A 65,438-nucleotide genomic window follows, 5' to 3' on the forward strand; every position below is an offset into this window, starting at 1 on the left:
AGATTCCAAGCCCTTTATTACTCACACAATAGCCGATCTGTCAGGGACAGAACAGTAACACCCCTTGAAGTGCAGGTGACACCTGCTTCCTGCTGGTTCTCGGCTGCTCAGTGTCTCCAAGTCCTAGGAGAGTAAAGGGCTTCATGGGTCTCCAAGGCCAGCTTGTGTCTGTATAGGTTGAGTGTCAGAACAGACAAGAGACTGGGGAGGGCTGGGCTGGTTGCCTTGGCCCAAAGAAGAGGGCATGATGGGCCAGGCTACAAACTCAGGGGTTGCGTACTGTGCCCTTTGTGTAGGCCATAGGAGCGTAGCCTTCCTAGGGGCAGGCAAACAAGACCCACACCTGAAGTGGTGCAGGCACATAAGGAGGGAGGAGGAGCAATCTCAGGGGGTGGGAATAACAGAAGACATAGGAAGTAAAGGTGAGGAAGACCAGGGCAGCCGGTCAACAAGACTTAGCTCTATCCAGCCACAAGGGAAGGAATCAGAGCCACGTGCTGCCATCCAGAGCGGAAGTGCTCATATTGCAAGGCAGGCAGAGGTGCGAGAAAGCGGCTGGGCGTAGCAACAGGTGGAAAAACAACATTGGAAACAGCCTGGCCACTGATCCAGATGGAGACATGCAACTGCCTAGCCCAGTCTCTGATGCTTTCTTTAGACGGTCAATAGTGATCCAAGCCCTTTCCTTTCAGCACTATTCCAGAGACGGCACCGTCTCTCCCAGCTTCCTACTGAGGATGGACTGATTTTGTCAGTTTGCACAGTGAGCAAGCCTTGTCTCCTAGGGGAAATTCTAATTGCCGAGTACAGCTACACACTTGCGTGGTCAACTCATTATATCATTTTCCTATTCGCGGTCTCTGTGGTTTCCCCGGGAAGAGCTTTACCTGGATGTGTTGTGCAACTCCCAGCTACTTAGCTAGCCCGTGTCCAGACCAGACAAAAGCATTCAGGCCCTGAAGGAGGCTTTGGCCCAAACAGCATCCTATGCGCTTTCAAGAAAGGGCAGTGACAGTGACCGACCACGGCCACATCTAGTGAAGTGAGTGGTGCGTGACTCCCTGACTTCCCACAGCTCCCTGGGAGAACTGGCTCCTCAGGTAACCCGTGGCACAGAGGAACGCGGCAAACCAGAACCACGGAGGGCCACTTAAGTCGGGACTGCGACTCACCTCCGACCCGGGGCTCCTGTCCTCGGGTAGGCTGGGCGTTCTGCCCCCGCCCTCCTGAATGACGACATCATGTTTAGGGTTGAGTTGCTGCATAAAAAGCAGCCTAGGGGCAGCCAGGAGCCCTCACAGCCTACGTGCACGCCTTGGTCCCAGGCTACATGCACGCTGTGCCGGTGTGCCCCTGCCGCCAGCTTTGAGCACCTACCTCACAGCTCCAGAGCGTGTGGCAGCTTCAGGTCGCTGCCGCCGGGACAAAGATGTCCCATCGCAGCCTGTGCGCGACTGCTGTCCTCCTGCTGGTGGTCCTAAAGGAGCAGCCTTCCAACTCAGCCCCACTGAACGGTAAAGTTTCTGCTTGCTTTTTAAAAGAAGAGTCCTGTGCACTCAGCCACGCCTGGGCAGAAGGATTTCCTGACAGGCTCTGGCAAGATAAAAGAAAATAAAATCACTACTGAGGGAGCAAGGGAGGAGCTGTGTGCCTAGCACATTTTTCAAGAAAGGATGCTCACTCTTCGTTTGGGATGCACGGTTTGCCGAGGTTGCTTGGTTGCCTTCTTAATGGAGCTTGGTGTGCAGTTAGCGTTACTCGTTTGCCTCTTCTCTGAGCACCAGTAGCTCTGGAGACGGGGCTTGGAAACTTGCGAGCTACGATCCCGGAACCACGTGCAGAGCACTGAGAAGTGACTGTCTTCCTGAGTGCTGCAATCCGAACGGATCCGCAAGCTGGGGAGTCAGGGATCGTCAGAGCTCTCAGAGGCAGTTAACCAGTAGCTTCATCCCCTTGTCAGAGGGATAACTTAGCCTATCCTTCATCACTGTCGTTTCCCTAGAGGACTCCACTACCCTGAGCCTCCATGTGTGCGCACGTGCACCCCTATTTCTAATTGGAATAAGGGGCTGAAACTCAAAGGGCAAGGGTGCTGAGGGTGGGTGCTGCGTAGGGAGGGTGCCAGGTTGAGCTGGGAAGAGCAACCTGAATTGTGGCTCCCGTCCAAAGCCTGGATAATTAACTCCTTTGGAACAAGAAAAAGGAAAGCAAGCTTTAGCTTGCCTCTCCCCGCAGCTACTTTTCTTGAGGAGAACGTGGTGACCAGGTCCTGCTTGTGTCAGTGAGCCATACATTGTGTTGATGCTTGTGGGTGTACGGTTTATGGATTGGAACATTTATAGAAGGAAGCAAGAGTGACCATAATGGCTGAAAAAAAACAAAACAAGCAAGCAAGCAAGCAAGCAAACAAACAAACGACTCCCCCTGGCTAGGCAGCCCGGAGGGAGCACTGGTCCTGCTCAGCGGTATCAGAGCTCTGCACTCCTTCCCCTTGGAGTTCACTGTGCCTGTGGGCAACAGCTTATACCTTTCACTCAATCTTCATTGACTGACCAGCTGGCAGGGTCTTTCTATTGTCACCTTCTCCATGCAGTCAGGAAGAAGCAGAATGTGGGGGGAAGTCCCACAAAAGTGGGGATCAATTTTGAAAACTGCTACCTTTGGCCAACTGCTAACTCTCAAGAAGTCTCTGGAGACTGGAGTTCCCCAGAGTCCTTTTAGTGCCCAGCACCTGACATAAAGGAGAGGACTCTCTATGGATCTTTTCTTGCAAGTTTGGGGCTCCCCCTGGCAGCTGCTCCCCGTTCTCTTATTTGTTGCGCCCCCTCCTGTCCTCCTCATTCTCCAAACTGGGTTAGGGGGAGCTTGCAGGAAAGCCCCACTTTCACCTCACACTGAGCAGTTTTAGCTACCTCTGGGTTTTAAGCTTTTCTGCTGATATTTACTGGGCCGCTTACTTGACTGCCTCAGGGGATAAAGTCAAACAAAACCCGCTGAGATGGACAAAAGGCCACCTAATCCAAGGCTCAGGCTGGAGGGTTAGCTGAGTAAGGGGGTCAAAGTGTGCTCTGCCTGATACTGGGGGGTGGTGGTGCTGAAATTTGTCGTAGTTGGCATTAATACATGCCCAAGAAAAGCCCTTGGTCCAGGGGCAAGAGGATCACTAGGTGAAGTTGAAGGCTGTCTGGAGATAGTGGAGCTCTTTGTTGCTATGGTTGAGGGATGTTTCAGTGAGCCTGCTCTGCCCAAACTCACAGTGCAGAGCCCGACAAGCTCATGCTGCCTGGATGTAATAGCATCATCAGCTCCTGGAAGCTGCTAACACCCAAGGCAGGAAGCCGCCAGGGCAGGACCCTGAACCCCTGCCCTGACTTTGCTAAATACCCTTTCCTCAGGGCATCTCCCTGCCCAGTGCCAGCCAGGTTTGCAGGTTCCAACAGGCACTGCTGAGCTGCCCAAATCCAGCCTTTTTTGGAAAGTCAGTGGGTTCGGTTCTAGGAAGAACTTGACCCTCCCTATGCCCACCCTGATCCCACGCCTGCATTGGGAAGCTCTTGAAACTTGCTGGGACATGGTACAGAAGTGACGAATATGCTGAGACTCTTAGTAGGCACATGGTCTGTGACAGACCACTTTACATCACCTGTGAAGACTCAATTCTTCTCTTCCAAGATAGGATGTCAATAAATAGCGCTTAAATCTACAAAATGCAAATGAGGACAATACAAACATGTTTTCTAAAGGTATGGAGGAAATACTCAGAGAATTATTCAAAAGAATCCAAAATGGTTGTCCTAGGAAGCAAGAAAAAGGCCAGAGACTTCCAGAGGGTTAATGTTTGTTAAAAAGCCTCGAAGAGCCATCTGACTCTAAACTGTGTGCAGATGTCTCATTTGATCAAAATTACCAATTAACTTTGAAAATTAAAAACAGAATTAACACACAGAGAAAGCCTGTGTTGGAAAAAAACAAAATAAGTGAATAAGTAAAATAAAATTAACACAGAGGCAAAGAAATGAAGCAAGGAAGTAATAGCAACAAGGGGGCGGGGGAAAGAGATGAAATCAACATTAAAAAGAAAGAAAGAAAAAGGCGAGGTGCTCTTTCAGCTTTCAGAAACCACCATGGGCTTGAGGAGGAAATTCCTGCCCATGGTGAGCAGCCAGATCCCCGACACGACATTTTACTGAGAAGAGGATCCAGGTTCTCAGTCTATTCCTCCAGCCACAGAGACACCCTGAGATGCCAGGAGAGAGGCGCTCGGGAGTTAGACTGCCCCCTACTTGCACGTGTCCCCCAGTGTTCAGGGAGACACAGGCATCCCAGCTTGGGGGAGGGTGGGCAGTCTGGGTGACAGGAGCAGAGTCCTGCAGCAGCTGTTTAAAAGCGTCATTTGCTGTAGGAACGGAGAAGGGCCTGTGTGGTGTGAGCCGTGTGGAGTGGGAGGCGGTGGCGGTTTGGCTTATATTCCTGGCCGAATCCTCCTCCACATTCCTGCCACTGCTGGCACTGTAACTCCGATGAGGATGCAGCTCCCTTGGGGGAAACATCTTCCATTTGTAGGTCGTTTTCCGCTCTCTGGGTAAGGCTGTGAAGAGGCCTCCAGGACATGGTTGTGGAGTGGAGAAAAGCAAGAGGCTGAATGGTGTTCCCAGCAGGGGAGGGGGTAGAATGCCTGGGTGTCTGCCTGTCTCACTGTGAAGAGCCCACCGTCGCCCGGTCCACAAGGTGTCCCTGGGAAGAGAGAAGAGAGGGTGGGAGAGAGCTTCCACTGGGCCAACACTTTGATTGCCTTGGGGTTTCAAGCCACTAGGAATTCCCTGTCCAGTTAGTAATGTTTGGCCTTTCTAAGATGTCTGGGGGAGGGTCACATCCATTCCAGAAATCCTGAGTCCACCTGTTCCCACCCCCCCCCAAACTCTCCATCCTGAGCTCTGTGTGAAGCACAGCTCCAAGGAGTCACGGTTCTGGCTCCAAGCTACAAGTTCTTTTTCTTTTTTTTTTTTAGTTTGTCCAAACCAGGGTTTCGCTGTGTTAGCATTGGCTGTCCTGGACTCACTCTGTAGACCAGGCTGGCCTTGAACTCACAGCAATCTGCCTGCCTCTGCCTCCCGAGTGCTGGGATTAAAGGCGTGCACCACCACACCCGGCGCTACAAGTTCTTATTTGGGGTCATCAACTTCCTTTTCCATCTCAACCATTTGAAAACTAAATGTGGGGTGTCTTCCTCACCTCCTTCAGTTCCGTTGTATTGTACTAATTTCTTTCCTCTGTTCTTTACAGGATCCAAGTGGACCTATGTTGGTAAGTAGCGATTTTAAATATTTATATATATTAGGAGATGAATGTATTTAATAAGAAACCTAGAAACTTGGTGGAGGTTATTTGGGACACGGGAGTAGTTGGGGAAAGGCGGGCTGGTGTTGGTGGAAGAAAAGAGGCATATCCTGAGAGAAGGTCCCTTCGTGAGAGCTACGGTCTGCATTTTCCCAAGGCAGAAAGCCTGCAGTAGGTACTTGGACTGTGAAACTCGGGATTAAGACTCCCAAATGCCGGGAAGGATTTCTCCCAGACCTCCAGCCGCAGGGTCCCTGGCAGGAGAGAACGCTTCCTCCTCACAGGACTTGTACCTTAACAACAAAGAAGAAAGGACTCCTTTCTGGAAGGTTGGCTCAGGCCCTAGAACTTACGCTGTCAGTGTAGCTGAAATTAACTTCTTGTGGCCATGCTGTTAGCAAGCTGTGGAGGTAGGGATGGTGGGGAGTCCTCGAGTAAAGAGGGGGGTTTGTCTTATGTGAAATACAGTCCAGGGCGCCTTGTGGGACTGAGCCTAAGAGCATATTAGCCAGCCTGACCAGCCTGCAAGACAGTTGGCAGGGCTATGTTGTTGCAGTGAGCTGGCAATGTCACCACTGGCTGCAGTAGGACCAGGAAGGCAGACACCTGGCCCTCTGGCCAGTGCAAAGAAGTTAGTGATATTTTTGATATGGACAGAGTCATGGAGGCTGCACAAGATGCGGCCCAGAAGTGACCTCGCTGGCTCTGGTGCGTGAAGAAAGCAGAGATGTTCTGCTAGCGCAAAAGCTAGGAGGTGCAGTGGCTCTGGGTGGTGGCAGTCAAGGGAGTTGATTCTGAGAGCCGGAGCACACCGTAGGGAAGTCTGACCTTGGCGCGCAGAGATTGGGTCTGGAATGTTTGGGCAGCCCTGGGAGCATAGGAAAGTCACACTCTCCCAGGCCAAGCCTCCGGGCACTCTGCACCCCGCCCCTCAGCACTGCATAGCTCCACTGTTACTAACGTCCTTTATGTACTTATTATGTGCGAGGAACGTTACCAGGTGGGTGGGTAATTAGAAGAGTGTGCTGAGCTCTGGAGCTGGGAGTTACTAACGTTCACAATTCAAAGCGGGACATAGCAGGCAGCAACAGCAGATGGCAAGTGAACAGGCCAGTGCTCTGATGGTCAGAGGGCAGTCCCAGGCCGGAAAGGTTGAGAGGCCTCCTGAAGGAACCAGGTTTCCACCTAGGCCTTGGGTGGGATGCGAGGATTGGGCAAGGCAGGAGAAGCAGTGCTGGTGCAGCTGCCAAGGGCATCACGTGGGCAGAGAGGGGAGGCCGAACAAGCCGGAATCTGAGGGAAGTGCACGGAGAAGGGTTTATAGAAGAGCCATGGGCTTGGAGGTCGGAGGGAGCAGGCTAGCAGAGGAGGCCCGGAAGTTCCTCCTTGCCCCACATGTAGTGGGCAGGGCAGGGCGCACATCTGGGTTTTAGGAAGAGTCTCAAGTGGATAGAGGGGAAACAGGAAAGTTCTGGACCTTTGTGAGAATGGTTCTGTTCCCTGTCTAGCACCTAGCTTACAAAAACGCACGGCGAGAGTCCACCAGAGGAAGAATGGACAGAGGAGCTGCGGGGCCCCTCAGACAGGCTCCCTGTCTCTGTCTCTGTCTCTGTCTCTGTCTCTGTCTCTGTCTCTGTCTCTGTCTCTGTCTCTGTCTCTGTCTCTGTCTCTATCTGGGCCCTCTAGCCTTCACTTTCCCCATCTGCAACCCTGGGTGTGGAGTTGTTTAGATCAGTGTTGCCCAGACTACATCTAGGTGTCAACTACATTAGAGTCTTCTGGAATGCTTCCTGAAAATTCAGGCTTCTGGGTCTCAGCCTGGATGTAAGGAGGAACCTGAGAAGCCTGTATTTTTAAAAGCATCCCTCAAGATACGGTATCATTTATTTACTTACCTCTGCTGTGCTCTAGAACAGTGCTTCTAACCTGTAGGTCACGACTCCTTTGAAGAGGTCAAATGACCCTTTCACAGGGGTTGCCTATCAGGTGACCCCGCACACCTTTAAAGGACCATGTGCAGACCCTTCCCAAGATCCTTCTAGACAGAGAGTTAGCGCTAACTTGCCCCACAGCTTCTGAGGGCATCTCACACACAGTGGAAACACAAGTCAGGCCCCTCCCAGGCTCCTTGCATCCCTGCCTCAGCCCCCCTCCCCTCCCCTCCCCTCCCCTCCCCTCCTCTCCCCTCCCCTCCCCTCCCCTCCCTTCCCCTCCCCACCTCTCAGCCCCTACCCCCACCGCAGCCTTTGAGCAGAATGAGGTGGGAACACAGAACAGTCACAACAGTTTGCAGCTGCAGACAGCGTTGCTCTAGGAAGGGCTTCCTTGTGTAGCCATGCGGCCTGGCCCAGGACTGCTCTTCCTGACCGCTAGCCCTGGACAGACTCTGCCATCTGCATTGTGCAGTTAGAATGGCTCCGTGATCAGGACAGAGGGGGAGATCTGCTGATACGTGTCAAGAGCATTGGCCAAGCTAGCCTTTGCTTTCCGTGTTTTGAGACAGGGTCTCTTCTTAGCCCCCGGCTGGCCTGGGAAACTCAGTCTGCAGCTGAGGATGACACTGAATCCCTGTTCTCCTGCCTCTGCTCCTGGAGAGGTGGGATGGCAGGCGTGTGCTACCATGTCCAATTTATGTGTCACCGGGATTAAACTTGGGGCTTTGTGCTTGCTTGTGCGCTGCCAACTAGGCTACAAACCCAGCCCAGAAGCTGGTTTCCATCACTGGTGCATAGTCATCCCTCAGTGGGGATGTGTGTGCGCGGGAGGACAGAAAGAGGACAGCTCAGGAGGCAACAGGTTCGGGCCGGCAGCTGGCAGCTGGCACCTCTGCCCAGAATGACCCAGGCAGACAGCAGGCCCCGTCGGTGCTGGAAGGAAGCGGTTCTCAGCAGTAAGGGCTGAGCAGACCAGTGCTGTGTGCTGGTTCCCCCAGGGTCCAGGACCCAGCACACAGCTACACCGACCCACCTTGCCCCAGGGTTCCCGTCACGTGATGCACAAAGTAGAACTTCTAGAAGTATACGGAGGACTAATTCTACTGCTGTCCCTGGCACTGAGCCACCATATTAACTTCCTGGTGGATCTCCAGATACAAGACTATCTTCCTGCCAAGGCAGGCCACGCCCTGGCCCTTCTCTGTTCCTGGCTGGCTTTAGAATTTTCAAGGACTCGGTTACGAGAAAGGAAAGACGAGCATCCCCATTTTAAGCCAGTGCCGCCCAGTCAGCCCTGCAGAGCTGGACACTTCGCCTGCTCAGCTGCAAGTCAGCCTGTCATGTGAGCGGAGGACAAACTGCAGCCGGCTAAGGCAGATCTAGGGCTGAAAGTCAGAAGACTGGGGGTCCTGGGGGTGGTGAGGAGGAAGCGACTGGAAAGTGGCAGCACAGGTATCTGGGTATATTCAGTTCCTTGACATGGGTGCTGCAGTCAGTTTATGAAAATTCACCAAGCTGTTGGCTTATGATACATATGCTTACTTGCATATACATTAGATTCAATGCAAAAAGTGGAAGTTTCCAGCTAGCTAGCAGAGTCATTTTCCCCTGATAGTCAGGGCCTGCTAGTCTCTCTCTCTCTCCCTCTCTCTCTCTCTCTCTCTCTCTCTCTCTCCCCCTCTCTCTCTCTTAAGATTTATTTTTTTATTATTATGTATACAGTGTTGTTGGCTTGTTTACCTGCAGGCCAGAAGAGGGCACCAGGTTACATTATAGATGGTTGTGAGCCACCATGTGGTTGCTGGGAATTGAACTCAGGACCTTTGGAAGAGCAGGCAGTGCTCTTAACCACTGAGCCATCTCTCCAGCCCCACTGCTTGTCTTATGTCAAGGAAATAACAACAAAAGCTCCGCTGTGGGCCAGAGAGATGGCTTTGGTGGGCAAAGGCGCCTACGGCCAAACCTGACAACCTGAGTTTGCTCAGGTGGAGCCCACATGGCGCAATGAGAGAGGAACGTCTGCAAGTTGTTTTCTAACCTCTACAGGTGCACTATGGCACACGTATGAGCATGCTCATGCACGCCTGCACACGCACATGTGCGTGCACACACACACACACACACACACACACACACACACACACACACACACACACACACACACAATCCAGTGTGTGTAACCAAAAATTAGAGTAACCAAAAAGGAGTGTCAGTGTTGGAAATAATGACCCAGAGCCGAGAATGGCCGGGGTACAAGGGACATTGGTTTAATTCTCTGCAGATCTGAGCTAGCTTAGAAGGAGAGTCAGGCAATTAAGATGAACCTTAAAGACACCATGATGTTGGGAAGCATGGACACCAAGGCCTGCTCTGCAGAGTCCCACTTCTCTGCAAGTCCTCACCCCACAGAGCGTCTGTAAGGCTAGCCTCTCCATCTTGACATGTGGGATGTGGGATCAATGGGGGCTTGACTTTGTTGGGGGGGGGTCGATGGTCCAGCTCAGGATAGCTTGGGCAGCTTTGGCTTGGGGAAGATTTGTGTACCCCAGGCACTGCTCTGCCTTCCTAACACCGCTGTCCTTTCCCTAAGGCTCCATTCCTCCCATGCACAGTGGATTCTCCAGCCTTTGTAGGGCTGGGGGGATGGCCCACTCAGTAAAGTGAGCACCACACAAGCATGAAGACCTGAGTTCTATTCCCAGCAGCCACAGAAGAGCTGAGGGTGGTGACACATTTGTAATCCAAGTCCCAAGGAGATAGAGACAGGCAGATTTCTGGCCAGCTGGCCTAGACTAACTGGTTAACCCCAGGTTCCAGTGAGAGACCTTGTCTCAAAAAACTAAGCTTAACAGAGTCTAAGGAAGGACTGTCAAGACTGACCCTGGCTTCTACATCCATGTGCACACACTTGTGCATGCTTATCTCACACACACACACACTCACTCACACACACACACACACACACACACACACACACACACACACACACGAGGAAATCAGGCTGGGATCCTCCATAGCTGCAGACGTCATGGTCACATCCTTCACGTCCTCCAGGCCCTGCCTCCACCTGCCCTCTGCCTGCCTCCGCTGGAATACAAAGCTGCTGCCAACACATGTGCCCCAGGGCCCTGCACGCTCTCTTTAGGCCCTTCTCAGACTTTAAAACCCAGAAATGGAATGCAGGAAGGGAGGCCGGGAAGCAAACTTTACTTTCTACCCTAAAGCTGAGATGGAGACCCATGGGGCCGCACCCCCAAACTACAGTAATAAGAGCAAGGGCCGGAAATGGCAGCTGGGGGCACACACAATTACAAGGAAGATTTAATTAAGGTGGTACATGTCTTTCACCAGTGTCCCACAGCTGCCATCCTGAGCATGAATAAGAAGCCCAGAGTACTCTTCGGAGACCTGGAAAAAGCCAGACATGTTTTTCCTATTAGAGAACAGAACCTTGTCCCTGTGTCGGGGGATTTCCCTGAGGCTAGCAATCTGACCCACTCTCGTTTATTAAATCTGGGCTCCAGTCCCAGTTACTGCTAATTAAAGCCGTGACACGCAGGGTCTGTTGGGATGTGGTGTGGTCTGCCCGCTTGCGACGGTCCTCGTCTTTCCTGGCTGGCAGAGTTGGGGTTTGAGGGTTCTCCTGGACGCCCTTGGTCTGCAGCTTCCCAGATTCCTGCGTCACAGGGACTGCAGCTGGCCTTACCAGCCAAGTGGGAGGACAGAGGCCGCAGCGTTCCTACAGTTGGGTATAATGATGGTGGGCGGGCAGATTTGCAGACCCGGGAAGCAGGCAGGCCTCGGGCGCATCCACTTAGGCTACTTTCTGGCTGCTGTTAGGAAAGTAGCTTCACTGCTCTGTGCCCAGCTCCTTAGCTATAAAACTAGGAGTGATAGCAGCAAGCTCAGTGTGTCTCAAAGCACGGTCCTCGGAGAACACCATCAGCGTCCGTGACTGTTACATAGGCAGTACCTTGCCCCTGCCCCCGGGCCTACCCACTAAGTAGGAACTATTTGGGTAGGTCTAGCTGTGATTTTAGCAAGCTCTTTGTATACGTCTAGTGTCTACTCAGATTTGAGAGCCACCCTGGGCTTCCTAGGGCTGTGGTGAGGATCCAAGAAGATAATCCATGGAAAGAAAGCCATGTCCTTGCACCCAATGCACCCACGTGGTATCTCTCTCTGAACTAGGGTTTGTATAGCCAGTGGATATCCTTTTATATCTATATTATATCTGATTAAACAGAGGACATTTGAGAATTAGACAAAACTCACAGGACCCTCCCAGCCCAGAGTGCTCTTTCTGGCTCTGTCCTTCAGACCAGGGTGAAGGACAACCAGACACCATGCATCAGCCCGCACATCCAAGGTCACTTCAGCCACGTACCAGTTTCCCAGGAAGCCGACCCCATGCTGGGTGTCTGAGCCTAAGAGTGAAAACGAACTTGGCATAGGGACTGCTGAGGCTCCGAGCTGCACATGCCTAGATCTGTGCAGGATCTTCATGGCTAGAGAAGAGGCCACGCATGGTTCCCTAGGCCACTGACAAAACTTAGCTTTAAACTGGCAGAAGCACAGCTGGTGTGTGTGTGTGTGTGTGTGTGTGTGTGTGTGTGTGTGTGCGCGCGCGCTCGCGTGCTTGTGTGTGTGTGTGAGCTCCAGGCAGGCACTACTAGGTCTGTTTTCTATGAACATGCCATTGTGACAAAAGGTCTAAGAAAAGCACTTTAAAAAAAAAAAAAGAAAGAAAGAAAAGACAGACAGACAGACAGACAGGCAGACAGGGTCTCAGTGTGTAGCTCTGGTTGGTATTGAACTTGCTATGTAGACCAGGCTGGCTTTGGATTCACAGGGACCTCCCCCACCTTGCCTCTACCTCTCAAGCACTGGGATTAAGGGTGTGTATTAGCACACCTGGCAAGTAAAACAACAGAGGCAAGTTTTTATTTGTTTGTTTATGTATTTGTTTTCGTTTCGCGGCTCTCACCAGCTGTCTTCCTTGCTCTGGGCCTGAGTGAGACAGGACAGCACATGGTATCATGAGCAAGAGGGTATGCTGGGGAGCAGGGCTCCTCACCTCATTGCAGCCAGGCAGCGGAGAGGCAGGGACACCCACATGTCTCCTTCACAGACCCTCCCCTTCTTCCACCAGTCACTCCCACCCCCTGATGGCCCATTGACCTATGAACACCCTGACAGCTTACTCTACTGAAATGATTGTCCCGATGAGCCAGTCACCTATCTGTAGCAACACATAGCAATTGGGGGCCAGACCTTCAATACATGAGCCTGTGGGGGACATGCCAAATCCAAACCACAACAGCAGAGAAGGGAATGGCTCACAGAGCGCTGTAGAGAAACCCACAGCCTCTGAGGAGGACAGACCCTCTTTCCTGATCACTTACTGGCTTCCTCTGCCAGGCTGCCCTGCAGTGAAGGAGCCAGGGAGCCCCAGGCAGACTTTTCCAGAACAGCATCTTGGGATGTAGACAGAGTAAATAAATGCACCTGCCACGGACAAAGACCCAGTGTTATTGGTTCCTGAGTCTCTCCACCTTCCCCACATTTTAGCATTTCTGAAACCAAGACAGATCTTTCTGAGACAAGAGTCTCACTACGTATCCCAGGTTGCCTGGAAGAGTGTGATTTTTCTGCCTCAGCCTGCGGAGTGCTGGGGTTAGAGGTATGAACCACCCACTGAGCCTAAACCATGAACAAACCGTGGCTATTTCTCAAATCTTCACTAAGAGGCAAGTGGATCACTGTGAGTTCGAGGCCAGCCTGGTCTACGAAGTGAGTCCAGGACAGCCGAGGCTACACAGAGAAACCCTGTCTCAAAACAACAACAACAACAACAACAAGAAACAGTGCCCTGCGTACTAGGAATATGCAGAAAGATGCAGAAAGGATTAAATTCAATAAATGGTGAAAAAAGAAGGTCAAAGGATGAGAAAGGTAACGGCTGTCCACACTGCTCGCAGCATCTAGGAAGGACAAGGACTCCTTCGATTTTGAATATAGCTCTACCCAGCTTTTCCATCAGTTCACACTCAGGGAGGGCTGCGTAAGTAAAGAAAGTACTTTCAGCAATATGATTTATGTGCCCTTTCAGTTTACAGAGGTAACCCTTTACAGAGCAAGCTTTCCGGGTCCCTGCCCGTCATCTGATTTATGCCAACCAGGAAGGAACAAATCTTGGCTGCCACCTCCTTGTGTCTATAAAGTTTTGACTCAGGATTGGGATAACTCCAAGTCAGATGGCTGTTTAGACCATCCTTACCTTTTACAGTGCTTTTTGCAATCCTTAGCATGTGACTCAGTCAGCTGCGGGACCTCTGGGCGGGACGGGGTAGGCCCGTGCAGTTCTCACAGGGACACGTGCAGATTCCATACCACACAGGCCTGCTGTTCCTCACTCCATGACTCACGGCCAAGTAACAGTGCCTCCGGCTTGGCTCATTGTACGCAAGCTTGACATTAGCCAGTGAGACCTGGTGCTCCTGAGGAGTAGCCCCTCCTTGACGGCTGCGTGAGAAATGAAGAAAGATAAAGAGGTGACATTTTGGTTGTGTGACAAAGATGTTTTGTAGCAGGTCACTGTTTCTCTGCTTGGCTTTGGTTACTAGGAAGGCCAGAGACAAACTGTAGCTCCAACTTGATTATAAATGTCTATTTTTATCTTTTTATTTATTTATTTATTTATTTTTTGAGACAGGGACTAATGTACACCAGGCTGTCCTCAGACTCAGTCTATAACTGAGAATGACCTTGAATTTTGAGCTTGTCCTTGCCACCTTCCAAGTGCTGGGGTTACAGGTATGCACTGCCACGCCTGGTTTTATGCAGTGCTGAGGTTACAGGTGTGCACTGCCACGCCTGGTTTTATGCAGTGCTGGGGATTAAACCCGGGACTTTGTGCATGCTGAGTGAGCCACTAGCCAACTGAGTTATGCCCCCAGCCAACTTTTGTTTGATTTTAAGAAATTAATGCATTAATGAGCTGGCTACAATTTAATAACCAAAGCCCAGAGGGTTAAATACGCCTAAGAGAATCAGTTTTGCACAATACCGCAAACATTCACCCAGTGAACAGCAAGCGCCAAACATTGGGCTGAGAAAACAGGCAAGCATTATGCCCAGCTCTGTCATGGCCCTGGCAACCTGGAGAGTCAGCAAGTTACAGGTTCTTAAGGCCCAGAGCAGAGAGCTCCCACCTGGAGTCTCGAGGAAAGGCTTAGGGCAGTGGTTCTCAACCTTCCTAGCGCTGCGACCTTTTATACAGTGCCTTGTGTTGTGGTGACCCTCACCCATAAGATCATTAGCTGCTTCGTAACTAATTCTCTACTGTTGTGAATCATAATGTAAATAATATAAATAGAATGTAAATATGTGGCCCCTGTGAAGGGGTCACGACCCACGGGTTGAGAACCACTGGATTAGGGGCCGCTCACTGGGGCAGCATGAGCTGAGCCATGAAGGTCATGTAAGAGCCAGGGAAGGGCACCAGGGACAGAAGGACAACCTGTACAACAGTCAGTAAAGAACGAAGGGACTTGGAGATGGAGGAGCCCTCCCTCAGCCCGCTAAGGAGGCAGCAGGGAGCTGCAACTAGAATGTTCTAAGTAGAAGATTCCCGTGAGGGGGAAGCTTTGAGGAAGCTTGGCTGTGGGGTGAAGAGCAGATGGGGTGGAGAACACTGGCAGGGGAGATCCAGGAACGGCAACACAACTGTGGGCCTGCTGGAGAGGGTGGCTGACGGCGCAGCCTGCCGTGGGGGACCGCTGTTCTCGGCTCGGCTTCTGCGAGGGCGCAGGTAGGCACCCCGACTGTCACTGTTGCCTGATAGGGCCCTAAGGTAGGATGAGGGAGAGGGGGTGCAGATGTATCCATCCCAACATCACCCCCATTTACAAGCAAGGCCAAGGAAACAGAGTGGCGAGTGGCCACAGCAGAGCAAAGAGGCCTTGCACGGCTGGACTCGGATCTCCTGACTCTCGCCTGAATCACTTCCCCAGGCATTTGGCAATGGCTGCTTAATGCCAGGGGGTGTACCCTTACATGACACATCATGCCACAGGGGAAATGCAGGGATTGAAAATAAAGTAGACAGTGTAGACTTGTCAGAGACAAATCACACCAAGTTAACCCGCTTTTCTTCTCCTCGACCGGATGAAAGGCTTGGTGGTTAAGGAAAACACAATAGACTAATGCCTGCTGATATAAACAAAAGATTTGATAGAGCTCACTGTGGCGTGCTCGTGGGAAATGTGGCTCGGACTGGTGTGACTGCTCCGAGGAGAAACCAGTGGCATCTAAGTCACCACTGTCACTCTCGGCATCTGGGGAAGAGATGCAGCTTTCTCTGGGAGCAATCCTGAGCCAGCGCCCTGTCCTGAGACCTTGAGATTGCAACAGGTGGGGGGGGAGGGCTGTGGCGGGGAGGGGAGCAGAGTGCTGTGCGTGAGTGAAGAGGCACCTAACGGCCTCCAGAAGCGCAGGGCCCTGCCTCATCAACTTAGTGACCATCAGTGAGGACCTTTTGCCCCAGGGGCAGCTTGTGATTTGGAGATCGCTGTGTTATTCTTGGGCCTTTGAGTGATAATGAGTGGGTGAAGGGCCCAGCAAGGCCAGGAGGAGAGTTGCTGGGGGGGGTATGTGTGACCATGTGTTGAAGGAGGTATCCTCCCTCCCCATGGGGGCTGCCTCGGTGGGGAGGGGGTTGCCTCACTGGGGGAGGGGGCCTGCCTCAGTGGGGGAGGGGGCTGGCTCCTTGGGGGAGGGGACTGCCTCGGTGGAGGAGGGGGCTGGCTCAGTGGGGGAGGGGACTGCCTCGGTGGAGGAGGGAGCTGGCTCAGTGGGGGAGGGGGACTGCCTCAGTGGGGGAGGGGCTGGCTCAGTGGGGGAGGGGACTGCCTCGGTGGGGGAGGGGACTGCCTCAGTGGGGGAGGGGGCTGGCTCAGTGGGGGAGGGGACTGCCTCGGTGGAGGAGGGGGCTGGCTCAGTGGGGGAGGGGACTGCCTCGGTGGGGGAGGGGGGCTGCAGCAACCACTCAGGAAACATGACTCTATGGACACAGCTCTGTGATTCAGAAAAGGCACTGAGGGGAACGTGACACTCGATCTAGGATGGTTGGGTTTCAAAGGCTACACGATTCTGGAGTGAAATCCAACGCCACTGCACACTAGATGTAAAATAAGACCCACAAGGAACCGTAGATGTCTTTTAGGGGAGAGCCTACTGTGAAAGGTTGGAAACTGGGCCCTAAATCTGGGAGGGGGAAGGACCGAGTCGCTTCAGTTCTGAAAGGCCTGAGCTCCAGTCAAACAGTTCAGCTTGTTTAGCCCGTTCTGAAGTGGCTGCCCGTGAGACAGCTGTTGCTCTGTCAGCAATGCTCTGAGGATCAAAGAATTCTGAGAGGTCTCATAGCTAGTGCAGCTGTGAGTGGCAGCCTGGGTAGACGAGTCTTTGGTTTCCCCGCTGCCCTTCATACCTTTGGGAAAGACTGTTGGAGTAGTCTATGAGCAAGCGTTATCAAGTAGAACCGTCAAAACACCATTTCTTTCCATAAAGGGAAAATGAAGGGAGCAGTTTTATACACACACACACACACACACACACATACACGCACGCACGCACGCACGCACGCACGCGCGCGCGCACACACGCACACGCACTGCTCTAGGTTATCTATTAGAAAGGACTTCCTCATTGTGAAACCTATTAAGCACTCGATCGGCCTTCAGAGGCCATGCTGACTTCACCTTAGCTCAAACTCCACTCTGGGGAAGGAAAGAAAGTGCACATCTTTCTGTTTGTTTGTTTGAGACAGGGTCTTAAGTAGTAATCCTGGTGACCTTTAACATGCCAGGCAGTCAAGGCTGACCTTGAACTCCTGATCCTCCTGTCTTCCCAAGTCTTGAGATTACAGGTGTGTGCCACCACACCTGGTTGTCTGTGGCACTGGGGACTGAACGCAAGGCTTCCTGTGAGCTAGTCACCCTCGCTACATGCCAGCTCAAACTGGTGTCTTATGTACAGTCCCCACTTTTTCTCATTTCTGGGCTCCCCAGGGACTGATTAATGGGCTGTTTTATTATGTCACAACCCCTTTCATCGCTGTTTGTCCCACTTAGCTTTCATCCATCTCATAGGCTTTCTCTTCCTGGCCACCTCTGTCCACCGCCCAGACTGTTGAGAGGTCGCTGTGGTGGAGAACAAGGGCTCCTATGGTTCCCAGCTGAGCCTTGTTAGTCACTGGGTATGTGAGTAACTGTATGCCTCAGCTAGGGTGGTCGCTACTGCTGTGATGAAACACCACGACCAAAAAGCAAGTTGGGGAGGAAAGGGTTTGTTTGGCTTACATTTTCAAATCACTGTTTATTATCAATGGAAGTCAGGAGAGGAACACAACTGAGACAGGAACCTGGAGGCAGGAGCTGATGCAGAGGCCATGGAGGAGTGCTGCTTACTGGCTTGCTCTTCATGGCTTGCTCAGTCCTCTTTATAGAACGCAGGACCACCAGCCGAGGGATGGCACCACCCTCCCCACCAAGCAGTAATTAAGAAAAGGCCACACAGCTGGATCTAATGGAGGCATTTTCTTTTTACAATTTATTTTGAGGTTTCCTCCTTTAGTGGCTTTGGCTTGTGTCAACTCGACATAAAACTATCCAGCACACCGTGTTATTCCATCTTTCTGAGCTCACTTACCTTATCTACTAGGTGAGAGCAAGGTGCCTGTGTTATAGGCTAAACTGTGCAAATGGAAATCGCTCAGAACTGGGGGCCAGCCCTCAACTGTTCTTGAGAATTAAGTTGCACAAGAGCATGTCTTAGTCCTTTGCCAGCATGTTCCCTGTGGCTGCTTTTTATGCCACAACAGCAGAACTGGATTTCAACAGAGACTGTGTGTAACTTGCAAAGCTGGGCACTCTCCTGATGTAGCTTTTTGTAGGAAAAGTTAGTCAACGCCTTATCAAGGAGTTGCCCAGGGCATAGTCAATGCTCAGCGAATCATGGTTTTGTACAAAGAATCTGAAACCCGCTAGGTCTTGGAGTTTAATAAATTTTAAATAGAAAGCCAACTCCCACAAACTGTCTTCTGAAAGCCGTACTCACACCACGGCATGCATACACATGTTCTCTCTCTCCCCTCCTCCTCCTCCTCCTCCTCCTCCTCCTTTCTCTCTCTCAATAGACCATTTTGTCAGTGTCCCCTGAGGGTACCCACTGTGTCCTGCCTTTCAGGTGGCAGGGAACAATGCCATCCTGTTACAGGCACCAGCCTTGTTTTCGTGGGCTGCAGTCCCTGAGGCCAGGCCCCCGTGCCACCTTTCTGCCCATGATGACGGACAGAAAGAGTATCCACTCCTTTCAAGAAAATGTCCTCTGTGGGTGCTATCGGGTCCCTCCTTCCCTGTCTCCTGGTGGGACAAGCACAGTCTTCTAGTCCAGGGCTTTTGAGCTTTTGCCTGACTGAGGTTTTCAGGGGGATAGTTCTGTCACGGAGTGGTCCTGTGCCTTGCAGGATGTTTCCCAGCATGCCTGGCCTCTGTCCAGTAGATGCTGACAGCATGCCCCTACTTGTGATAGCCAACAATGTCTCTATACATTGCCAAATATTCCCCAAGGGGCAAATTACTCTAACTGAAAATCGTTGGGCTTAGTTTAAGATAACACCACAGATGAGGCAACAAGAACTGGGTCCAGCGCAGATTAAGTTCATGTTTGGAAAGCAGGGTTCTGTGCAAGGACATAGAGCCAGTGTGCACAAGTCCGATTGGTCCTGTTGTTCCATTCAATAGAATGCTGGGGGCTCAGCTCCACTCTGCAGCTGATGCTGTGCATCATCTGAGAACCTGGCTAGCTTCCGCCCCTGTGTTACTAAGGAGCTTCTTCCTCTTCCCCTTCCTTCTCTTCTCTTAGGCAGGGGATTGGACCCAAGGCCTTGTGTATGCTAGGCAAGCACTCTCTCATGAGCTACAGCTTCAGTTAAGAGAAGGGTTGTGTGTGTGTGTGTGTGTGTGTGTGTGTGTATTGACTCATATGTAGGTGTGTGTGTGTGTAAATCAGAGGTCAACACTGCGTATTTTCCTGTCACTTTCCTATCAATCATCTATCCATCTGTCCACCCACCCACTTCCAACCATCTTTCTTTCTTTCTTTCTTTCTTTCTTTCTTTCTTTCTTTCCAAGACAGAGTCTCTTATTGACAGATTCAGCTAGACGGCTGGTCAAGGAGTTCCAGGAAGCTGTCTGTCTGTCCCACCTTGGCACCTGGGCTACAGATGCACATCAGCAAACCTGACATTTACGCTGGCCTTAGGGATCGAACTCGGGTCCCCATGTTGCATGGCAAGCACTTTACTGACTGAGCCATCTCCCTAGCCCTGAAGGGGTTTCCAAAATGCCCCCTCCCACAACAGCAGGAAGGCTGCTCTAGGACGCGAACACGCTTATGAATCCAACCCCGGCCAGTCTGTCGGCTTGTTCTTTTCATGTCCAACTCCACTCCATGGTATTTGCACGCTCGCTGAGTCACTTATCCGTCCCCCAGGTGTCACCATTCGCTCTGTGGGCTGAGCATTTGGCGGGACACAGGGGGGTGATCAGAGCCAGAGCCTTGCCCAAGGTGGGTTGATGGTTAAGGGGAAGTAGACATGAGACAGATAGCACAGCAAGATGACTCAGTGGCTTGCTTGCCCACCAAGCCTGACAACTTGAGTTTGATACCCTGGAATCACACGGTATAAGAAGCGTATAGGTCACGTAGAAAAAGGAAAGCCAAGGAAGACAAACAGCTCGCGTTAAGAGACAGGTAGGTAGCCTTGGGCTGGAGAGGTGGCTCAGCCACTAAAGGCTAGGTTCATGACCAAAGCGTCACAATCCAGGTAGCCTCGCAGGAATCCCGAGGATTTGAGGCGACAATGCAGACAAAGCCACATCCTGAAAACACTGCGAAGTTTTAGAAACAGCTGGGGCTGCGTGGCTGCTCAGACCGATGCAACCTCCTGTAACCTCAGCACTTGGGAGGTGGAGGCAGGAGGATGGAGAAGAGTTTGAAGCCGGGCGGGGCCACACAGTTGAGGGAAGAAAGGGAAGAGCGTTTGGGTCCAGTGCTCTGTGGACGCGGGATTGAGCTTAGTGAGCAGCCGAGGGCTGGGCAGGAGGAGGGACGCAGAAGAGGGCAGGCGACTCACTCGTAAGATATTCAGAGCAGAGGGAAGGCAGAGCGAGAGCAACCATGGCAAATCCACAACTGGTCATTGGTCCAGAGTGACGTTCAGTTTGGACATTCCAATTTTCCTCGTCCTCCTGGGCAGATGCCAGTCAAGCGTTGGCCCCACCCACCCCCAGCCTCTGGTGTGTATAACAGAGGAGCCCTGAGAAGGTGGATGAAACGAAGGAGGGACGGAGAGCGGGGTGCTTCTGTCAGCAGGCAGGGAGCTGCACCCCGGAAGGGGAGCACCTGTGACATTTTCCAGGGAGCCGCCACCGTGTTTACTCTCCCACAGGTCTCCATTCTGAACCAGGAAACAGGGCTCTATCGTCTTGTAGCTCCTGATAGTTCAGGTTTTCTTTCTATCCAGGAGCTCGTTATGAATCAATAGCCTTCTTGACCCTCAGCCCTTTCCTACTAACCGATGTCCTGGCCCCCTCACAGCTTTTGTGGAGCCCGAGAGGGAGAAACCACTGATGTTTTATTTTAGCCAACAACTGCTTTACACGAAAGGACAAAAGCAATTTAAGCAGGGTCAAATGCTGAAATTATAATAAGATCAAGGTTATGAGCGGATAAGTAAACTGTAGTATATACACAGAATGACACAGTACTCAGCCGTAAAAAGGAATAAGGACTGAGGGCACGCTGGAAGGACACTCCTTGAAAATACAAAAGAAGCCACTCCGAGACCACAAACCACGTGACTGCACTTATATTAAATACAGAAAAGACAACTCCATGGAGAGAGAAAGTGGATTAGTGGTTGTTGCCAGGGGATGGAAGGGGGGAGAATAGGTAGTGACTATTGATTGGGTTTGGGGAGACCTTTTGGGGTGAAGAATAGTTACAAAACGGGGCTGGTGAGATGGGTCAGCTGACGAAGGAGCTTGCCACCAAGCCCGGCCATCTGAGTTCAATTCCTGGGACCCACGTAGTGATGGGGGCGGGAGAGATCGGATTCTTGCAAGTTATAGTCTGAGCCCCTCCCCCAACACAAATAAGTAAATGTAATTTAAAGAAAGTTTTAAAAGGGGCCCCTGGGTTGTAGCTCCGTTGGTAGAGCGCTCACCTAGTGTGCATGAAGTCCTGTGTCTGATCCCGAGCACCACATAAACCTCATGCAGTTGCACATGTCTATAACCCAGAACTCAGGAGGCAGAGGCCGCATCACCAGAAGTCCAAAGACAGTGGATTCTGTGATGTGACAGTGAGCGCTACGGACTCTGAATCCTGGGATATATGAGAGAGACCCTGTCTCAAAGAAAAAAAAATTTTTTTGGTTCTTGTTATAAAACAAAACAGCAACTTTGCCTTGACACAAGAGAAAAACACAGCCCTGACTCCAACCAGACGAGAGCCTCTAACCAGCTCGTCTCAACTCCAGCTAAATACTAGGATTGAGACTGGAGAGATGGCTCAGTGGTTAAGAGCACCATCTGCTCTTCCAAAGGTCCTGAGTTCAATTCCCAGCAACCACATGGTGGCTCACAACCATCTGTTATGTGATCTGGTGCCCTCTTCTGACCTGCAGTCAGAACACTGTATACATAATAATAATAAATAAATAAATCTTAAAAAAAAAAAAACAAAACACTAGGATCACTGAGGCAGCTCAGGACTAGTTAAGCAAAAACCTTACAGCCAGGGCCAGGCAAGATTAGAAGCTCAGAGATACCTGCATGTGGCAAAGGCTGAGAAATACTGCAGAAGGCCAGTGGTTTGCAAATGCAGAGCCCAGCCTAGCAACAGCAGCACTTCAGGGACATGCCCTGGACATGTAGGGTTCACGGCTCCATCTCCAAACTACAGTATGAGAAATGGCCCGAGTTTCAGAAAGGAAAACTCGGCGGTCTGTGTTGTAACAAGCCCCCATTTAAGTGCGACGGCCGCTCTTCTGAGTCTAGACCCTGTGAACCAGAGAGCACGTTCTTCAAACTTTGAGCAAAAGTCCAAGAGCTTCTGTTGTGTGTTTGGCTCTGTGCTTGCTGTTGTGAAAACACAGAGGCCTACCCAAGCCCTCAGGCATCCCGTGGGTTAGGATCTGGAACGGGATAGTCCCTTTATGGCTGGGTAATAATCCTCCATTGTATGTCTATGCCACAGTCTTGCTTATTCACTCTTCTGTTGATAGATATGGGCTATTTCCACTATTTGGTTTTATGAATAATGCTGCTGTCTGGCCAGGCCGGTGGCCACAGTCTGCTGTGGATTCAGCACTTTCACACACAACACGGTTCCCTGGTCAACGAGTCAAAGGAGACAGCAAGAACACCGTGCACCTCACTTGCACAGGCAGCTGCTCGCTTTCATTATGGGGCGGGCTAGCACCATGTTAGCAACTTGCTGCGCTAGTTTGTACTTACTGTTGCTCCTTTATTCAACAACTATTTGTTGCACACTTCAAAATGTCTGGGCTCTTTAGAAGGCATCACACACACATGAAGCAAGCTGCCATCTAAGCAGCGAGTCTTAGTCCTTGGCGAGAACCGGGATCACCTGTGGAGGCGATGCTCAGTAACAGGCTCTGTGCTATCTTCTAGAGTCCAGTTCCCTAGGTCTAGGATGGGGCCTGAGGGCCTGTCCTGCTTGCTTGCTTTTCTTTGTAACTTTCTTTTTAGTCAAAAGTGACCTTGGGCTTCAGATCGTCTTGTCTCTACTGCCTGAGAGCTGGAATTATAAGCTCCACTATACTTTATTTGCGGCTGGGGATAGAATATGGGTCTTCCTGTGTGTTAGGTAAGGACTCTAGCAACTGAGCTACATCCCAGTTAGAGGCTACATTTCGAAAGAGCTCTAGGAGATGATGATGATGATGATGATGATGATGATGATGATGATGGCGGTGGTGGTGATGATGATGGTGGTGGTGATGCTGCTTGTGGTGGTGATGATGGTGGTTGTGGTGGTGATGGTGGTGATGATGGTGGTGATGGTGGTGGTGGTGACGGTGGTGGTGGTGGTGATGATGGTGGTGATGGTGGTGGTGGTGACGGTGGTGGTGGTGGTGATGATGGTGATTGTGGTGGTGGTGGTGGTGGTGGTGATGGTGGTGGTGGTGGTGGTGATGGTGGTGATGATGGTGGTGGTGGAGGTGATGGTGGTGATGGTGATGGTGGTGGTGGTGGTGATGATGGTGGTGGTGATGGTGGTGGTGATGATGGTGATGATGGTGGTTGTGGTGGTGATATGGTGATGGTGGTGGTTGTGGTGATGATGGTGGTGGTGATTATGATGATGATGATGATGATGATGATGATTATGATGATGATGACAAAGGGCCCTGCACAGTACAGAGGAGGGCAAATATTTTTATCTGTCTTAGAGTGTAAGCAGGTAGATATTCTGGGAAGCTGCAGACAAGTTTCTCTCACTGGAACGAAAAGGAAAGACGAGAGCAGCACCTAGCAGTCCAGGGCCTGGTGTGGCTTCTCTGATCAACAGACTGAAGACAGCAAGTCCTAAGGGCATGCCAAGAGGGATGGAGGAGGTGGAGGAGCAAAAGCAAAAAGTTACCTTACCTTTGACATCTTGGAAACCCCACCCTCCTCACTATAAAAAGCTTTCCTCCAGAGAGAACCTGACCAGAGCCTTGACGTCAGAGTGGGAACAGCTATGGAGCCCTTTGCACCTTACCCAGCAATACTGAAGAAGAATATTGCAGAGGATTATAGGCAGGTGGGAGGTGGGAGGTGGGAGGTCGGAGGAGGGGCAGGAGGAGGAGACGGCTAGTCGCTTTGATTGAGAGCCCAGCCTCACTCTCCCAAGCTGCCTCATCAGCCCCTCCAGCCATGGCAGGAATACATAAGATGGCAGAAGGGCCTGGGGTAAACTCTTCAAGGCCCAGGCTGATTCCCACCTCTTAAGCTGATGACACAATAAAGATTAAACGTTGATACAAAGGATGAGTTGGGCATCTTTGGAAAATTCCATCTATTTTGACTGGTCTACAAGGTAAAAGCCAAAGGGGAAAGTAGCCAGTTGAGGCAGCCTTCTGCAAGCTTTGTAAGTAAGAGTCATCCTGGCCCTCTAGCCTTTGCTCCGTGTCCCAGGCAAGGCCTGACTCATCTATAACATTAACAGAGGGAAAGTTTCCACACCGGTGTAATTCCTTGACCTCTGTTAGTAAATAACACAATCAGAAGGCTGCAGCCATCAATAATTAACCTGTGGTCCTGGCAGCTTCCTTCCCTCTGGCTGGATCTTGACTTTCTGCTTGTGTCTGACCATTTGATAGACAGGGAAGCAGGCCAAGTCCAGCCAAGGTGTACTTAGGTTTGTTGTGAGATGCCATAATCAAAAAAATAAAATAACTTCTGAAGTGAATACCAGGAACTGAAATGTACTTTAAGTGTATTTTTAAAATGTTGCTTCTGTATCTAAACATCCTGGGGATATGTGGTTTTGTGCTGGCTTTAGAGGGAACAGAGGACCCCCCCTTCTCTTCTGAGTGGGATTCTGTGGCTTAGCTGCATTTTCTGTGGGTCCAGCCATAGGATCAGGACTGATGGATGGGCCTCTCCAGAGAGAGGTGGGTACCATCTCCCTGAGAGGAAGACTTCTTCAACCATGAAGGACTGGCTATATATGAGTAGATGTCTCATGATTCCTGCTCGGCTTCACCACAAAGCAGCATCTTCCTTGGCAAGAAGCCCTGTGGGCCTCATGTGCTGTCTGAGTGCGTGCCTTCTGCACACTTGACCTACACAGCTATCCACTTAGGCAGGCCTGTGGGCTCCAGGCTCTCCACCTTTGTTGTCTCATCACATCCTGTAAGCCTCGACTTTGATGGCACCCCCTTCAGGAAGTCTGCCTGACTGTGGCTCAGCAGTGGTCTGCCCGTTTCCTCCATCACGGCCCTTGCTCAGTTCCTTCGCAGCACCTGCTGTGTTCTGTGATCATTTGACCTGTAGTGGTTGCTTATTTTGTGACTCATTACTGGTCTCGATGCCTGGAGTGTAACTCTAGGAGGGCAGAAAGTAGATTTGCTTTGTCATCTACCGTATTCAACACTGGGTATAGTGCCTGGCACACAGAAGGCACCTTTGTGAGGAAATGAGTAAGTTAGCTTCAAAATTAAATAGCAGCGCAAGCGTGAAATTAATTAGAGATTTTTCTCCTTCGTTCGATAGATGGCTGCTCAAGTGTGCACGTGTGTGTGTGTGTGTGTGTGTGTGTGTGTGTGTGTGTGTATGTGTGTGTGTGTGTGTGTGTGTGTGTGTGTGTGTGTGTGTGTGTGTAAACCAGAGGGCAACCTTGGGTGCTGCTCCTCAGGGGCTCTGTGCCTTATTTTTGACACATGGTCTCTCACTAGAACCTAGGGTGTGCCAATTTTAGGCGAGGCTAGTTGGCCAGTGTGCCCCAGGCATCCTCCTGCCTTAGCCTCCCCAGTACTGTGCTGGCAGGCGCATGCATTCCTCTGCTCAGGATCAAACTCACGTCCTCAGGATTGCATGACAAGTACGTTACCAGATGAGCATTCAGCCCAGCCCCTGAACACTCTGCTTTTACTTGCGATGACCATCTGTCTTGCTAAATGTGCGCTCATGGTTGGCCCACAATCACTGATCATCTGTACTGTCATTGATCACTTATGTACTAGGACTAGGCACGGTTGTATTCTCCCTTGGTCTCTGAATACAACAAACTAGCTAAAGCCTCGAGGGACTAATCAAGACCTACAAATTTTCAGTGTGGCAGCTACGACTGTTGGTTGGCAAAACTTCTCACCAACGTCTAGAATGTCAACTTTGCCACACAGGCAAGTTCTGATCTGCTTTTGCAGCTAGTCCGAAGAGATGTGGCCTGTGGCCAATTGCTAGGCAGATGCCTGCCTTAAGCCTTCACACAGCTGCTCAGCGCACTGACCTCAAAGAGTGTGACCAAAAGTTGGGAGCAGTAGGCAAGCTTGAGAAACCAATTAAAAAAAAAAAAGACTCTAAAGGTCAACTTCAAAATCAGAGACAATGACAAACTCCATAAGACCCTGTCAAGTCACAAACAAAATATATTTTCTTTGAAACTGTGGGTCTGGGGAGATGGGTGAGTGGTTAGGAATCTTTGCAAGGGACTTGGGTTTGAATCCCAGCACTCATGACAAATAGCTCATAACAGCCTTTAACTCCAGTTTCAAGGGCTCCAACTTCTTTGTCTGGCCTCTGTGGGCACTGCACTCACATGCACATACCTGCACTCACCCCCCTCATACACATAATTAAAAATAATAAAAAGTTGTTATTAATCTTGAGCACACAGGATAGCCAGCAAGAAACTGTAAACAACGCCTTATGGGTAATTACACGGTTCGTGCTTTTATTATTATGATACATGCTATAATGTGGATGTATCAGGTACATAAACATAAGAAATTACTTAGCCCATACATTTTTTTACCCAGACATCATGTCTGCAAACAGGTTATAAAATTATCTTTCAATCACTTGCATAAATTTACTCAGAGCAATAAGTGTGTCTACACACTGTATGCCTAGATGCCTTCTGAGCCCTGAGGCAACAAACAAACCCCTAAAGTTGCTTTATGAGATCATCAGAGAAATTTGAAAACTCACTGGATATTTATAATGATATTAATGAATTATGAACAGGTTTTACATGTGAAATGAGATTATGGTTTAAAGACCCCTTATCTTTAACGACACATAACTACCAACAGTGTCACAGTCAAAGTCTCTACTGCTGTCATAAAACACTATGACCAAAAAGCACTTGGGGGTGAAGGGTTTCTCTCAGCTTACAACTCTTTCTCTCAGTCACACCCCGTCGCTGGAGGAAGTCAGGGCAGGACTCAAGACAGGAACGCAGAGGCAGGAACTAAAGAGGAGGCCATGGGATGCCACTTACTGCCTCGCTCCCCATGGCTTGCTCAGCCTGCTTTCTTATACAAACCAGGATCACCCGACCACGGGTGGCACCACCCACAGTGAACCAGGGCCAGGCGCTTCAATCATTAATCAGGAAAATGCCCCAACAGTACTTGCCCATAGGCCGATCTGGTGAGCGCGTTTTCTAACTTGAAGTCTCTTCCCAAATGACTGTGGTTTGTGTCAAGCTGACATAAAACTAGCCGAGATTAGATTTTCTTCTGTAGTTAGAGAAGGGAGTGGGGGAAGCTGGGGTACAGATCAAACTACTGAAGTCATAAAAGATGGCCATCACACTGTATGCTCCCCTCACCTTCTCTCTCTCCTCTCCCTCTCTCTGTCTCTCTCCCTCTTCCTCTCTCTCTCCCTCTCTCTCCCTCTAACCCTCTCTCTCTCCCTCTCTCTCTCCCCCTCCCCCTCATTGCGCCTCATGTAACCTAGGTCGGCCTTGATCTCTTACTGTAGCCCCTGAGTCCTGGGATTGCAGGCATGCCTGGAGTTGTGCAGTGCTGAGGACTGAGGTAAACCATCTCCCATCTTGCTTCATCTCCAGCCCACACTATGTATCTTGACTTTTGTTAATGCTTCACATTTCTATAATTGAAATTCAAAATAAAGCCGGGTGGGGTGGTGCACGCCTGCAATCCCAGCACTTGGGGAGGCAAGTGAATCTTTGTGAGTTCAAGGCCAGCCTGGTCTACAGAGTGAGTCTAGGACAGCCAAGGCTACGCAGAGAAATTCTGTCACAGGGGGAAAAAGAAAAAAAAAAAAAAAAGCAAAGTAAGACATAATCAGTTAAACATGGCCGTATGTGGCCTGTGACCCCAGCACTGCAGAGTCAAGAGACTGAGGCTTGCCCAAGTTTGAGACCAGCTGGTGTATATTGTGTGTTCCAGGCCAGCCAAGGTTACACAGTAAGACTCTGTCTCAAACAAAACAAACAAAACTTAAACAAAGGACAAGAAAGCACAAATACAATGTGTATATATATATATATTAAAGATTTATTTATTTATTATGTATACAAATCTCATTACAGATGGTTGTGATCCAACATGTGGTTGCTGGGAATTGAACTCATGACCTTTGGAAGAGTAGTCAGTGCTCTTAACCTCTGAGCCATCTCTCCAGCCCCATACAATGTATATTTAAAATAAAATAAAAAAAAATAGCTAGAGATGAGTACAGGGCTGGAGACCACACCTTTGTTCTTAGGATGGCTGGCTTGCTCTGGCTGGGTCCATTTCAAAATGCCAGGCGTTCAGGCTGCCGGCTTTCCAAAGCTGATCCTCATCATCTTTGCAGCCTGCAGAAGCTCTGGATATCTGCTTGGGGTTTTCGTTATCTGAGTGCCATCTCCAGACAGGCTGCTGTGCTCTGGTCTGCAGCATTCCGCCAACCCTTAGTGGGTACCTTCTTTAGCCCGGGATGAATTCTGATCTTACAGGCTGGAACTTGCTCCCTCCCACTTCCCGGCTCCTGGTCAGGTCTGCTTCTCCAATGTCTGAACATGCTGTGCCTACAAATTCACAAATGTCCCTTACTGAAAATCTGTGCCTTTCCGAAGCGCATCTGTGTTTCAACACTCAGTTCAAATCTTGCCAAAGCCAGTGTCTGCTTCTCCGTGGCTGGACTTCTCAGCCAGGCTGGAGACTCCAACCATGACAGGGACTCAATTGTTTCTGCACCTGAGTCCGCTGAGGCTGCCTCCAGACTACAATTCTCTCACTCCATTGTCTCAGACCTCTGAAGGGCATTCCCTGTGAATACGCAAGGGCAGTGACAAATCATGGCTATAGATGGCCTCTTAAGCTTACGTTAGAAATTCAGCCCAAAAGGGATGAGAAAAGAGAAGTGATTACAAGGAGATTTGTTCTGCTCTTTAATGAGGCTCAAATATATTTCCATGCTGATGGCAAATGCGATCAGGGGAGGAAGGTCGGACACAGGAGGAAGAAACGTGTGCTGCTGGAAAAAGCAAGGGGCTTTTTGAAAACTTTGGCAGTCTGGGGCATTGAAAAAAATGTCAAAAGGCTAGTTTCTGCTTTGTCTTACTGGGGAGTGGGGAGGGCATGTCGGGTATACGGGAGTGTTTGGAAGGACCAGGCCACAGAGGCAAGGCTACCGCTAGAGCAGACTGCTTCCAGGGGGAGAACAGGATTAATCTGATTAAGGCGGGAGAGGGAATCTGTCACTGTGACAAGGAAGGTAGAGACTAGGCAGCTGTGGAGGGCCCCTCCGGGGTGTCAGGGTGATGTGACGAGGGTCTAGCCTGAGATGGAGCAGGTGGTCATGGAACGTTGTGACTTGCTCACCTGGGAGCAGAGGGCAAGCAGGGCTCACCTGGCTGAGGTTTTGAGTGTTGCAGGAGTGCGGCCCAGGTGTTCTCTGACCAGACACCACACCATCAAGCTGTGATCTAGGCCCAGCGTGTTGAATGTTGTGATGTGTGAATCTTACTACTAAATTTTACAAACAAAACAAAAATGTTAAAAAGTTATACTCTGGTAACTCTCTCAAGCAGTCTGCTCTGATGCCTTGGACCCAGGCATGGATCCCTTAGTGCCCTCTCTCCTCCTGACATCATCCATGCTTTGAGTCTGTTAAAACTGTTTTGTTGTCAACTCCAACTTTGCTTCATACTGAAATTACTTCATTCTGTACAGTCAAGAATCTTGGTTTTAGCCAGGCGTGGTGGCGCACGCCTTTAATCCCAGCACTCAGGAGGCAGAGGCAGGCGGATCTCTGTGAGTTCGAGGCCAGCCTGGTCTACAAAGCGAGTCCAGGACAGCCAAGGCTACACAGAGAAACCCTGTATGGAAAAACAAACAAACAACCCCCCAGAAACAACCAACCAACCAAACCAAACTAAATCAACCCCCACCCCCCGCAAAAAAAAGGAAGGGAAAGGAGTCCCTCACTTTGGAGAATGGTGGAAGCCTCTCTTTAGCTGAGAGCCAAGAATTTTAACATCACTAAAATTCACCATGAATGTTGCCCACAGAGACTATTTTCTTCTCTATAAAGATATTGCAAGTAAGAATGTTAGAATAGCAAAGGCTAAGGCTGCAGCTCAGTGGTAGTGAACTTGACTGGCATGCACGTGCCCATAGGTTTAATCACCACCACCACCTACTACTACTACTAATTTAAAAGAATGCCAAATAGTAATGAAGGACCCCTGACATGGCCTCCTGACATGGCTCAGTGACTAAAGATACTCGCTAACAAGCCTGCTGCCCTGAGTGTAATCCCTAGGACCCGCAGGCTGTCCTCTGACTCTATATGAACTCAGCGGCATGCAAGTATTCACACACACAGGCATGAGCAGGTACACATACATGCACAAGGAATGAAGTTTAAAAAGCAATAAATATGCTTAAACCCTAAGAACAAATTATCATGTGGTGTATGATGTATATATGTGGCCACACAGGGCAACTCTGTAGAGTCAGTCCTCTGCTTTCATCTTTACATGGGCTCCAGGAATCGAACCCAGGTCATCAGGCTTGTGCAGCAAGCGCTTTCCATGAAGAGCCGCCTCCAGGACTTGAACCCAGGTCATCGGGCTTGTGCATTGAGCTCTTCCCACGAAGAGCCGCCTCACTGGCTCATGACCTCTGGATTTAAGTTTACTTCTTCCCCAGCTGTGACCTCCTGAGAACCCTACAAACATGAGCATGTGCCATGCTTATGTGCCAGAAAACATGTCTGGACTTCTTGTGGCATAGATCTAGTAAAGATTCCATAGTCCCCTATGGCCTCTGTGTTTAATCTGTCAACCTGCAGCACCCAGTACTGTCAGAAGCCACCCAACGATCACGTTTACTAAGATAAAAAAAAGAAAAAGGCTTTGAAACCCTTTGAACAACGTAGCTTCAGAAGCCGCCGATGTTGTAGCTAAGGCTAATGCTAAGACACTTAAATACAAGTCACCCTGGAAGTCTGTACCTGTGTTTTGGGTCCATACTGTCCTTTTCCTGAGTGCACTTCTCTGTCCCCTAAAACTCACACATAAGTCTGTTAGCATCGTTTCTTAATAAGCTCCAGCTTTGTTTCCTGGGTGGGGACGGGGAGGGAGCGACTAGTTGTAAAACTGGATACTGACCGGATTTGGTAATAATAAATTCTAACTTAACTTGGCAGGGGTGACGATGGCATTTGAGCTTTTGCTTTGAGCTCCCATGGTTTAGGAAAGCTTACTGAGACACGCGCAGATGAAACCAACCTGGCTTGTTTCACAGTTATCCAGGCAGATGGTGAAGATGAAACAGGCCAGGCTGTGATTCGTAAACTGTCACAGCTGGGTGATGTGGCGTTCGCCTTGCTTGTCTCTCTCTGCTGTTGAATACATTTGAAATACTATTCTGGCCCTCAGATGATGCGGGTCCCGTACCCTGGGCCTCACAATTCCCTGTCAGAAGTCTTGCAAGGTCTTTTGAGTTGCTCAATGTTAATCCTACTTTATATTTCAAAACAAAGATCAGTCCATTCCTTTTCTGGCACCAGTAGGGAAATTCATGGACTGGAAAGAAACAATGCCCGGCTTTTACTTGAGAAAACAAGATCTGAGATATACATCGCCTCCTTCCTGGCCATGGGGTGGGGATGGGGGTCCGACCAATGGAAGAGGTACGGTGGAAAGCCAAGACCAAGGCAAGTGTTTGCGTGAGCTGCTTTGTGAGGGTTGCTCCCAGCACAGGCTCTGCGGCAAAGAGCATTTGGTTAGAGTCTGAACGCTGCGGCTGGGTGTGTGGCTCAGTTGGTAGAACAATTGATCCGTAGCACCACATAAACCAGGCTTGGTGGTGCCGTAATCCCAAGCCTGGAGAGATGGGGGCAGAGCATCAGAGGCACAAGGCCAGCCTGAGATACATTATCTTGGTTTAAAAAAAAAAAAAAAGAAGGGCTGAAGAGATGGCTCAGTGGTTAACAGCACTGTCCGCTCTTCCAGAGGTCCTGAGTTCAATTCCCAGCAACCACATGGTGGCTCACAACCACCTATAATGTGATCTGTTGCCCCCTTCTGGCATGCAGGGCAGGTGTACATGCAGGCAGAGCACTCATATACCCAAAATTAATATATAAATTTAAAAAGAAAAAAAAAAGATTGTGAGCCAGGTGTGGTGGCACACACCTTTAATCCCAGCACTCAGGAGGCGGAGGCAGGTGGATCACTGTGAGTTCAAGGCCAGCCTAGTCTACAAAGTGAATAGGGGATAGCCAAGGCTACACAGAGAGACCCTGTCTCAAAAAAACCAAAACAAAACAAAACAAAAAAACCCAAACCAAACCAACCAAACAAAAAAAACCCAAACTGTGAAAGCTGAGACTCAGTTGAGAAAATTTAGCCTTCAGTGACCTCCCATGCTCACCATGGCTGCAGGTCACACGGGCTGGAAAGAAACTGGAGAATAATAGCAGAGAGTGAGCTACTACCATGTTAGGTATTGGTTGTGTAGGTGCCGTGTGTCTCTCTCAAGCCATGAAGTCATGAGGCTGTATGACAGTGTCCCCAGCTGTGCAAGGTGATGAGAGCCATCAGCTGGTGCTTGTGGCGGTGGTTGGTCTATGAACTCTGTGAAGTCGTATTTACCAGGTCACATCCCACACTGTAGGACGGAAAGTAGGTTTCCTTTGTCAGCAAGTCGTCCCAGCCGCCCAGATCCAGTCCTCACACAGGGGAACGCAGAAGCTGAGAGCGAGCTGGAGCCTGAACAAGTGACGTTTTCAAACTCTTTTCTTTCTTTTCAAGGCAGGGTCTCATGCAGCCAAGCTGGTCTCACACTCACTGTGTGGCCAAGGCTGGCCTTGAGTTCTTGGTCCTCTTGCCTTCACCTCACAAGAACTAGGATTACAGAGGACCAGCAAGATGGCCCACGGGTAAACGTGCTAAAGGTGAAAGCCCGAGGACAGACGTTCAGCTCCTGGGACCTATGTCAAAAAGCATGATACGATGGCACACGTCTGTAATCACAGCACTTCTACCCTGAGATAGAAAACAGAGGCAGGAGATTCTCTCCAGAAGCTCACATGCACCTATACACACATATACATACACACACACGCACACACACACCACACACACCACACACACCACACACCACACACACGCACACACACACCACACATACCACACACCACACACACACCACACACATACCACACGTACCACACACACACCACACACCACACACACACACACACACCACACCACACACACACCACATACACACCACACGCACCACACACACCACACACACCCACCACACACACACACACACACCACACCACACACACACCACACACACACCACACACACCACACACACACCACACACACCACACGCACACACATACCACACACGCACACACACACCACACACACCACACACACCACACACACCACACACGCACACACACACCACACATACCACACACCACACACACACCACACACACACCACACGTACCACACACATACCACACACCACACACACACACACACACACACACACACCACACACACCACACACACCACACACACACACACCACACGCACCACACACACACACACACACACACACACACACACATACACCACACACACATACCACACACACGAAAGAGAAAGGAACAAAGAATAGAAAAAAGGATAATCTGAATAAATTATACATAAATTAAACTTTAAAATTAAAAAAAAAGAAAAGGAGAAAGGAGAGGAAAAGGGAAGGAGGGAGGGAGGGAGGGAGGGAGGGAGCAGCACTGGGGTTCTGCATATTCACCACTGTAACTGGCTCCAACTCCTCTTTGAAGGGGAAAGAGGACGTGGGGACTTCAAATGGGTAATGGAATCCCCTGAGAGAAAAATAAGCAGGAAACAAGAGGGAGTGTTAGTAGACACGTGAGGACACAGCGTGCTCCAGGCACCGTAGGAATTGTGGGGGATGAGAATGTGGAGGAGAGGAGGAGGCAGACGCAGATGCCTTCCCTAATGAACGCCCTGAGAGAAGGCATCAATTTGTAATCCGAGCCAGGTAACTCTGGTGTTAAGCCAAAGTCTAACTTTGGACAAATTGCTTCATCTCAGTATTTCATCTACAAAAATGTTTTCCTCTTCTCCCCTTGGCTATGTCAACTTCATAGATTTCAGAAGGATCAAAACCCACTAAAAATAAGTAAACCACGCTGCCGATAGTGAAAGCAGCAGGAGGGATGGAAAGGGCTTTTGTAGACCCTGTTCCTGCGAGGCCCATGCCTGGTGCCAATGACTAGCTTGCTTGTGGGTAGAGACCAGGACTGGGACCCCAGCCAGGCCAGGGACACCGGCGTCCTGTGCCTTCACTTCTAAAGCTGGTTCCCACTGGGCATCTTAGCACACGCACTGGAGCTGCCTTGATACAAGCAAGCCTCAGCAAGCCGTTGCAGCTTGCCCGGTGCAGAGGGTGAGGGTGTTTTGGCCTGCGGTCTTCATAAGTCTTGGATCTTAGGAGCCAGAAGGGATCTTTCAGAATACGGACAGTATCCAACCTTGCCATTTCTATCAAAGCGGGCAGCAGCTCCAGCAGGGGATGATGACCAGCTGTGGCCACTCACCGAGGCGGTGGCACAGGCGGTGCTGCAGCCTTGTTCTCTGGACATTCCTGGTCCAGTGTTCTCACTGCAATTTCTACTCAAGGCTTTGCCCACACTGACTCTGCTCTCTTTAATATGCTTATTTTTCTTGCCCCCAAATACCTAGTGTGACTTGGCCGTCTAATAAAGACTACACGGGACACAGTTTCAACAGTTTCCTCCTTTAGACTGCCAGGATCTCAGTTCTTTTGGGGAAATGTCTGGGAGTAGCCTGGAAATCCGTTTAATTACCATGGAAGGTAATCTTTTAAACACAGATTTACATTCTTTCAGGATTTTTCCCAGTGGTTTTCAGTGGTTCTCAACCTTCCTAACGTTTCAACCCTTTAGCAGTTCCTCATGCTGTGGTGACCCCACCCCCACCCCCAACCACAAAATTATTCTCACTGCTACTTAATAACTGTAATTTTGATACTGTTACAAATCGTAATGTAAATAAATATCTGTGTTTTCCGGAAGTCTTAGAAGACCCTGTGAAATGGTCGTTTGACCCTCAGGTTGAGAACCACTGGTTTATCTGCCCATGAAATGTTTGTTTCCGCTCACAGAGGAGCGGCAGCTAGCTGTTATTTATAGCAAGGAGCGTGAGCCCCCAGGTGCTTTTTACTTTTAAGCCTGTTTCTCCTCATTGAGGACTTATCAATTTTGTTGCAATAATTCAACTGTAGTATGACCAGGCTTCCCTCTGGTTAAAGCCCTGCCATGCTTGGCTTTGTGATGCCAGGCCTGTAATTACTCAATATTTTTCAAGCATCCCTTTGGGATTATATCTTGCACTGTAGATGTGGGTATCAGGGTCTTTATCCCCAGGGTTTCCTATCAGGAACATCACCCTGTGAACCCACCGGCCTCAAAGATCTTCTTGAGCTGTGGTCAGTCAGACACTGGTTTCGCCAACCTAGCACAGTTCAGCAGATTCATCAAATTCTCCCCACTAGAGTACCAGCTAGGATGCCCCCACAGCATCCAACCTGGTACCTCAAGACCTAGGGTCATTTCTGGCTCGTAATAGATGCTCAACAAGTAGATGGTATATTGTTGGATGTCCCTGGTCCTCATGTAGCGAGGATACATACTGCATCGACATGGCAACAAAATGGAGGTTGGGTGGGGGGCTCTCATTTCTGGCCTGGGCTACTCTAGTCTTTTATCCTGCACAGCACTTTCACAGCAGACGGTTTTGAAAGTGTTTGCTAGGCCTTATTCTGTAATCTGGTGTCTCCAGGTCTTGAACAGTTTACCTCTAAGACTAGGGCCAACTCTTCTCCCTTACACAATGAACAAGGGTATAGAGTATTTCTTCCGACTCTCACCACTCTTAGACTAGGTCCACAAGGATGCCATGGGGTCAGCACATCTATTCTTGCTGCTTGCCTCTTGTGGAATAGTGACGCCGTCTTTGGAGGGATAAAGGAAAGAAGTAATAAGAAACCATCGTATAAACAGAGATTAGAAGGTGAGGAAAATTTCTTGTGGAAAACTGAGCTTGATCGTGAGTCTCTCCTAGGTCCTGCTGGGGAAAAGAACTGGCCCAAGAAGTACCCGTCGTGTGGAGGCCTCCTGCAGTCCCCGATAGACCTGCATAGCGACATACTGCAGTACGATGCCAGCCTCGCACCCCTCCAGTTCCAAGGTTACAATGTGTCTGTTGAAAAGATGTTGAACTTGACCAATGATGGCCATTCAGGTAAGGGAGGGACCTCGGAGACCCTGAGAGGCAGTCTGAGTCTCTTTGGACTCCCTGGCCATTGACCAGGAGGGGCTTCCCTGAAGCACCTAGGAGACGGGGCTAGGAGGAGGCTGTGAGGCATGGCTGACCCACTGTCTCATGTGTGGGGCGGGGCAGGGTGGAGGGGGCTGCTGGAAGCCCTGATCCAGTGAGTCTTCCTGCACAAGCACATCTCTTGTGGGAGGGGGAGGGGGAGGGAGAAGATAGGTCCGATCCCATTGGTCCGTTAGCTAAGCTGCTAGGGTGAGTTCTAGGTTATCACGAACTGTTCAAGGCACCAGCAGTCCAGTTGCTGAGAGTGGACACTCATGGTTTGGAGTCAGATGGACTGGGTTTGAATTGTGGCTTGGCTACACACGTATGCACACACATGCATGCATGTGCACTCGAGCGCGCGTGCACACACACACACACACACACACACACTCACACACGCTGCCCAGGTTTAGGGTGAGTCTTTCCACTTTAATAATCCAACCAAGGAAATCATCACAAGAGCACCTGCCTAGTTGCTTAGGTTTTAGGTGATTCCAGATGTAGTTAGGTAGACAACCAAGACTGGCCATCACACACACGAATGAGTCATCAGACTGGACAGGAGTTTTAACTCGCCTGAGTTTCATTTGGAAGAGGGACCTATTGGTCTGGCCCGTGAACACTAGAGATTGGGTACATCAGAGTCTGTTGAGTAGTAATTGCTTTTCAAATAGCAATTGTCCTTGTAATTCTCCAACTTAGAAAGCTCTTTGCTGTAGGCTCTATTATCGTAGACAAAGATAAGAAACACCCACATTGGCCTAGAGTTGATGCTTTCCAGGGAGATCCAAGATGGTGCTGGAGCCACTAGCGTTGCACTAGGAAGAGAGGCCACGTCTGCGATCTGCAGGCGTCATTGCTCGGGTCTCTGCTCCTTGCTCCTGTGGCCACTTGCACCCGCGCAGGGGTTGCCTGCCTGCCTGCTCTTTGGCAGGGTTGATCTGGCCAGGGCTCTGAAGGCTGCTCCTCCATTCCTCACAGTGCGACTGAATCTAGACTCGGACATGTACATCCGGGGCCTCCAGCCCCACCAGTACAGGGCGGAGCAGCTGCACTTGCATTGGGGGAACCGCAATGACCCCCACGGCTCCGAACACACCGTGAGTGGGAAGCACTTTGCCGCTGAGGTGAGTGAATGGCCAGTCAGGTGGAGAGAGCCTGGCGCTGGCTCCTCTCTCCGTGGCTGCTGGGATAGAGCAGCCTTCGTAGCCTTTCCTGTCAGCCGCATGGGAAGGTCTCACTGCCCTGCACTTATCCGGATGCCCTTGTCACTTCCTCTGCTGGAGCACAGCGAGGCTGCCTGTTTCTTTTACTGTGTGGTGCTATTGGGAAGGCTGACCTTGCAGATGGCACGGCGGGATGTGTGTGGCCCTTTTCTGCGTATCCTCCTGCTTTGCACGGATGAGGACCTCATGGTTTGCCTGGCTGCCACAGGCCCATTGTCCCTCTGTGCCTTTCAGTCGTCACACATCATGCTACTTACGAGTGTCTTCCCCATGTCATTGTACTTGGGGATATGAGCACACTGACCCAGGGCTGCCCTTGTAGTTTTCCATAGATTTATGGAGTCACTGGCAGTAAGATGTGCAGGGCACTGGGCAGGGCGGTACGCTTGTAATCCCAGCACTTGGAGAGGCAGAAGCAAGTGGGTCTCTATGAGTTCGAGGCCAGCCTGGACAGCCAAGGCTACACAGGGAAACGCTGTCTTGAAAAACCAGACACCCCTCAACACACACTCACACACAGAGAGATGTGCAGGGCATCACTTTGATCAGAGATTCTCTGAAAATGGTTTGGGATGTGGGCGCAGCACTGTGCCGTGTCACCCTGAGATTCTAGCCTAGAGTACCAAAAGAGAATGAGAAGAAAGGCGGAATGTCTTTGTTGTGCCACAGGCTTGTGATGGGGTGGGATGGTGAGGGGCTCCTAAGTCTTTCCATTCTGAGGTCTGAGTTGGTGGGCGTGGCTTTGAGAGCATGCTGGGAAATAAAGTGGAAGAGGCAAATGCTGTTGATCACCCAGCAGATCCCACGGTAAATAATGATATAACCGTGGTCCTCTCTGCTCACAACTGCTGAACTGCCTGATGGCTCAGGCTAATTACAGGTTTGTTCCAAGTGTGGAGAGGCTGTGATTCTGGCCCAGTAGGATGGCATGACTGGAGGTGCACGTATTTCAGAGCAGACCCTTGCTTCCCTGGAGCTCAAGAGCTGCAATTTCTTGCAAGCTAATTGCAATGTTGAGGCTTCTGCTTCCCCCTGGGAGAACAAAGTGGCAGCTAGGTGGTAGATTTGGAGAGTTTACACATTTAAAGATATTTCTGGGGTGCTGGAGAGGTGGCTCGGTAAGTAGGAGAGCGCACTGCTCTTACGGAGAACGTGAGTTTGGTGCCCAGCCCTCATTTACGGAGCTCACAACTGCCTGTAACTCTACCTCCAGGGGATCTGATGCTTTCTTCTGGCCTCCTCAGACACTGCACTTACATGTACACACACACACACACACACACACACACACACACACACACACATACACATACACACACAATCTTTTTAACATAAGACAAAATTCTTACTATGTAGCCCTTACTGGCCTGGATCTTACTGTATAGACCAGGGTGGTCTTGAACTCACAGAAATCCTCCTGCTTCTGCCTCTTGAATGCTGGGATTGAAGGTGTGTGCCACTAAGCCTAGATGAAATAAAAATATGATCTTTGAAAAATGCTATCACTAGTTTTGTGTACTCTGCTCTTGAGGTAGTCATCAGACCAAGCCTGATGGGCCAAGGTTACTAATAGTGGAGAGAAAGCATCAGGACTCTCTTAGAAGTAGTGGTTCTGTTGGGTGGGGACCACTGGAGACTCATTCTAAAGTTCCTGACCAGGGAATGCACATAGACCTAGGTTAGCTTTTAACCTTTTTTTTTTTTAATTTAGTCTGAATACATTAAGAGCTGAAGCAGACCACAGGGGCCAAAGGTCAAGCAATAAGGCTCTTGGGTAATGTAGACAAATAGAAGTCTACTCTGTTTCTCCAAGCCATTCAAAGATGTGCTAGGCCATCCTGTATGTGGAAAGACAGTGAGGCAAGGGCCTTCTAAGGAATCCTTACCAGAAATAACATGAAAGTCAGATGTGGCCGTGTGTGCCTGGAATCCTAGAACTCCAGAGACTGAGGCGCAAGGCCAGCAGAAGCTATATAGTTAGATTCTGCCCACCACCCCCAGAATAATCCTGGTTCGATTCCCAGCCCTCACCTGACATTTCACAGCCAATGCCCTTGCCTGATTTCCGCTGGAACCAGACATGCATGCGGTACACAGATATGCATGCAGCTAAAACATCCACCCACATGAGAAAATGAAAATAGGGATAATCATTGAGATGTAACAAGAATAAATTAATTTAAAAAAGAAAGAAAGTGAAAATAAAGGAGAAAACAGCAAGAGGGCCGTATAATGGCATTAAAAAATAGATCTTATGTTGAATTTCTTTAGAAGATGGAGATGAAGAATAACTAGGGGGAAAAAAGAGCTCTAGATACAGATCTCCATATGCAATAGGGGCCCTCAGGGGCATGGGATAAAAATGCACGTGTTTGGCTTAGAGCCATCTACCTCAGTGCCTTTAGAAAGCGAGGCAATCCTATCTTTAGGATTAAAAGGCAGATTTAAACGTCACCAGAATTTCTAATAACGATGATCATAACATGTGCCTAGAGTTTCTAAATCTAGGACTTCTCAAGAACTTCTCTTTGCATTAGTAATTAGTTTTCTGATCTGATTAAAAAGCACCATCGTTTAGAATTTTATTTTGAGGAAACAAAAGTCTACATTTGTGGGAAAAGCCACTCTTGCTTTATGGACTCGTAAACTCTGACATAACAACTGGGCTGGTGAAGGCCATGCTGTGGGTCCATCTACCTGAGGGATATAAACGCCAGTGTTCTGTGCTTTATCAATTATGATTAGGCTGTAGCTGGCAGCTGGTTTTCGGCCCCGCCCCTACCGCTTCCAGATCAAGCACAGAGATGCCGAATGACAGGAGGCCACTTGGCCCCAGGCTCCTGGAAAAAAATCAAAGGGAGAAGAGCTGCAAACACCCAAGCTTTTTTATGGTTAAAATAAAAACCCATCCATCCATCCATCTATCCATCCATCCACCCATCCACCCATCCACCCATCCATCCATCCATCCACCCATCCATCCATCTATCGATCCATCCATCCATCCACCCATCCATCCACCCATCCACCCATTCATCCATCCATCCATCCATCCATCCATCCATCCACTCATGTCTACTGTAACGTTGCTACTTTCCAGGTGCCTTATCAGACCTGAGGGGTCCAAGGCATAAGATGGGATGTGGCCTGCGCTGGAGGGTGGAGAAGACTGGGGAAAAGAGGGAACTGGGGATGGGTGGTAAGGGTAGGGAGTCGGTTCTTTGGGGGTAGGGGAGCGACAGATGTCTATCTCTCTAGCGGTTCAAGTCTTCTGCAGAAACAAAAGGCTCCTGTGAGTCGCGTGTCCCCTCATGCGTCCCTTCTCTCCCATTGCAGCTGCACATCGTCCATTATAACTCTGACCTGTACCCTGACTTCCGCTCCGCCAGTGTCAAATCCGAAGGCCTCGCTGTCCTTGCTGTTCTCATTGAGGTAGGATGTGTTCAAAGGGCTTCCTGCGGGAAGTCTGTACAGGGGTGGTGTCAGGACCAGGCCTGTGTTCTGTGCACAGCAGTCCACAGTGAGCGGCTCCTGGAGGGGTCTGCCGCTAGAGCAGGATGTTGCTCCTCATAAGGCCTCTTGTCTCTGAGCTCAGAGGAAGCCTTCTCTGTATCTAGGCAGCTGAAAAAGGCATGTCTTTTGTGACATTAGAAATATGAGCCCCTTCTCTAGCCCTGTTGCTTGGTATGAGGTCACCTGGCTGGACAGGGCCCCATCCTGTACCATCAGATGCGTCCATCACACACACACAATACCTAGCATCCAAACCAGTCTGGAGTGAGTTATTTACTTCATTCTGCGATGAATTATTTAATCTCAGAAACCAAGAATGGAGCCTGGAACGGGGCACATGCCTATCATCCCAACACGTTAGAGGTCGAGACAGGGGGACAGCTGAGAGTTCAAAGTCAGTACGGGCTACATATCAAGATTTTATCTCAAAAACTTGGTAGGGCTGGGGGCAGGTTGAGAAAGGAATGACTTCTGATCAGCTTGCTTTGTTTTCGCCCAATGAGGCAACTGGTTCCTGTTTCCTAATGTGCTTACTTATCTGGCTTGGCTTTTGTGAACTCTAAGTTCCCCTAAATTCCAGGTTAAATGGGCGGGTTGAAGTCTTTGGGCTCCTGTCAGATAACCAGGAGCACTCCCGATATACTGGGACACTCGAGCCTGGTGTCTTAAGCCGAAAACTAGGTATCATTTGCTGCCAAAGGTCCAGACCGCTATGTTAACTCTCAACAATCTGGCCGATGGGTCAGAAGTTTCTTTGTAAGGCAGATCCTCAGGGAAGGCCTCCAGCCCAGCCCTCTGACACTAACTGTCCCAGCTCAACCTGCCTGGTCTCTCTTGCAGATAGGCTCCTTCAATCCGTCATACAACAAGATCTTCAGTCACCTACAGCACGTTAAGTACAAAGGTGAGGGGCCACTTATTCATTCACCGTTACACAGGATGTGGTCACACCTGTGCCACCTTCACAGCATTATGAGGCGTGGGCACCCAGAAAAGAGCGCATTCACTGAGACTGAATCTGGGTGTTTGAGCTCAGCGACTGTGCTTAGCTACGCCTCTCTTATCAGGAGCTAGGCTGACACTTTCACACCCAATCTACCTCTCCAGGCCAGCAAGTGCCCATCCCGGGTTTCAACGTTGAAGAACTTCTGCCCGAGAGCCCTGGCGAGTATTACCGCTACGAAGGGTCCCTGACGACACCTCCTTGCTACCCTACCGTGCTCTGGACAGTTTTCCGAAACCCTGTGCAGATTTCCCAGGAACAGGTAGCAAGCCTGAGTCTGTATGGTCCCTGCCTATAAGCTGTTCTAATCGAAGACTTGGTTTCCTCAGAGGTCCATTAGCAGCTCTTCAGAGCCTCTCCAGATGGACTTGCCAGGGAAACACTGTAGAAATTACAGGGTAAGCTCTAAGAGGAGTTAAACATTGAGCCAGGAAGATGAACACACTTCCCGCAGCTCTTTAAAGAGAGCTGCAAGCCCCCGCAGTGGCTGGATGGCTCCTTCGGTGGGCTGGAATAAAGTCACACCAAGTTAACACGTGGGCTCTGGGATTGCAGTGGTGAGAGGTGCAGCCCTTGGAGCTCACGGTCCGGTGGTGTGAGCTGGGGAGCCATGCCATGTCAGAAGTCTCTCATCTTGCTACCCCACAACCTAAAACCACGAAGTGTGGAGTGTGGCGGAGGTTGGACGGAGCTGCATAACAACCAGCCCACCCAATCCTAGCCAGCCCTCGCTGTCAAACGCCTGCTCTTTGCTATGAACTTTTGAGCTGAGAAACCTCAATAAATGGCAGCTGGTAGGCGGACAGGAGAGGGGCCGAGCTGAAGCAGAGGCGTGGGGAGGCAGCTACAGCCTAACCCAGATGCTGCCATAGAAACGGGTTGTAGTGTAACCATGGGGGTGCGGAAATGTCAGGGCGCCAGCATTCAGAGCACCAGAGAGCCTCTACCCACTGTGTTTTAGTCTGATTGGACTACACAAACAAGCCCAGCCACCGCCAACCTCTTCTGCTTGAAGAGTCGCTTTCCAGTTCAGGGTCCTGAAAGGAAAGTGGTCTTGGTGAGAGGCTGAGGAGTCCTCCTTCTCTTTGGCTTTCCCTGCATTTGGGGCAGATTCCGGGGACACCAGGAACCTTGACAGCAGGGAAGCACTCAGCCCTAGTTAGTGAGACCCTCAGGATGGAGTAGGTCACTCCCTTTGCTGTCAAATGCTTTCTGCCAAGCATCTCAGGGGCCCATTCCAGGGCTTTCCCGGCAAGTCCTCTCCCCAGGAGGTCAGGCCACCGAGCACCATCTGCTCAGGAGGCCCTGTTTTCACTTTCCTCCTCTCCCCAGGAGGTCAGGCCACCGAGCACCATCCGCTCAGGAGGCCCTGTTTTCACTTTCCTCCTCTCCCCAGGAGGTCAGGCCACCAAGCACCATCCACTCAGGAGGTCAGGCCACCGAGCACCATCTGCTCAGGAGGTCAGGCCACCAAGCACCATCTGCTCAGGAGGCCCTGTTTTCACTTTCCCCCTTAGCTGCTAGCTCTGGAGACAGCTCTGTACTTCACACACATGGACGATCCTTCCCCCAGAGAAATGGTCAACAACTTCCGGAAGGTCCAGAAGTTTGACGAGAGGCTGGTGTACATCTCCTTCCGACAAGGTGAGAAAGGTGCCCTTAGGAGACCGGCTGAGCCCCGAGGCTGCTGAGGAACCAGAGTGGATCCGGGAGCTTCGGTGTGTGGGCTGCTGTAGTCTCCCTTCAGTGCTCACCAGGCCATGTCCTGGCAAGGAAGGCCAGGCAAGGACCCAGAGGTAGCCGGGCCAGAGCTCTTACTAAGGCTGGGAGTCACCCACAGGTGGGGATGAGACGTTCTCAGGACTTCTCTGCTCTGAAGAGCAATCCCGTATCCTGAGACACTTGAGGAGAGGCTTCTAACTTCCCACCATAGACTCTCTTGGCATCAAGGGCTACGTACACCGTGCCCTTGGCCTAGCGAGATGATCACACGCTGCAAGTGCCCATAGACGCTTCTCTGTAAGATCAAGGGTACAAGCCTTGTTCCTGGCCACAGCAGCCCGTTAGGCAAGAAACTCTCTGGGTCACACAGCCTTTTCTTTTTTTTTTAGCCTAATCTTGGCACTTGCACCAGCAAACAGACTCCAACTTGAACAAATCTTAAATAGTTTTGTTTATTCAACTACTAGAGATGTATTGTTCCTTCTAAGTCTGTTAACTACTGGGGCGCAGAAATTAACATTTCACTTGTTCAGGACACTGAAAGTGGGGGCAGAGGAGCAGAAGGGACAAGGAGGAGTTGCCATCCACACCCACGTTTGAGCCTCTGAGATCAGCCTTCGCACCACACCTTCCTGGGCTTTGCTAAACGTGGGGGTCTTGGATAATGAGAAGCAGTGGGAGTCTGCGGAAGTGCCCCCCATCCCCTCCTTATGTGACTCATGGATCGATGGGGCCAGGCGTTCATATTCTAAAACAACGTACAGAGGCCCACCTGCCAGAGGAACCTGTCCCTTTATTATATGAGAGTGTAACTGTCACTTGCTCCTCTTAGTCACAGGACAACGAGGACTGTATTTCAAAGCCCTCGGCAGAAGGCATGAGAAATCTGCCCTTCCAAGCTGACCCACTGACATGGCCAGCATTATGTCTGTAGGCTAGCTCCGTGGGCTAGCCTCATGTCTGGAGATTTGTGTCAAATGTTCCCTTCCCCAGATACCACTCACTTAAGGTCTTTTCCCATTCTCGTTGGTTTCTGAGTCTGAAGCACAATCTGGGAACAGGGCGGCCCTTCCTACACCCTGGAATGTGTAAGATTGTGACAAGCCGCTGGTTTTCTAGGGAATGCCTTGACTGCCCGGGGTGTCTTCACTTGTCCTGTATTCTAGGCAGAGCAATCTTTTTTCCCATTCCTGTAAGTGGGCTATGTCGTATTTAGGGTTGAACAAAGCTACTTCCGTTCTCTGTGTTCTTGAGACGAGCTCCCCTGTATGGTAGGCCACCTTGCAACCCAGTATGTAGGTCCAGGCTGGCCTTGACCTTGTCAGCCTCTCCAGAGGAGGTTGGGACTGTAGACACGAGGCGCCGTACCTGGTATGGAATTATTTCAGTTCTTAAACTTGAAAGCCTGGAGGTAACAGCCGTCGCCCACACAGATCAGGCAAGATTTTGCTTATGGCCCAAGGGTTATAAGAGCTGTTTCTGGGATAGTCCGTACATTCTTGGCAAGAGGGTAACAGATGCGTTCCCTGAAGTCAGGGGCCCTTGATTCAAGGCATTGCTTTGTTTTCTCCTGGTTGTTTGTATATGATGTGAACAAAGCACAACCTTCTTTGGCCCCAGTTTCCTTGGCCACGGGATGCCAGGCTGGACACTTGCTCTGACATCCTCTCAGCGCCAACGTATTATGGTTCAAAATGGTGACTAACAACTGCCAATCCTGACTTTACATTGCAGGGTCAGTGTTTGGGGGCAGTTACAGAGGATCAGAAGAAACCCTGCAGGAATTTGATTATGACAGCTAAAAGTAATCCGCACTTGTACCGGTGGACTGTGGCACTGGCGCTAACTAGCCGTCTTCTTAGATGGGCTCAGGTCTGAGCAGCTGCTTGTAGACTAGACCTTTCAGGCAGGCTTGTGGCGGAGTGCTTTGGTAGGTGCTGCGAGTCCTGCTGGAGTAGACTGAGGCGGCTCTAGACAGAAGCTTGAAGACTAATTCCTGGCTTGGGACATTATGACCAAAGCCCAGATGCAGCTTTGCCACAGACACCCCTGCATGGCTTGGTCAGAGCTGCTGCTTCCGTGAGGTTAGGCTCAGCTTCCTCCTTGGAGAATCTAAGGCAGTTCAAGGCAAACGTCTTCACTTAGACACTGATTATAGAAACTTGGCCAAACTGTTCCCCTTCCTCATACTCTGAAACACAGGCAGCACACGAGGCTGAGGCGAGGTGAAGCGACAGCCCCTAGGAGGCCCAGCTCCCGCCCTCCTCTGCTCACAGCTGCCTCTCACTGCCCAGCTTGGCCAGTTCTGGCTCACATGCACTTTCAGGCCTGCAGTATGAGCCTGTCTAAACACACAGCCCCTGAGTGGATTTGGGTTCAGTTCTTTGTAGACTCTCCAATGGAGACTCCTTTACAATTAGTGTCTATTTTATACAGAGTTTCCTTTGGAAGTTAACGAGAGCTAAGAAATCTAAACTTTTTCCAGGAACAAAAAAGAAACGTAAAGGGAATCTCTAGGAGAGAATCTCTCTCTCTCTCTCTCTCTCTCTCTCTCTCTCTCTCTCTCTCTCTCGCTCTCTCTCTCGCTCTCGCTCTGTGTGTGTGTGTGTGTGTGTGTGTCTGTGTGTGTGTATTCTGAGATTTAATTAAATTGAAACAAATAGGACTGAACCATTTAACTCTCCCCTGCCACTTTCCTAGAACATTTTTTTAAAGATGTATTTATTTATTATTATGTATACAGTGTTCTATCTGCATGTACACCTGCAGGCCAGAAGAGGACACCAGATCACATTATAGATGATCGTGAGCCACCATGTGGTTGCTGGGAGTTGAACTCAGGACTTCTGGAAGAGCAGACAGTGCTCTTAACCTCTGAGCCATCTCTCCAGCCCCCTCCTAGAACATTCTTATAAAAGAAGGACAGGACCTGCTTCCTGCCTGGAAGGGGCTTGTACTTTAATGCAGCCCTAGGGTGGGGGTTTTCAACCCTGGCACTGCTGACACACGGGGCAGGATAATTCTTCTTATAGTGGAGGCCCCCCTGTGCCTTGTAGAATTAGCAGGTGTCCCTCATCCTCACGCACTAGATGTCAGTGGCATGTTTCCACTGGTGACATTCAAAAAATGTCTCCAGACATTGCCCAGTTATCTAGGGGAGACGGAGCAAAATGGTCCCTTTGAGAAACACTGCCGCCACCCCACCCCCGGCACCAGGGGACTGGTCAATGGCTTTGAAGGCTTAGGACTAGTTTTCTCTCTATTAGTATAGGATCCTAACGTATCTCATGGTCTTATATTTATTTTTAAAATTAAATCCTTATTTTTATTTTACATGTGTATAGTATTTTGCCTGCATGTACATCTGTGTACTGTGGGTATGCCTTGTGCCCCAGGAGATCAGAATAAAGTGTTGGATTCCACGAAACTGTAGTTACAGATGGTTGTGAGCCACCATGTGGGTGTTGAGAATTGAACACAACTCCTCTGGAAAACCAACCAGTATCTCTCTCTCTCTCTCTCTCTCTCTCTCTCTCTCTCTCTCTCACTTTGGTTTTTCGAGGCAGGGTTTCTTTGTGTAGCCTTGGCTATCCTTGACTCACTTTGTAGGCCAGGCTGGCCTCCAACTAGTGTTCTTAACCATGGAGCCATATCCAGTCTTTGGTGTGGCATGGCATGGAAACCTGAGTTTGGGATGATGATCCTGAACAAACAAGCCCGAGGGAAGCCTCCTTCCCACAGGCCTGTGGAAGCTAAGTAACTGTCCTTCTTGTATAATTAGGTAAGGCTAGGAGATGGCGAGGGGGAGAACTGGCTTTCCTTTGGGAGGGTCTGCAGACCCCTTTATCCGAGCATCTTTCTGCAGGACCTCGTCATGCCTTGTCTCCTCCCCGTCTGTACGGGGCTTTCTCGCCTGGTGGTTGGTTTGACTGTTAAAGTCTCTACCACAGATGGAAAGCTGTCAGGCGCTGTCAGTCAGCTCTAGAAAACAGCCTCTTCCAAGGAGGACTTGAGCTTACCCTCAAGGTGGGGTGCTAGAGAGAAGACTCACCTGAAGCCGGTTCAGGTTTCTTGAGAGCCAGGTACCCTAAGTGAGGATGCTGCAAAGAGCACAGGCCAGGGCCCAGAAGTGGGCTGATTTCTTCCCGGTCAGTGGCACCAACTCTGAGTCCCAAAGGTGATGGATAACAAGGCAAGAGCCTGCCAAACCTTAGTACTAATATTGTCTGGCTCCTTTTAAGCATGTTAGGGGCAGGGAAACTGCAGGAGACATACAAGAAGGCCAAAAAGTTTCTATAACTGTGTCTTTAGTGGGCCTGCTCTGAGGAACTGCATGTCACTCACTAGAGATCTAGAGCCAGCAGAGGGGCCTTTAGATTCATGAGTGTGCTAGACTACTGAGCTTGCTAGACATGGAGTGTGGGGTGGGGCTCTAACCCATGGCTATTTGCAGAGCAACAATTAGACCTGCTTGTCCTGGAGAGACCTGCATTGTTTTAGAGAAACTTTCAAAAGAGAGAAATCTTACCCAGCTAAGATGGCTAATTGTTGTTGTTGTTATTATTTATTATTATTTAAGACTAGAACTTATGTTCTGTGCTTATTGACTTTGTGTTTCTTCAAGTTTCTATTTATAAATAAAAGGTATTAGATGGAAGAGTATCACCGATTCTTCCAAGGTATCCTAAGAAAAGCCAGAGACATTCCTCCCTTCAGACTCCTAGACCTGGATCACGGGTCTGAACTCTCAGCAGCAGTCATCAAATGTGACCCTCCCGCACACTGCGAGTATCCCTCATGCAGCCCTAGCTGTGCACTACAGGGACAGGAGAACAAACCAACTGAGCCTTCCATTGTGACCCTAACACACAACAGGCCGAGTTCAGGAACATCTGGGAAAGGATCCCGGCTGATGCTCCCATGTTGGCTCTCTGTGACCCCGTCCCTGTCATCTCTGCCTCATCCCCTCCCCCCAGCTGCAGGGCCTCCTAAAACAGGCTAGGTCCATACACTATTCTTTTTGTCTGCCGTGGCGCTCTCATTCTCAAAATTCTTTTTAAGGCCCAACTTTAATCACAGCCTCTCAGAAGCCCTCCCCATTACCCTGGAGGTGGCTTACCAACCTCTTTCATCTGACTTACTCATCTCCATTGAAGCATGTGGCATATAATTGAGTAGTTATTTCTTACAATACAGTAAAACTGGGGAGTGAGAATATTATACACACCTTATGGGCTCCTTAAGGGAAAAGGGCCTGATATCTCATTTTTTATTCCTGGCACCATGCCCAGGGCGTGATATAAGCTTACGAAAGGAATACAGCTGATTGTTTCCTTTTCCTTCTCCTCCCCAAGTATCTTCTCTCTAGAATGGTTTACACATAAACCTGGCCAGCTGTCAAATTTCAAGTCTGTCTTTGCTCTATTCTCAGTTTCCCAACAATGTTAATATAAAGCCACACGTAAGGGAAACTCAAAACTAGAACTTGCAGCCAAGTTTTAAAGGCCTGGAGAAAGTTGCCAACTGATGCGTACTTTTTGTTGCTCTGAGCTGACAGGGATATAAGCTCCCCACCCTAATACCCATCACCACCTATACCCTGACGGCCTGGGACACAAGAGCTGGCATGGCACCTGGGTCAGAGCAGTGTGGCCGGCATGTTTGCCCGCTGCCCCATGGTCTGTCTAGTGGTGCTTTTTGGGGACATTTCTTTGTAGAAGTTATTTCATAACTGGATTGTATAGTGTTGATGAAAAGTAGTGCCTGGTTATATATTCCCTCCAAAGAGAGTAATGTGTGTGTGGTCACCGAGGGCATTTTCCCTAGAAAAGTACAATTAGAAGGGAAGACTAGTGCTGCAGTCACTTGACCCTATGGCTTATCACATCACACAACGAGAGTCACTTGTCACCATTCTAACACAGTGTCATGTTCTTAAACAATCAAACTGGCTTCTTTCCTAAGCCTGGAGACCACTGCAGAGTGGTCTCTGTGTAGATCATACATAACACGCTGTCTGTGAAACTAGTCCATGTTTCCACTGGGCTTTGAAATAAGAGGCGAGTGCATCCAACAACCAAACAAAGTTGAAAACAGAGCTAGAAAATACTAGACTGTTGTTCCAGGTACACCAAGACGTGTAAATGAGTGCTTGCTCTTCGGCCTGGACTTGTCTGTGTTTGTACTTGAGGCTTCAGAACACCTCAAGAGCAGTTACCCAGCATCCTCGGCGCAGCCAGATGCCAGTGGAAGATGCAGCTCCTGAGCCAGCCCGTCCAGGTAGCAAGGCCTTTGTGTTAAGCAGCTCCCGACCTTCACAGGTGTCCTACCTTCCTGGACAATGCGGCTGTCTGTATCTGTGCGCAGTTTTCCTTTTGCGTGTCACGGCATCCTATCTCTGCTCCCTCTGACTGGTACCCACTTGCTCTGTGGAGGCCCTGGGCAGGCAGCACTCCTATCTTCTCAGCACGAGTCTTCCCAGAAGCTGTCTCAGGAGTGTTTTCTGCTAGGTTCTCATCAGCTGACTGTCATAGGCCACCTCTGAGAGCAAGCCTGTCTCCATTTCCCCACCTGTCTCATGTTCTTCTGTAGAAGCTGCCTGTTGCCATGCCTGTTTGGAAACACCCCATTTCTTTGTTTAAGCTGAACATAGCCTTCTCCAGCGCTGTTGATCCCACGCCGTCTTTGACACCTGTACTAGTTGTCCACAGTCTGGCTTCACCTGGCTGAGCCCCTGCTGAGGAATAACCTGCCTTCTCTCTCTGGCTCTCGTCTTCAAAGCTCAAAATTTCTTGAGAGTCTCGTTGCTAGCTCTTTATTAGTAGATGCTTTGGCCCTGTCTTCAGTGAACCTCAGCCCTACCGAGCAAGGTCTTTCTCTGCAGACCCTGGTTAGTGCTGTCTAAATTGGTAGTGTGGCATTCTAAGCACATCTTCTGCCTTAAGGCATCATGGGAGGTGTGGGTGGATAGAACTGTTAAGGTGACATGGTCATCAGAGTTTTTCTTCCTTGGCACTTAGGTTCTTTGCTTGCTTGGTCAAGCTGCTTTGTTTTTGCAATATAAAAGTCTTAGCTGAAAATTCACCTATCCCAGTTTCTGGAACTTTCTTCATCTTTACCACTGTTTAGGCAAGCAATTTAGTCCCTGACAAGAGGCCACTCAGGAGTTTAAAAAAAAAAAGCAACCTGAGAGTGCTGGGTTCAATTATGCCCTGTCGAAATGCTGTAGAGCAAGCAAGGAAAGGCGGACTCCTCCTCCAGAGAAACCGCCAAGCTCTGCCACTTCGCAGAGAAGTTCCACTCTAGGGCCAATGTCTCTATGGGCTTTGCTCACACAGGTACCTCCTTCAGCCATGTGGTAGGAGCACAGCTATGTGGGCCCATGTGACTCTCACATGTTTACGGTGACTGTGAAAGAGACGGTCCAGCTTGGACAGCCTGGCTCGGTGGCTTGCTGGTGACAGTGTTACGTGGCTGAGTCAGCACTATGAGCTTCTGGAGCTTGAGTGACAACAGTGTTTCTGTCACAGAGCTAGAGTAGAAACAGCGAGAGCTTAAGGCAAAACTGAGCAAGGTCTGTGGGCACCATGACCCCCCCCCCCAGCTAACTGAAATACTAAGTTATACTGTGCTGGGAGGTCTGTAGAAGCGTGACCTTCTCCCCGAGTGGGAGCCTGCCCTCTGTACACCCCAAGCCACACTTTGCTCCCCACGTTCCGTTTACCAGGGAGGCCTGGCCAGGCTAATCGACCAGGGGAGGTGCTTCAGAGCTATGAACTACTGGTGGTGGCCAGCCAGAACAGGGGCAGTCCACACCCTTGAGGACACTCTCTCGTGACTGAGTACTGAGTTTATGCTCACAGCAGCCCGTGCTGCTCAGGGTCAAGCCCGTCTCAGAGGCTGATGTGAAACTGTAGGGTGGTGGGAAGGGGTGCAGATACTATGGCTCCTGGGGATCAGGCCGACTGTAGCCACAGGACAGGAGAAAGCAGGCGAGCAAAGCCTGACCCTGCAGCCTCAGGTCTCCTTGTAAGCCCCGGGGTGAATTTTTATCCTCTGCTGGCACCTCACACAGGTATAGGCTCTCTTTGTGTGTCAGACTGGGTGACCACTGCCTGTCACACTTGGGCTTGCAGTGTAAGGTTGAACAAACACAACAGACAGGAAAGCAGGAGGTGGGGAGGCAGAGGGGTAGGCAGGTGTGAGCACACACACACACACACACACACACACACACACACACACACACTATAAGTCTCAGAAAACCACCAGAAAAGAGGATGCATGTAAACAGAGACGGCTTCACTTTGAGGACATGGCTAAGAGAAAGAGGAAGAACGTGGAACCTACAGGAGGCAGGCCAGGGCTGCTCAGGGACGGTGTAGTCACAGGTGACTGCGCCCCTGGAGATCCCTAGAAGGCTATGGGATTTGACCTTCAGTGGACAGGCCCCACTCAGAACTCGAAACTCACCCTATTATTCCTAACAGTGGCTCCCTGGCGGGAGCGGGGGGTGGGGTGGGGTGGGGGGAGTCATGATACTCTGGTCTCATGAGGCAGAGAGGACAGACTGGTGGAATAGAGAAGTTTGTCCAGTAGGGCCAAGCTGAAACAGAAAAGAAAGAACCCAGCCATGATGGTAGAGCATGTGGGAGTAGACGGCTGGTGGCCGGGTCCATACGAGGAAGACGGGTCCTGGAGGAGGAGACGCCAACACGCCAAGGGAGGTGGACTGCTAGCCATCTTCGCCTTGCCTTGTTGGCCACTACGACAACAAACTGAATTCTTGTCCTAGCAAAGGAAGTGACTGCGACGAAGGACCAGGGGATGGAGGGGAGACAGTATGATCCGTTAGGTGGGAATTCCCTCTTCCCCATTAACCTAAGCCAAAAAATCACCACCACCACCACTACCACCCTGGCCAAATCTGAGTAAGCCCAGGATATCAAGCAAAAAATAAAAGGTAAAGGTTTTTTGCTATCCCATCATGGTCTGGCTCTAGATTAACTTCCAATCTTTTCTCCCTCCCCACCCCACCCCCCCTTTTTAAGTAGGAACCCTTACCGACACAGGACTGAGTTTGGGTATGTGGCCTCCTGAGTGTGCATGCTACAACTGGGTGACGCCATGATTTTTCAGTGTGATCTGGGCCTGTGATACTTTCAGCCCATCCTCTCTTGCTTCTCTGCTGTCGCTTCGGCTTCTGGTACCCCTCAAGCTGCTCTCTAACGTAAAAATCAACTGCCAATCAAATGTCTTCTCCAGTGAGAGACCGAATCACGCTGTGATGTGTATGCAAAAATTCCATTTAGGACATTCTGTCCGTTAATGTTAGAGGAGTTGCCTGGAAACATTCCTAAGCCCAATGCTGAGGTCAGGTGGCTGGCCACGTGACCTTGACCGTGGGGTTGGTTGTTTGGGACTGCAATGGAAATTGGGGGCAACGATGATAGCATTACCCCCAAGAGATCTTACGTCCAGCGAGCTAATGTAGAGCTTAGTCTGCAGCCCAGGGTTTCTCAAAGTGTGGGCCACAGGCCATAAGTATCAGCTGGAGATGTTTGAAAATGAAAGACATATTCTTGAGTCTGAGGTCCAACCGACCAAACCAAGTCTCTGAGGGCTGACCTTTTGGAAAGGTCATTCGAACACAATCCTTATGCAGGTTTGGGAACCCCTGTTAGAAAACCACTGCAATTTGCAAACGCCCCTCTGAGTATAACCTCCAGTCAGTGCCATAAAGCCAGAATCTGAGAACAGAGCTGGGCAAATCATAATGTTCTGAGGACAACTGTGTAGCCAGCACCTAATTTCACGCCCATGTGCTATGATGAGGGTGAGGTGTGGAAAAGGGGCGGGGTGGGAAGGTGACATGTGCTCCCCGCCTCTTCACCAGGAATCATCCTCTCGGTGGCCCTGGCTGGTGCTCTTGGCATCTCCATTGTCCTGGCAGTGTCCATTTGGCTCTTCAAAAGGAAGAAGAGGTGAGTTGGTTTGGATTCAGAATTTCCTGTTCTGATGTGTGGCTTCTGTGCCCATGAGGGCTGGCCTATCTGGCAAGGCAACTTTGCGGAAGAGCCCTTATGTCACCAACGCTATCCTAGGAGTGCTGCTCTCCAAACGCCAGTGTCCTTGTATGAAACACTGGTCATGTGAGGGTCACTGTGCTCGGGTGTGGGGGCCACCCTACCGGCCTTGCTCTATTACCAGTGTTTGTCTTTGCACCAAGATCTTTACATCTGGTTTCTCTTCTGTGAGCCTAAAAAGAAAAATGAAGAAAAACCTGATCGCTCTCTCACTCGTGCTAGCCTTTTGCCCATGGTTTTATTGCCATGCTCGGCTTTTCCTAAGGCATAATTTATTTCTCTTGGTATGGAAAATAAGGCAGCTTCTAGGAGTTGGGGCATCAGAAGTTTGAAGTGGGGGTGGTGAGACCCTCAGGATGCAGGCCTACTATGAGTTGGCCTTGACATCGGAAAACAGATGGGTTCTGTTTCAGTTGATGCTTAGTGTTTACCATCCTCTCCAAGACCAACAGACCTGGGAAAGGTCCCCAAGAGAGGAACCAGGACTTTTAAAACTCCTCCATCCCACCCCTGAGCCTGGCCGCTCCCTGGCTCCCTCTCTCTGCTTTTTGACTAACAAGACTTGTGTTCTTATTGTTCCTGTAGCAGAAAAGGTGACAACAAGGGAGTCATTTATAAACCAGCCCTCAAGAAGGAGACTGAGGTCCACGCCTGAGGTCCCTGGCACTCTCAGACATCCAAGGAAGGACCTTGCTTTGGACACTACATACTTTGGCTCTCTGGACACTTGAAATACCTCAAGGTGTTCTTTCGAGCTCGCCTGTACCCCCTTCCCCCAGACTCTTGTGCGGCTTCCAGCTGGGGCTCCCCTGTTCTGTTGTCACAGCCACCCCAGGGCACCCAGTGAGGGGGATGACGTGCACTGGGGCAGGAGCCTTGAGCTGACTTCTCTAGCTGCGTGAGATGGCTAAAGGTTCTGAACTCTGGCCATGACCCTAGCCTGCTGGTGGACTGTTATGGTTTCCCACCCTGGGCTCTTCCTGGTACATTTGTAGTGTCCTGAATACTCTAGTTCTTCTCTAACCTTCCCGACCGGAACACGCGCCTCTCTGCTCAGGTGACACTTGGGAAACTCAGCTTCCTTCCTGAGGGAGGAGCTGTCTTCCTTACATTTCCTTCCTGCTCTAACAGGCCCCTCAGCCTGACCTCCCACCTGTGGGGAAGAACTGGGACAGGAAGCAGCAGATTATCAGAGAGAAAGGAAGATTGTAATACCAGGGCGTTTTCACAGTCCTGTCTTTTGGCTTAGGGACATTGACTAAACATTACGGCAAGGCAAGCCCAAATTCTGTTTCTCAGAGGGGATGGGAGGGAGATGGGGAACAGGGAACTGCGAGGCACGCACTGCCCACGACTCTCCCTTTGGAGTCAGAGCTGGGATAGGAGAGCAGTCTACCTTACTGCCCGCTTAGCCGCAGGAGCAGGAGGGCAGCTCTGCTCTACACCCGCTCTATGACCTGGAAACAGTTGCTTCCCCTCCCTGCAGCAGGTGTGAGCTCTGGAATGTTCTACTCTGTCTCGACCCCACAGGAAGCAGGACTACTGGGCAGATTTGCCTCTTTTCCCCAAACGTCAATTCTGCCTTGTCCGATATCCCTGCTGCCCACCCAGGGTTGCCTACTCCTCCGGCTGTGGGGAAGACTAAAGAGTGGTTAGCTAAAGTGTACCTCCGTATTATCAAAGCAGGAAGCTACCTGTGCAGAGCCACAAACAGGCCCTGGTACTTAAGTACCAAAACCAGCAGAACGCTTCTAAGACTCCCCCTGTCCTTCCCCGAGCCTCCCCTCAGTCACATAGTATCTGAGGACACCCAGCCCCTTCATGTTCCTCCCAGAGAGGTGAGAACCCTGGGGAGACCAGTCAGTTCCATGGCTCAAAAGAAGCCTCAGCCACCAGCCCCTACCTGCTAGTTCTTTGCAGTTCATAGGGAGTTCTCTGATTTAATCTCATTTGACAGCGTAGAATGTCCTCTTGAAGCACACACACACACACACACACACACACACACCCCACACCCCTACACCCCCCACACACACACCCATATATATATATATATATTTTTTTTTTTTCCTACTCTCTCTGTCTTGATGATCTTTTTCTACTATTACAACATTTCCTGGTAGCAAGGCCTGTGTCCTTGTAGTGTAATTCACTGGACAAGGTTGCAGGTGACCTGATGGGGCTCAGCTGTGTGTGCAGTACATGTGCAGGCACACGGATCTCTGGCAGCCTGTGAGTCTGGGTGCCAGCCTAGCCTTGAAACCAACATTCCTGACGGTGTCATCACAGTAAGGATAAGCCTCAAGAAGAGGGAATACAATTTAGCTGGCCTCCTGACCTTGGTCCAGAGTCACCAGTCAGAACCTAGCGTAACGCGAGCGCTCCAGGACAGCAAGACTGTCTCAAAGAACTACACACCGACAAGTTACGTGACAATGCAGCAAGACCATCGTACCTGGCTCGAGGACTGAGTAGTCATGAAAGGAGATTGCTAGGCGTGAAAACAGTGCCATTTCTCCTTCCCTCTTCCCCTTCAGCACGGTCCAGGCATTCAGTCCTCGTTCAACCCTCATGGCTGAGATGAGACAGAGCCAGGGAGGCAGAAAGAGAGCTCCAAGAATCAGCGCTGTCAACCTCTAACTCTCCAAGACGCAGCCTTCCTCAGATTCCCACTCATTCTGTGGACACCTGGCCGCCACTGAGGGGAAGCCAGTGCTGTGGTGTGTGACGCACAGCTCGCCGTGCACCCTGTAACCCAGCCGTGCGAGGTGCGAGGTGGGTGCCTACACAGGGCTGGGCACACGGTAGATGGAACGACCAACACAAGACCAGGGAGGGTGGGGGCATGCACTGGGGTCACAAGGAAGGCACTGGCTTCTGCAGTCTTCCCTCTGCCTCTAACAGGAGAATTCGGGTCTCTCTGTTGCTTTTTTTTTAGTATCCATCTTCTATTATAGTAAATCCTGTATCCATGGCTCTCACAGACATTCTAGAATTTGCTGCACTGACTGCTTTAATCATATTTCTATTCCTTTCCCTCTCAGCATGCTTTGAGGCCTCCCAATCAGCCCTGAGAAGGTGCCGGGGGCGGCAGGACCCCTGGTCCCCGTGCCTCAGCCCACAGGCCACTGTGATGACGGTCCATTTAGCACTACCATATTTATTGTACCAATGATTGTAATGAAGACATACACTGAAAATGTAAGAGATTATAATAAAAATGTTTTTTTTCCACATCGGACTGATTTTTTTTCCTGAGGTAAGAGTGGAGGAAGCGTGACTGTTGGTGACGAGTGACGAGTGAGAACAAAGGGTTTTGTCATTTGCATCCAGCTCTTAGAATCTGGCTCCGAAGGAAAACGCACAGACGGACTTAATCACTTAGAGGGCAGGTGTGAGTCACATAGCTGCTTATTAGTGAGGCTGGGAAATCCGGAGTAATTAGGGGAGCATTTAGGAGGGGACTGGGGTATAAGCAAGGCCTTAAAGAACAAGGCCTTGGATGCCTGCTTTCCCAGCAGTCGCGAGGCTGAGGCAGGAGCATCAGGAGGCCCAGGCCAGGGACCTGAGAGGTGGCTAAGAGCACTTGATGACCTTGCAGAGAGCTGGTCTGGTTCCTACCACCCATGTCTGGTGGCTCACTGTGACCTGTGACTCCAGCCCCTCTTATGGCTTTGAGGTACCCATACCCACATTAGATTTGAACAGATGGATGGAAAAAGATGAGGTATCACAAACCAAAGGGCGGTGGCTGTAGGGAAGGGAATAGGTCTGTGTCTTGTTGTTTTTAAATATCAATATTATCAGTATGCCCACCTAGCAATCCATCAAGACACAGACACTTGCTATATTTTAAAATAGCCTTAGTTAACCTGGCGCAGGGCAGATATCAATCCTCTAAACTACCTCCCATAGTGGGGCAGGCATGGGATCCCTGTCTCAATCCCATGCCATCTGCTTCTAATAACTTCTATCAAGTTACCTCCCATCCATAATCCCAGATACTTGCTAATGTTCTTCATCTGGGCCGGATTCTCCATCCACGCCGTGGGCCATGTGCTTCTCCTCCGTCTAACCCATGGCGGCCTCCTCTCTTCTCCTCAGGGTCTTTCTTCCTCCTCTTCTTCCCAGGATTTCTCTTTCTCTCTAAGCCTCAGAACCTTAGCCACGGCTATCTCACCTGCCCTGCCCAGGTGGAATGGCTTTTTATTAATTAGCATCAAAATACACCAAACCATCCCCCAACAGTGTTTTTTCTTACCCCTGAGACTACTGCATGCTGTAGGTGGGTGGCCTCTCGGCTACCTGTTTCCTTGTTTCGGATTCTTTGCAAAACATGCTATCACCTCCAAATAAATTTTTGTCTAAATCCAGATTTCACACACTGCTTTGCTGAGGAGGCAGCACTGGGCTGGTTACAGTGGGTCCCGTCATCGTGTGGATTTATTCAGAACCGCCTCCAAGCTCCACTCTGTAACTGTGAGCTATCCGCGAGTAACATGCTCTGGGAGGGACAGAGCAGCGGACCCAACTTTGGACTACAAGTGTTGATGGTTGCTTTACAGAGAGCACACGCGTTCTCCAGCCCTCCACCCTGGCATGCTTTCAGGTGTCATAGGCATTGGCAGGGGTGCAGACAGGAGGGGGCTCCCTGAAGCCACAGAGCTCCCTTAAACGGCCATGCTTGTGACATACCCCTCTAGGCAGGAGGCTGGGAAGACACTTCTTGAATCGGGCAGTATCTCCTCCCTCACAGCCTTTCTCCACATTCTATAAAATCAAGGCTCATCTGGGTTAAGCCAGGGAAGCAGGCAGGTGGGAGACACCAGTGGCAGAAAGCCTTCAAGCCCTTCCTCAGCTTGATCGTCCCCTCATCTAAATATAGATAAAATTACATAAGCTAGGCCTTGAAGAAAAACCACAGGACACTTGTGTTACCAGCCCTTGAGAGGCTGAGGTAAGGAGGGTCAGGAGTTCAAGACCAGCCTTGACTACATAGTGAGACCCCCCCCCCCATACACACACAATTTCAAAAAGAAAAAAAGTGAACTTGAACAGATGGATGGAAAAGAAGGAAGCATCCCCAAACCAAAGAACTATGGATGTATCATTCACTAGAGATAAAATATAATTGTTATACCCCGCGCGCTTTAGGTCATCAGTTTTCAAACTGTGAATCATGACCCCATTTAGGATTCACATATCAGATATTTACATTATAATTCATAATAGTAGCAAAATTATTGTTATGCAGTAGCAATAAAACAATTTTATGGCTGGGGGTCACCAAAATCTGAGGAGCTTTATATAATGGTCACAGCATTAGGAAGGTTGAGAACCACTGCTTTAGACTTTCTAGTATCCAGAAAAAAAACAAAAACAAAAACAAAAACAAAAAAAAAAAAACCAAACAAACAACAACAAAAAACCAGTGACAGTCGGGCACTGGTGATGCACACCTTTAATCCCAGCACTCAGAAGGCAGAGGCAGGTGGATCTCTGTGAGTTTGAGGCCAGTCAATGCAAGTTCAGGACAGCCAGGGCTACATAGGGTCCAGGTGCTAGGGAGTGACTTGTATCTGCGGTGTCCCGGTGCTTTTGTGTAACTTGCACTGTGGCTGGTGCCTGATCATCCTCAGTAGAGCCTGACCTTTCTTCCTTCTTCCCTCCCTCCCTCTTCTCATCTCCTCAAAGTCCTCAGGTCCTCTCACCTACAAGGCATTTCTAGACTTTGGGTGCCAGCCAGGCTGAAGAAGTCCTAGCATGCACACGTGGGCTCTGTTGGTAGCACTGTTCACTATGGATCTGCCCCATGTTAGAGAGTGATGCTCCTTCGGGGAGTCACGAATCCCACAAGGTCCACTCCCGGGAGAGGTGGACACCTCTGTGGCATCTGCAAGAAGCAGAGGCAGAATCTCTAGCCATCATCTGCAAGGTAGATCTGAGTACGGCCACACCAAGCTGCCATCCACTCTGAAGGTCACCCAGCCAGGGAGGGGCTCCCAGTGGCTCTTATGACTCAGATTTGACTATCGCACCAGGTTGCAGGGTGATGTGAGGCTGGATGCCACAGGGAGAACCCCGTTCCACTTGTGTCCTTTCATTATGTAATGACTTGGCACAGACGAGGGCCAAAATGCTTTGCTGCACTGAATAATTCACCATAAAAATGTTTGTTACCAGATGACCCACATTTGACTGTATCATCACGCCTGTATGTCAGCCCGCAGTTGCCTTGAACAGCCTTGACTGTTTCAATGTGCTTTCGCTCCACGGTGTAACCACCCAGGGAAACGTGGAGCATTGCCTACATCTCCCAAGTGGGAAAGAAGCATTTGGTGAGTGACAGAGCATCATAGTCTTCATCAGCAGAACTAGGCTCCCCTCCACAGGCCACACCTTATTTTTTAAGAATATTACATTTCTCTCTCCCTCTCTGTCTCTGTGCAGTCTACCCTGCCCCCACTCTCCCCCCTCTGTCTGTCTCTGTCTGTTTCTGTCTCTGTCTCTCTGTCTGTCTCTGTGCACACTGTGTCTCTCTGTCTCTGCTCTTTGTGTCTTTCCATCTTTCTGTGTGTGTGTGTGTGCACGTGTGTGTGTGTGTTGTCTATGTCTACATGTGTGCTCAGGCACATGCAGAGACCAGAGGACAACTTGTGGAAGCCCTTTTTCTCCTTCCCACCATGTGGGTCCCCTGCAGGCCCCCAGGCTTGCCAGCAGGCGCTTTACTCGCAGGGCTGTCTTGCTGCTCTGAAAGCACTTTCTTGCAAAAGAACTCACAGTCCTTGCCCCAGTCACGCAATGATCCCGAAGGCTGGAGGCACTAAATGATTTCCAGAGTGTCAACAGCCTCCTGCCTTCAATCTGCTTGGTGGCATTAAGCTCTGACTTCTCCTCAGGTACAGTGTGGCCCAGCATCCCCAGCTGTAGTGGACAGAGGAGCTGGTAGGGATGGTATCCTTACCTCTTATTTCAGTAAAACTAAATTCCCAAGGCCACATGTATTGCCCTTTCTCTTTTCCTAAGGCAGGTCTAGAGAAAAACAGTAAATATACACACAGTGTGAATATATGCTTCTCAGTCATTACTTGAATATAATAATGTCATATGAGACAATTCTAAAGAATGCAAACATAGTGACAGGGAACAGATCAGTGGCTGCCTGGGGAGACTGAGTGGTATGTGTGCACGTGTGTGTGTGTGTGTGTGTGTGTGTGTGTGTGTGTGTGTGTGTGTAAGGATTGCACAAGTATATGAGAAGTGGCTGGACTGGTGGCTTGCTCATTATCTTGGTTTCTCCATGTGTGTCAAGAAGGTTCAAATTTTACACTTTAAATACACACCTTATTATAGCAATTACATAATTCAATAAATATGGGGAGGAAGGGAGACCCACATATAGGCAAAGCATATGATATCCTCCTCTTGGCCACCAAGTAGGAGGGGCTTGGCCAGGGCTGTATCTCCCTTCCCTTGGATTCCCACTGTGGGGAGGAGCGTGGTCTCTATTCACTCGGCCAGCTATGACCGCTCAACACTGTAAGCCAAACTCACCATTTCCACTTGAGTTCACTCCTTCAAGCATTAACTCTTTTAACTGCCTACAATGTGCACAACAAATGCAGGATCCCAGGTTCAAGGGCAACACTGAGACGTCTGCAGCTACTCAGTGATGATACGCTACACACGCTGCCCGTGGATGGATATATATATATATATATATATATATATATATATATATATGTATATATATATATATATATATATATATTCTAGTGAAAGATAACATAACCAGTTAGCATATCCAAACAAATAATGGCATACACACAAAACTAAATTCTATTCAGCAATAAAAAGTTGCAAATGCTGATGTTAACTAAAACAAACGAATCTTGGGAAATTCTTGGGCAAAAGAAGCCAGAGGCAGAAACATAGTTCATGTTATTCTAGATATATACATTTCACAAATAAGTAAGACCTTTTTGAAAAAATATATATATATTTGTTGGGGGAGGGGCACACAAGCCAGGTGTGTGTGTGGTGGTTAGAGAACAAGTTTGCCGTGTCAGTTCTCTCTTTCTACCTTCACATGGGCTCTGGGGACTGAACTCAGGTCACCAGGCTTGTGTGACAAGTACCTTCATCCACTGAGCCATCTTGATGGCTCCAAACAAGCGAAATTTACCTCTGATGATAGATGTGAGAGCCACTGGTTGTGTCAGGGTAGAGTGGCTCGAAGGGAGGAGGAGCAAGCGTTAGGGAAAGGAACTGCTCTGTGACTTGGGAGAGACGAGTGACAAGGATACACGGGGGCCAGTGCATACACAAATCCCATCACAAATCATTTCATTGTGCGTCAATTATCCCCTGATTTAAGAATAAACAAGTAAGGATCACCTGTCTAAGTCTAGTGAAGTCAGGTGGGGCTCCTCACAGGAGATGGCGCTTGAGAAGGACCTTGAAGTCAGATGCTTCCTAGTTGGAGCTAGAAAGAACAAAAATGTGGAGATACAGGCCAGACATGGTGGCACACTCCTTTAATCCCAGCACTTGGGAGGCAGAGGCAGACAGATCTCTGTGAGTTCAAGGCCAGCCTGGTCTACAAAGGGAGTCCAGGACAGACAGGACTGCACAGAGAAACCCTGTCTTGGAAAAAAAGAAAAGAAAAAGGAAAAAAGAAAATGTGGAGATATGACAGTTCATGGTGTCACTAAATAAAAGAAACCCCAATATGTATCTTATAATATCAGGAATGGAGGGTAGGTCTTTGATTCATTTAGAATTTTTATACAGGGTGAGATATCCTAATTTCATTCTTCTATTTGTGGACATTGATTTCTCAGGTTTATTTGAAGAGGCAAGCTTTTTCTCCAATGTATGGCTTTCAAGGCATCTTTTTTTCCCTCTGTGTACTCTTGGCTGTCCTGGACTCTCTTTGTAGACCAGACTGGCCTTGAACTCACAGAGATCCCCCTGCCTCTGCTTCCTGAGTGCAGGGATTGAAGGCTTTCGAGACATCTTTGCCAGGGCTCAGCTAGCTCCAGCTCTGTGCTTTATTCCTGTGTACGCTTTCTTCTGTTCTGTTCGTCCTCATGTGTGTTCTTGTGTCAGTCTCGTGCTGTTTCTGTTACTGTAAGTGTGTAGTATAATTCGGAATCAGGCGTAGTGAAACTCCCAACACTGCACTGTCTGTCTAGGATCGTTGGCAATTTGTGGTATACTTTTATATGAAGTTTAGGGTTGATTTTTTTCTAAGTTGGTGAAGAATGTAACTGGCATTGTAATGATGATTTCACTGAATTTGTAGATCATTCTCAGCAATATAACCATTTTTACAATTTTTAAAATTTATTTATTTATTTATTTATTTATTTATTTAGGAAAGTGTCTTACTCTGTGGTACTGGCTTACCTGAAACTTGCTCTATAGACCAAGTTATCCTCAAACTTGCAGCGACCTTCCTGCCTCTGCGTCCAAAGTGCTGGGGTTGTAGTGCTGCGCTACCATAGGTGTAACCTTCTGATCCATGAGCGTGGGACACTTTCCTTCTACGTGCTTTGCTTATTTCTTTTCTCTTTCCCCCTTCCCCTCTCCCTCCCGCTTCAGTGTTTTAAAGTTGTCATTGCAGATGCCTTTTATCTCCTCCGTTAGGTCTAGGACTATTTTTACGCTGTCACGAACAGGATTATGTCCCTGATTTCTTTCTCAGCATGTTCATTATTGGTACTTAGACAAGCTACTGATGGTGTACGTTGACTGCATATTCTGCTATTTTACTCAAAAATGTTTGCAGATTGAAGAGGTTTCTTTTAAGTACAGGATAATTTGACTTCTTCCTTTCACATCTGTGCATCTTTTCCTTCTCTTACTTTATTGCTCTAGTTATGGCTTTAAACACTATACTGTAGAAGTGTAGATCAAATGTGTACTTGTGTCTTCCTCATTCCTGATCTTAGGGGAAAAATGTCTATCAGGGCCTTATACTACCTGGGTCAAGGGGTCTCTCCAGTTCGTCTCCTCCTTAAGTCTTCCTATCTTACCCACTAAAGAGAAAGCTAAGAGAATGCCCAGGGTGAGCCCCACTGACGAGCTGATACCTAGTTTTAATATTATAGGACAGGGTTGGGCGTAGTGGCGCATGTCTTTAATCCCAGCACTCGGGAGGCAGAGGCAGGCAGATCGCTGTGAGTTCGAGGCCAGCCTGGTCTACAATGTGAGTCCAGGACGGCCAAGGCTACACAGAGAAACCCTGACTTGAGGGAAAAAAAGATTATAGGACAGTGGTTCTCAACATGTATGTGGAGTCACATATCAGATATTTACATTACGATTCGTAACAGTAGCAAAATTACAGTTATGAAGTAGCAACAAAATAATTTTATGTTTGGGGCTCACCGCAACACGAGGGACTGTATTAAAGGGCTGCAGCATTAGGAAGGCTGAGGACCACCATTATAGGCTGTGGCCCATCTTACTGCTGCAACAACAGAACTCCAGTATGTAACTGTGCTACAGCAGAAAAAACTGCAAGACAGTCAGTCCCTGAAATAAGCATGCAAGGAGGCCACAGCCAAGAGGACAGCAAAACAAGAGCATCCCAAGGGGACCCCAAGTTTCTGGCACAGACAGCAAACTTAAGGGACCCGTTTTTGGTATAAATAACCAGCAAATGTTAAATGTAGTCTAGGCTATACAGTTAACACGAAACTCACCCGAACAGCTTAGTTTACGAGGTGATCTGCAGCTCTCAACAGATGATGCCAAGGCCATAGTAAGAAGCCAGCATGAGTCAGAGCACTCAAATACACACACACACACACACACACACACACACACACACACACACACACACACATACACACACACACACCTCTACTAAATACATACACGGAAACAGAAAAAGAGGCAAGAATAAAGCTGAGTCTGAAAAGATACAGATTTTTATATTTTTCTTTTTTCAAAAACTACATATTTATTTTTATCCAATATGTATGAGGAGTGTTTGGTTGCATACATGTAATGCATCATGTAAATACAGTGCCATTAGAAGAAAGAAGAGGGTGTCAGAACCCCTGGAATTGGAGGCATAGGAAGTTGTGAACTTCTATGTTCTGGGATCTG

General features: G+C 49.6%; 1 protein-coding gene across 3 annotated transcripts; it reads left to right on the plus strand.

Annotated features, from left to right (window-relative positions):
• Positions 1-1,291: 1,291 nt before the first annotated feature.
• Positions 1,292-57,551, plus strand: CA12 (carbonic anhydrase 12). Of its 3 annotated transcripts, none has more exons than XM_084781607.1 (11): positions 1,292-1,514; positions 5,284-5,304; positions 36,511-36,690; positions 37,750-37,895; positions 41,331-41,426; positions 42,348-42,411; positions 42,615-42,772; positions 44,028-44,154; positions 53,283-53,315; positions 54,128-54,215; positions 54,903-57,551. In XM_084781607.1, the coding sequence occupies exons 1-11, from the start codon at positions 1,430-1,432 to the stop codon at positions 54,970-54,972; spliced, it is 1,068 nt and encodes a 355-aa protein (XP_084637733.1). In that variant the 5' UTR covers positions 1,292-1,429; the 3' UTR covers positions 54,973-57,551. The 3 variants fall into 3 exon arrangements, with proteins under 3 accessions (XP_084637733.1, XP_084637735.1, XP_084637734.1); XM_084781608.1 differs by having other exon boundaries at positions 1,293-1,514; positions 53,286-53,315; XM_084781609.1 differs by lacking the exon at positions 53,283-53,315.
• Positions 57,552-65,438: the final 7,887 nt, after the last annotated feature.

Source organism: Acomys minous, assembly GCF_964271855.1.
Source record: "Acomys minous genome assembly, chromosome: 5".
Lineage (NCBI taxonomy): Eukaryota > Metazoa > Chordata > Mammalia > Rodentia > Muridae > Acomys > Acomys minous.

Coding starts and splice junctions, on each gene's coding strand:
- CA12 (XM_084781607.1), top strand. CDS start 1,430: ATGTCCCATCGCAGCCTGTGCGCGACTGCTGTCCTCCTGCTGGTGGTC. Junction 1,515..5,283: donor CAACTCAGCCCCACTGAACG/GTAAAGTTTCTG, acceptor TGTTCTTTACAG/GATCCAAGTGGACCTATGTT. Junction 36,691..37,749: donor GACCAATGATGGCCATTCAG/GTAAGGGAGGGA, acceptor CATTCCTCACAG/TGCGACTGAATCTAGACTCG.